The 67,825-nt window shown below is 57.7% G+C and overlaps 4 protein-coding genes across 6 annotated transcripts in view; 3 read left to right on the plus strand and 1 right to left on the minus strand.

Moving 5' to 3' along the window:
• Positions 1-470: 470 nt before the first annotated feature.
• Positions 471-25,219, plus strand: ITGA5 (integrin subunit alpha 5). Its single transcript, XM_084878938.1, has 30 exons — positions 471-944; positions 8,610-8,740; positions 9,963-10,075; positions 10,185-10,305; positions 10,466-10,527; positions 10,622-10,667; positions 11,036-11,161; positions 11,404-11,448; positions 11,564-11,607; positions 14,292-14,348; positions 14,527-14,579; positions 15,334-15,542; positions 15,819-16,010; positions 16,472-16,517; positions 16,666-16,767; positions 16,962-17,017; positions 17,130-17,284; positions 17,556-17,693; positions 17,804-17,871; positions 18,195-18,345; positions 18,438-18,530; positions 18,648-18,727; positions 19,266-19,346; positions 19,448-19,553; positions 20,308-20,460; positions 21,341-21,424; positions 21,512-21,625; positions 22,266-22,367; positions 23,129-23,251; positions 24,119-25,219. The coding sequence occupies exons 1-30, from the start codon at positions 571-573 to the stop codon at positions 24,200-24,202; spliced, it is 3,309 nt and encodes a 1,102-aa protein (XP_084735064.1). The 5' UTR covers positions 471-570; the 3' UTR covers positions 24,203-25,219.
• A 3,656-nt stretch (positions 25,220-28,875) lies between these two features.
• Positions 28,876-50,294, plus strand: ZNF385A (zinc finger protein 385A). 3 transcript variants are annotated; one of them, XM_084878457.1, is made up of 8 exons: positions 28,876-28,996; positions 35,121-35,257; positions 43,675-43,785; positions 45,356-45,518; positions 47,727-47,978; positions 48,360-48,529; positions 48,759-48,854; positions 48,980-50,294. In XM_084878457.1, exons 1-8 carry the CDS (start codon positions 28,987-28,989, stop codon positions 49,208-49,210), a joined length of 1,170 nt encoding a protein of 389 aa, XP_084734583.1. In that variant the 5' UTR covers positions 28,876-28,986; the 3' UTR covers positions 49,211-50,294. The 3 variants fall into 3 exon arrangements, with proteins under 3 accessions (XP_084734583.1, XP_084734584.1, XP_084734585.1); XM_084878458.1 differs by lacking the exon at positions 28,876-28,996 and adding an exon at positions 33,983-34,080; XM_084878459.1 differs by lacking the exons at positions 28,876-28,996; positions 35,121-35,257 and adding an exon at positions 40,384-40,536.
• A 3,733-nt stretch (positions 50,295-54,027) lies between these two features.
• GPR84 (G protein-coupled receptor 84) lies at positions 54,028-56,580 on the plus strand. Its single transcript, XM_084879643.1, has 2 exons — positions 54,028-54,681; positions 55,149-56,580. The coding sequence occupies exon 2, from the start codon at positions 55,157-55,159 to the stop codon at positions 56,366-56,368; it is 1,212 nt and encodes a 403-aa protein (XP_084735769.1). The 5' UTR covers positions 54,028-54,681; positions 55,149-55,156; the 3' UTR covers positions 56,369-56,580.
• A 10,306-nt stretch (positions 56,581-66,886) lies between these two features.
• The window catches only part of COPZ1 (COPI coat complex subunit zeta 1), a 21,299-nt gene continuing 20,360 nt past the window's right edge, over positions 66,887-67,825 (minus strand). Inside the window, exon 9 of the mRNA XM_084877139.1 lies at positions 66,887-67,825. This exon is cut by the window's right edge and continues 515 nt beyond it. The gene's annotated coding sequence lies outside the window, so the exon portion shown is untranslated.

A 67,825-nucleotide genomic window follows, 5' to 3' on the forward strand; every position in this document is an offset into this window, starting at 1 on the left:
AAGGCTGTGACCGGGAGCGGAACCCTCCTGGTGGGGGACCCCAAACTCCTTAGAGTGAGGGGCGGCAGAACTCGAGCAGCCTGCGGAGGCCCTCCGTCAGGTCGGGAGCGCTCTGTCCCTCGACTCCCGAGTCCCAAACCCGGCTGGCAGGCGCCCCGGCACCCGGTGGCCCCGGAAAGGCAGGGGGAATCCCAGCTGGCCGGGTGCCAGAGGTGTCTCCTGTCTCTCTCGACCCCAAAGTCTCCTCCCTGAAGGAGTGAGGGCGACCCCACACACACACTCGGCCTCCCTCCGCCCTCCAGAGGTGATTCTTTTCCTCATTAGGAAATTCTCGGCTCCCTTTTTCCGAGTCCTTTTCCGAGCGTTTACGTTGTACATCTGGAAAGGAGGAGGGAGGGAGGAGGGGGACGCCGAGGGAGGAGGGCGCAGAGCCCAATCCCGCCCAGTCTGACCCAGTCCCAGCCGCCGGCCTCCAGCTGGGGCTGGGAGAGGGGAGCGCAGAGGTGCACCCCCCCCCCTCACGCCCCTTCGGGGTGCGGGGCTCGGGTTCGGCGTCCCAGGGACCCAGGAATGCCCCCCCGCCCACCCCCTCGGCGGGCGGGGGCAGGGCCCAGCCGGGAGTTTGGCAAACTCCTCCCCGCGTTGAGTCATTCGCCTCTGGGAGGTTTAGGAAGCGGCTCCGGGTCGGTGGCCCCAGGACAGGGGAGAGCGGGCGCGATGGGGAGCCGGGCGCCAGGGTCCCCGCTCCTCGCCGGGCGGCCGCGCCGGGGCCCCCGGCACCGACCCGCGCCGCTGCCGCTGCTGCTGCCGCTGCTGCTGCTGCTGCCGCCCGCGCCCCGGGCCGGGGGCTTCAACCTGGACGCCGAGGCCCCGGCCGTGCTCGCCGGGCCCCCCGGCTCCTTCTTCGGCTTCTCCGTGGAGTTCTACCGGCCGGGGACGGACGGGTGAGCGGGGCGGGCTGGCGGCGGGCTGGGGGGGGAAGGGGGGCGCCTGGAAGCGGGGGCGCGGCTGAGTCTGGAGGCTCCGGGGCTGCGCGGGGAGGCGGAGTTTGGAAGCGCTGGGCTGGAGTCGGGGGCCCGCGCCGAAGTTGGGGGCCTGCGCGGGACTAGGGAGGAGGCAGGGGCCGGCGTGGAGGGGGCCTGGAGCGGAGATGAGCGGGGAGGCGTGTGCGGGGCGCGGGGTGGGGAGCGGACACGACGCCGGAGCCCGGGGAAGTCCGGGCGGGGGGCCCGGGGCCAAGGCGGAGGCGGCGCGGGGACGGAGAGCGGGGGTCTCCGGCCGGGACCCCGGCGGGCGCACAGGGGGCGCGGGGGCCGGGAAGGGCTTTTCGGGGCGCTGGGGGACCCCAGGCCTCCGAGGGCCATTGTGCGGGGAGGAAGCCGGTGGAAGCGGAACGAGCTGTGTGCGGGGAGAGGGGAGCCGGAGGCTGGGAGGGCCCAGAGGTTACACGGGGGCCAGCCCCATCCTCCCCTCCCCCCCAACTCAGACCGGGAGAGCCCCGGGAGGGGACGGCGGCTCTTCCCTTTCTCCTCGGGCTCCTACTCCGCCTCCAGCCCCAGCCTCTGCTCTGCCGGGGGTCCCGGACCTCGGGGAGGGTGCGGGGACCCGGGCGCGAGGGGCGCCGGGGCGGGGGCGCGGATGTGTCCGCCGGGAGGGGTGTGTGCGCGCCCGAGGGGGGCGGGCGGCTTCCCTCTTCCCCGGCTCCGGGAGGAAGAGAAAAGCTGGTTTCCTGTAGCCTGTGGGCTGGAACTGGACGGAGGCCGGAATTCTGGGGCTGGGGTCGGAGGCCGGGGAGGCGCGGGCTGGCGGGGCCCAGGAGCGGCAGACTCGGGGGGCATCAGAGGTGGGGGAGGCTCACAGGAGGACCCCCGCTCCCCGCTCAGCGGGGCGACCGTAGGCCGGACCCCGAGAGCCCAGGGAGTGGGGAGGCATGGGGAGACCGAAGTTGGAGCGGAGGCCACGCTGGAACCAGGGTTTCCATTGAAATGTCCGGGGCTGGGGAGAGGGGAGGTGGCTGTTCCCGGCAGCATCCAGGGGCTCCCGGATGCCGGATCCCTGGTCCTCCACAGCGACCCTCCACCCTGCCTCTCTGGGCTCTGAGCCTCCCACGCGCCCCCCTTCTTCCCCCCCCCCCCCCCCCCCATCACACCCGGGGTTTGATAGGACCTCCGCCGGAGGGGAGCTGGTTTTACACCTGATACAGTTAACTGATCTCCACTCCTTTTCTTGAATTTTTGGAGAAAAGGATTACTCCAGCTATTTCAGTTGTGGAGGGGGGTGGGGGCCGTGGGGGGTAAGTTTCTCTATTGTCTAGAGAGGATGTGGGAAATGGAAAAAAGATAGTTAGGCCCTAGCTGCTGGTTCTGGGCTATTCAAGGTCCCCACCCAGCCCCCACCCCACCCCCCTGGCCTCTTGCCCAAACCCCATTGCATCACCCTGGCCTGGAACCTCTGCCAGACCTGGCCTCCCCCAAGGCCCCCTGAAATGCCGCTACCACAGCCCTACTGGAGGCACGCAGAGGAAGGGAAGGAGAGGGGGGACCCTCCCCCGGATCTGGGTAACCTCCCCTTCCCCTGCCCCACACCTCACAAGACCGGCCTCCCCTTTCCAGAGAGTCCTCTCAAACATCTGGACCTGCACATTCTTCTGGTTCACGAAAAGCAATGGGGAGAATACCCTTTGGTGGGTTTTTAAAAGATCTCCTGCCTCCTGGCCAGTCTGCGTGGCCCCTGGCCTGACCCCCCAGTCCCTAAAGCCCCCTCCTCAGACAGGACCCAGCATTCTCTCCCTCCCCTCCTCCTTCCCGCCGTCTTTCCTCCCGAGAGAGCCAGGTGTCTGGCTTGCACGCCCCCTCTCACTTTCTCTTTACAATACCCTCTTCGAGGGGGACTCTGCACATTCCACCTCCCAGTGATCGCCTCCACCCCTCCTCCACCCAGGGCACCAGCAGAGCCCTCGCCTGGGGCCATGGCTGTGTTCTTGGTCCCTCTGCACCCTCTCACCCTGGGCATCAAACAGCATCCGAGGGCCGGGTGAGCACCAGGGAGTCTGCCTGGGAGTCCAGGGCCAAGCCTTCAGTCGGGCAGCACTGGGTGTGCACCCGGCCCCACCGCCTGCTCTGGGTGTGACCGTGACCGGGGCCTGGTGCTTAAGGCCCTCGAGCCTGGGGTTCTTATGACAATCAGACACCCCACTTCTGAGGCCATTCTGAGGACTAAATGAGACGATACAGATAAAGGCGCCTGGCCCCTAGAGGGTGATCAATACCTGGCAGGCATGATTGGAATGAGGTAGCTGTTTTTCTGTCTCTGCTTCTCTCCTCCCTAGATACCACCTAGCTCTATTTCCAAGTTTTCTCCCATTTCTTATTTGCTTTTAATATTTGCTTGTAGCAGTTTTAGTACTAATAGTCCCTCGCATTCCTTAGCACTTTCATATCAGTTTTTCCATTGGATCATTACAAGATCTTTGTATTAGGCAGTGGAGGCATTATTGCTCCATTTTATTTATATATATATACACACACACACACACACACACACACACACACACTTCAGGAGTTATAGAGGTTTAGAACTAGAATTTGTTTTAGGGACCATTCAAGAGCAACCCATCACTTTATGGGTAGAGAATCCAAGGCTTGGCGAGGGAAGTGACTTGGTCTAGGATACAGATTTAAAGGTGCACTGCCTTCGTCCAGCTCTTTATTCCCTTCTGACACTTAGTTGGCAGAGGCAGAGGCCGCTCTCCCGCCCGGCCAGCCGGGCACTTGCTTAGAGTCACTGCAGGACCCAGAGCCATGCGCCCTCTGGCCGGGCCAGGGCCGCGGTGGGACTGCAGGGCCTGGGCCCTGGCCCCTTGCTTCTGCCCGCCCCGACCTTGTCAGGCCAACAGAGTCAAACAGTAACCATCTATTGAACAGGATCTTGGTTAATCAGAAGCCTGGCCGGGGAGATAGTGGAGAGAAGAGGAGATAAATTGGCCACAGGGCAAGCCAGAACCCTGGCCTAGGAACCCGGGTTCCTGGCTTCCGGTTCTTACGTGCAGAAGGATTCAGAGTGACCCTGGACATGTTACTTCGCTTTTGTGGGACTGAGTTTTACCTGGGACTCAGTCAGCAGGTATTTTTCATTGAAGTTTTTTTCTTTCCTTTTTTAAAATCTCAAATGATATCTTACCAGGACATTTTATATAAAAAGGGGGAAGAGGTTGCCCTAGAGCAGTGGTTCCCAACCTTTCCGATGCCGCCACCCTTTAATACAGCTCCTCCTGTTGTGGTGACCCCCAACCATAGTTATTTTCGTTGCTACTTCATAACTGAATTTTGCTACTGTTATGAATTGTGATGTAAATATCGTGACCCACAGGTTTAGATGGTTTTCCTAAGACCATTGGAAAGCACAGATATTTACATTACAATTCATAACAGTAGCAAAATTACAGTTATGACGTAGCAACAAGAATAATTTTATGGTTGGGGGTCACACAACAGGAGGAGCTGTATTAAAGGGTCGCAGCATTAGGAAGGTTGAGAACCACTGCCCTAAAGGAAGATGAGGAGTGTCAGACCAAACCAGCTCCTAAGTCCGAGTGGGCGGCAGCCCTGAGGCATCTACAAGGAAGCCCTCACACCAGGGGCTGCCCTCGGCCGTGCCTTCCCGCGGTGGCAGCCGTGTCTCCAAGAACCAACTCTAGAGTTCCGGGGTTCTAAGGCTTCAAAGTAAATGATGGCAATTATTTCTTCCCTTGAACTCTATATTTTAGAAGGGATTAACTGCCCAACTGCATTTATTTATTTTTATTTTTTCTTAATATATTTTATTGTCTTTTTACAGAGAGGGAGGGAGAGGGAAAGAGAGTTAGAAACATTGATGAGAGAGAAACGTCGATCAGCTGCCTCTTGCACACCTCCTATTGGGGATGTGCCCGCAACCAAGGTACATGCCCTTGACCGGGATGGAACCTGGGACCTTTCAGTCCGCAGGCAGACGCTCTATCCACTGAGCCAAACTGGTTAGGGCATGCCCAACTGCATTTAGTAAGAAATCATGAATTCCTTTTTCTCGTTTTGTATCAGCTGGCAGTGAGAACAAGAAGACATCTAGAGCTGCCGGTCAGAGCTTGTGACCAATGTGAGATAGTCAGGCTCTCTACAAGAGTTGATATAATTCCAGCCAAAAGTAAATGTACTTGAGGCTTTAATTAGCCTGGGCTGCCTTATCAGGTAAATGCATGTTCCCATTAGGCTTTCTGAAAAATTGAAAATAACCCAGAGTGCCTGGCCGGTGTGGGTCAGTGGTTATAGAGCACCGGCCCACGCACCGAAGGGTCTGGGGTTGGGGTTCGATTCCCGGTCAAGAGCACGTGCCTGGGTTGCAGGTTTGATCCTTGGCCCTGGTTGGGGCGCCTGCTGGAGGCAACCAACCGATGTGTCTCTCTCACATCAATGTTTCTCTGTCTCCCTCCTCCCCTCCCTCACTTCCACTCTTTTTTTTTTTTTTTTTTAATATATTTTATTGATTTTTGTACAGAGAGGAAGGGAGAGAGATAGAAAGTTAGAAACATCACTGAGAGAGAGTCATCGATCAGCTGCCTCTTGCACACCCCCTACTGGGGATATGCCCGCAACCAAGGTACATGCCTTTGACCGGAATCGAACCTGGGGCCCTTCAGTCCCCAAGCCTACACTCTATCCATTGAGCCAAACCGGTCCCGGCTCACTTCCACTCTTTCTGAGAAGCAATGGGAAGAATGTCCTTTGGTGAGGTTTTTAAAAGATAAAGAAAATAGCCCAAGGGCCTTCCATTGTTACCTTCTTGGACCCCTAAGAGGGCCCAACTGGCCCAGGATCTAGGAAGTAGGAAGTATAAGTGGGAAAATAAGGATAAGCTATGTGAAGTGCCATCCCTGACATCAGGTGTCCTAGGCAGGGACACTAGTTAGTAGACTGACTCGGAGGAACTGGGTTAGAAGGGCCACTGAACCCTTGGGTATGAGTCGTGGGTGGCGGAGGCAGGTCTGGATCGGAGTCTGTGTCCCTTACCTGCAATGCCGGATCTGCTAACCCTTCCTACACATGCCCCTGGCCCACGAGCTCGTGGGCTTTACAATCTCTGTAAGGTCTCTCTCTCACCTCCCAACCCTGTCAGACAAACTCCAGGCTTCTTCCTGGGGCCAGGCCAGGAGAGCTCGGGCTCAGCTCCTCCTCCAGAGCCGAGCGGGGGTGTGGTAAAAATGGGAGTGGGCCCTCGCTGGTTTGGCTCAATGGATAGAACATCAGCCTGCGGACTGAAGGGTCCCAGGTTCAATTCAGGTCAAAGGGCACATGCTATCCCCAGTGGGGGCGTGCAGGAGGCAGCCAGTCAATGATTCTCTCTCATCATTGATGTTTCCATCTCTCTCTCCCTGTCCTTTCCTCTCTGAAATCGAGAAAAATATATATTTTTTTAAAAATCGAGAGAACAGCCTAGTGTCCTCCTGGAAATAGACTATCAGAACTCCCCGAGACTGACAAACCTCCGCTCCAGAGAGAAAGAGTATGGCCCACGCCACACTGAGCTAGTGCCTGCCCCTCGTCAGTGCTGATTCCTGGGCCAGTGCTCTTTTCTTGAGAAAAAAAAAAGTTTTTTTTAATTGATTTCAGAGAAGAAGGGAGAGGGGGAGAGAGAGAGAGAGAGAGAAACATCAGTGATGAGAGAATCACTGATCTCCTGCCTCCTGAACACCTCACACAGGATCGAGCCTGTAACCGGGCATGTGTCCTGACCAGGAATCAAACTGTGGCCTCCTGGCTCATAGGTCCATGCTCAACCCCTAAACCACACCAGCCACGCCGGTCAGCGCTCTTTTCACTGCCTCCTGTCCCACAGCTTTCCTGGGGCTGCCCCAGCTAGGGGAGGGCTGTACCCCTGTCTGCTGGCCCAGCCGAGGACAATGCAACCTCACCCACCACCTACCTTACCTCCTGGGCCTGGTCACTGGCCAGGCCCCCGCCCATCGCCCACCCCCTCGGCATGTGGTGCCCGAGTGCAGAGGGTGGGGCCCAGCTGGTGGGAGACAAACGGAGAAGTGAGAGGTTGGAAACGGACAGGAAGCCACAGGCTGTAAACATTTCCTGTCCCCAGGGTAACTAAGGCTGGCACCCCGCCCCCCATCCCTCCAGGAACTCTCTCACTCTCAGCACCCCCCCCCCCCCATTCCCCGGGACCCTGGCCTCTCCCTCCATTCTCATCCTCTGGCCTGCTCGCTCCCCACGCCCAGTCCCTGGGAGCTGTCTCCTCTGCGGCTGCCACCTCCTATTTCTCTGGGACCCCACCCCTTTCACGCCTTCCCCACCCGTCCCTCTTGGAAGGCAAACCCGGCATCTGTGACCTCTCACACAATCCCCACATGGATGCTCCTTCCGGGGAAGAAGGGCTGACGGAGGTATCCCACTAGGAGGAAGGAGTGGGTATGGGAATGCTGAGGCCGGAAGGGGACGGGAATCACCCGAGATGGAGAAGCCTAAGATCTGAGATCAAGAGAGAGAAAACTCCAACATGGAAACCAAGAGAGCCAGCAGTCCTGGGGCGGAGGCTCGGAGGTTGAGAAGCAGGAGCAGAGGCAGGTACGGGAGGAGAGCAGAGGCCACGGCGAGCAGGGACCCTGGCCCGGGGCCGGGGCCAGCCCGGTTGTCAGCTGCAGTCCTCATGGAGGGTCCTGGAGGACGCCAAGAAGACTGGCTGCTGAGCAGAAGCCTCCGAGGCAAGGGACCAAGAAATGGCAGAGACAGAGCCAAAGACGGGAAGATTATCCAGGACCTTAACTACGACCACCCCAGTACCTAGGTCCCTCAGCAAAGGCAACCCTCTCCTCGGGGTTTGTGGGGGCCTGGGGGACGGTGTCTGGGACTAAGACTCCAGTACAGCAGGCTCCGTCCGAACTCTGACTCCCAGAGACGGCGTGTGGAGAAGGGCTCAGGGCTGAGATAAGCCCCAGCCCCAGCTGGAGGTCCACGCCAGAGCCCGAGGAGAAGGCAGGCCCACGCCCAGGGGAACGCTCTGTTTCACCACCGTCCAGCTCCTCTCCACTTCTGCTGCCTGATTTCCAAGACTCACATTTTCCCCCTACACGCCCCAGGGCTGGGCGGCTGGGCGGCTGGACGGCGGGGCAGTCGATGCCTGGGTCTCGGCCCAGGAAAGGCTTTGGCTCGGGACAAGAGGGCACGGGCTAGGTGCGAGGGCCTGGCTTCCGGAGGCCGCACCTCCAGGCCTGGCAGGTCCCGAGAGGGATGGAGACGCTGAGGCCAGAACCTCTGGCCCCTCTCTCCCTCCCCAGGACGGACTCTGGCCCCTCCTCTCTCTAATGACAGGGGAAGAAGGTAGGGGAGGAGAGAGGGTGATGGGAGAGGAGGGGAGGGGCTGTGTTAGTGACAGCGGCACATGGGGACCGCCTGGCTCCGGCCTGTGCCTCTGGCATCCGTGGCATCTTCTGAGATATAAATACAACGCAGGGGGCATCCACCCCGCCCCCAGCCAGCCCCTGGCCCGGAGGCCCGGGTCCTTCCTGCCTTGGAAAACTGAAGAAGGGCCAGGAGCCCCCCTGAACCGCTTCTCCGTCCCCCTCACAGGGTCAGCGTGCTGGTGGGAGCGCCCAAGGCGAACACCAGCCAGCCAGGCGTGCTGCAGGGCGGCGCTGTCTACCTCTGCCCCTGGGGCACCAGCCTGGCAGGGTGCACCCCTATTGTGTTTGACAGCAAAGGTAACCAACCCCCTGGGAAGGTCTGGAGGGCCTGGGGGTGGGGCCGGGGAGAAGGGGAGAGCCTGCCCGGCTCCCTGGCCACACGCCCTCCCTGCTCTGCCGGCGGTGCCCTGCTCTGTGCGGCGAACAGCAGGCAGCGCGCGGCCCCGTGGCACTCGCCCCACGTTCCCAGCCCAGCCCAGCCCGAGGAGGGCGGGCATGATTCAGAAACATGTGGCTCTCATTTCCCCTGAATCACCCACAACTCGGGGAGGCCAGTAACGCAGACAAAGACGGGGAGAGTCACACAGGCGGTTTGGTTCGCTCAGCTGAGCACTGACTAAGGGCTGGTGCTCGCCCGGCGCTGTGCTGGGGCTGCGGGGGTCCAGGCCCAGGGTGGATGCAGGGATGGGGGCGGGGGGGGGTGAGGGCGGGGAGACAGACGGAGGCCAGAGATAAACAGGAACAACAGCTAGCCCTTCAGGAGCACTTGCTCGGTGCCCAGCGCCGCTGTAAGCACTTTATAAATATTAACGCACTTAATCCTTCCAACAACTGTGCGGGATATTATTATCCCCATTTCAGAGCTGAGGAAGTAGAGGTTAAGTAACGTGCTCAAGGTCACACAACTAGTGAATGGCGGCGTAAGGATGTGCCTGCTGAGCTATATCTGGCCTCGGGGACAGAAAGCGGAGCCGGTGCATAAGCAGATGGAGACGGTGGGGGGTGGGGGATAAGATCGCGAAACAGATGGGTGTTTTGTTTTGTTTTTTAAGCTGAGAGACAGGTAAGAGTCAGAGGAATGAGAAAGGATGTCCTGTGTGAGGTACATATCCGTACCCCATGGGCACAGACAGGGTGTGGGGAAGCGGGAAGGGGTCCACGGGGCAGCAGCCCAGAGATGGGAGTAAGATCGAGAAGAGAACAAGGTGCTTAGCGATGCCGCCCAGGTTCAGACAGAGAAGTGCAGCCACTTCTTCGCCCACTACCTCCTGCCCCGAGCTCCCTGCCAGCATCCTTGGCCAGCTGGGCCAGAGCCAGGCTGCTCCAGAGCCCCAGGTGGGCCCATAGCGGAGGGTGAGGCAGCCACACCGAGCAGAGTCTGCAGACCCTCTGTCCTCCCCCCCCCCCAGGACGTCCTGGGCTTTAGGCTTGCAGTGCTAGGGCGCCCCCGGCTGGGGGCAGGGGCTGTGCCGGGCTCGTGGCCCAGGACCCGCCTGACGCCCCCTCTCCCTCCCCCAAGGCTCTCGGGCCCTGGAGTCCTCGCTGTCCAGCCCGGAGCGGGAGGAGCCCGTGGAGTACAAGTCCTTCCAGTGGTTCGGAGCCACGGTGCGAGCCCACGGCTCCTCCATCCTGGTGAGGGCCCGCAGGCTGGGGGGGGGGGGGCACCATGGAACACAGGCCTGGGGGCGGGGGAGGTTTCCTCGGTCTAACCCTAAGGCTCCCTCCTCCCGGGCCCTCCCAGGCCTGCGCCCCGCTGTACAGCTGGCGCACCGAGAAGGAGCCGCTGAGCGACCCCGTGGGCACCTGCTACCTCTCCACCGACAACTTCACCCGGATGCTGGAGTACGCCCCCTGCCGCTCAGGTAGGCCGGGGGGCCTGCGCCCCGTCCGTCCGCCCTCTCTGTCCGAGTCCCTAAACCCGCCCCTTCCTCAGGGTCCTCTCCCACCCCCTTCCCCAAGCTCTCTCCTTCCCTGCGTGGCCCGTGGGCATGGGCCTCCCTCCCACCGCCTTCTCCCTCACAGATTTCAGCTGGGCGGCCGGCCAGGGGTACTGCCAAGGCGGCTTCAGTGCCGAGTTCACCAAGGTGAGCGAGCGGGTGACCTGGGAGGGACGTGGCTGTGAGGGGTGGGCCCGGGGGATCGGGACCACAGGTAGACTCTCCTCCTTCCGCCCCGCAGACCGGGCGTGTGGTGCTGGGTGGACCCGGGAGCTATTTCTGGCAAGGTAAGTCCTGCTGTGCTGACTCCCAGGTCCTGTCGTGTCTTCCCCCCCGCCGCCCCAGCCTGAGCTCACCAGCCCCCCTCCTGCGGGCCGTCCCAGTCCTCCTCTCCCTTTGTGTGTCCTCCTCTGCCACCCTGTACAAGCCGGCCGTCCTGGAGCCAGACTTCTGAGGTCCCACCCAGTCTAAGGTGACCAGCTGTCCCACTTTGGGCGGGACCGTCCCGATTTTTAACAATTTGTCCTGCGTCCCACGGCATTTTAATTGTTAAAAATCGGGACGTCTGGTCACCTTAACCCAGGCACACCCACCCCCAGTCCTCTCCTCCCTGCCCGTCCTCCTCCATTCCCTCTCCTCCTCGTCCTCTGCCCAGGCCAGATCCTGTCGGCCACCCAGGAGCAGATTGCAGGGTCCTACTACCCCGAGTACCTCATCAACCTGGTGCGGGGGCAGCTGCAGACGCGCCAGGCCAGCTCCTCCTACGACGACAGCTACCTGGGTGAGCGAGCCGGTGGGAGGAAACGGGGGGGGGGGGGGGGGCAGCCCCAGGCGCCCCGGTCCTGCCCTCACACACTCTCCGCCTCCTCTCTTCCCACGCGGGCATCCCCAGCCCCGCTGTCATGCCTGTTGAGTGCCCGCTGACTGTGAGGGCCTGCAGGGGTCGGGGACGGGTTGGAGATGGGCCTGGGCAGAGGGGTCCCCGAAGCAAGAATACTAATACCCATACCCCCTGGCCCCCAGGTTACTCGGTGGCCGTGGGTGAATTCAGTGGTGATGACACAGAGGGTGAGTGTCTCCCCAGGCTCGGGCGGGGGGGGGGGGGGGTGGAACTGAGACACTGACCATTCTTGGGGACTCCTTGTTTCCCACATTAGTCCACAACTTTCTCTTCTCTCTGCAGACTTCGTTGCTGGCGTGCCAAAAGGAAACCTCACCTACGGTTATGTAAGACCTGCCTGACACTCCCTTCCTCTCCTTCCCCCTCCCCCGGCCTCCCACCTGCTGAACACAAAAAACATGTGCCCGAGCTCAGTGGTCGGCAAACTCATTAGTCAACAGAGCCGAGTATCAACAGTACAACAACTGACATTTCTTTTGAGAGCCGAAAACCAACGTCCGAGCATGGGCCACAAAGTTTCAATCGCATTGCGCGCCCCTGCACGTGGTGAGAGCCACACTCCAGGGGCCAAAGAGCCGCAGTTTGCCGACCACTGACCTAGATGGTTTACTCAGTGTATAGAGTGTGGGCCCCATACTAAAGGGTCCCGGGTTCCACTCTGGCACTGCTCTGGGAGCATGCGGGAGGCAAGCCATCGATGTGTCTCACAGTAAAGTTTCTCTCTGTTACCCTCCTCCCTTCCACCCTCTCTAAAAATTAATGGGGAAATATCCTAAGATGAAGATTTAAAAAAAAAAAACACAAAAAACACGCAGGTCAGTTTGTGAGAATTCCGAAAGTGGATCAGAACACGGGCTCTGGGGTCAGACCTGTATTCAAGTTCTGGCACTTACTCTCTAGATGCATCCTTCTGTTATTTTTTAATATATCTCATTGATTTTTTACAGAGAGGAAGGGAGAGGGATAGAGAGCTAGAAACATCGATGAGAGAGGAACATCCATCAGCTGCCTCCTGAACACCCCTTACTGTTGTGGATGTGCCCACAACCAAGGTACATGCCCTTGACCGGAATCGAACCTGGGACTCTTCAGCCCACAGGCCGACTCACTATCCACTGAGCCAAACCAGTTTTGGCTCCTTCTGTTACTTTTAATTATTCCTATTCTACTTCATTCTGTAAATCCTTGAGCCTGCTTACCCTCTCTGAGCCTCATTCTCCTCTGCAGAATGGGATAATAATAGTTCTGACTTCAGGGCTCTTGCAAGGATGAAATGAGGTCATGCTTGTGGAAGCACTCAGTGGACTGTTGAGCAGTGTACAACTGGTAGCTGTTATTATTAGACCATGACAAGTGCTTTAAAAAAGGTTACAGATAAGGCTGCCGTAGGAGTTTGTTCAATTAACATTTACTAAAGCAAGGTAAGAGATAAGAAGACGAATAAGACATCACACCTCATCTCATAAGGTGCCTCTGATCCGCGATGCAGGATAAGACACATGTAATTACAACCCAAGGGGCAGTAATTGCTGTTCAGAGCCCCTCAGTGTGTCAGGCACAGTCCACCCGTGGTTTCTGTTCCAGCCGCTGGGGGAGGGTGTTAGCGTGCGTTGTTTAAGGTCACACGGTTGAGAGCGGTTGGAGAGCGGCCGGATAGAGGTTTAAAAGCAGGTCTGTCTTACTCCGCACCGCGGTCAGTTTCAGGAAGCGGGTACCGGTCATCAGGTCAGGGAGAGGAACAGCCTCCTTCCCAGGCAGGGGTGCATCGGAGAAGGTTCGTGAAGGGTCAGTGGAGATGAGGCGAGAGAGCATCCTAGGTGGGAGAAATGCAGGGGGGAAAGGGAGAAAATCAGGCCTGTTTAGCAGGCTCCCGGGCTGAGGAGGAGGAGGAGGAGGAAGGGTTGAGCAGAAGCAGACAGGCTGGGGCCAGTTCTCCAGAGCCTCAAGAAGTCCAGGCTTGGATAGTGGCTGCAGGGAACCACTGTGGGTTGTTTTTTATGTGTGTGTGTCTTTAAATCTTCACCCAATGGAAAAGGGGGGAGGGGGGTGCGGGAAGAGACTGGACATAAACTGTGCACCTATGAATGAGGACAGTGGGGGGTGGGGAAAGGGCAGAGGGTGGGGCAGGAACCTGGTGGAGGGGGGGAAATGAGGAACTTTTGTAATAATATAAACAATAAAGGTTTATTAAAAAAAAAAAAAAAAAAGGAAAAAGAAATCTTCACCCAAGGATATGTGTTTATTGATTTTTAAAGAGAGAGGAAGGATTGGGGGGAGAGAGAGAGAAGCATCAGTCAGTTGCCTGGACTGGGGATCAAACCACTACTTTTTGGTGTGTGGGACAATGCTCCGCCAACTGAGCCACCAGCCGGGACACTGCTGTGGGTTTTCAAGCTGGCCGGGGGCGGGGGGTGGGGAGAGGGGGATGGAAGGGGATCCCTCCTGGTTCTGCTGCCGGGGAAAGGGTGCTGAGGAAGGGAGCCTGAGGCAGGGAGGCGGGCAGGAGGCTCTCCAGCCTAACTGTGAGCGGACTCTGAGCAGAGAGTGGGGAAGAGGGCAAGGAATCAGAAGACTTGGTGACGGACAGGGCCAGCCACTAAGAGGGGACGTGGGGAAGATGTGGGTGTGGCTTGGGAGAGCTGGAGGAGGAAGAATGAGTGTGGTCATTCAGTAATGACTGATTATCTACGACTTTAGGCTCTGGGGAGAAAGCAAAGAACAAAACCGAGCTCCTGCCTGCATTGATCTTCCACTCTAGTGGGTAGACATGGGCAATCGACAGATGGATATTCGATCTGACAGTCGTTGATAAGTGATAGGGAGAACAATGTTGCTGAGGGACTGAGCTACTGGCATAGAAATAGGGATGTGAGGGCAAAGCGCAGGAGGGAATTAGGGGACAAGCAGTCTGTGCCTCCAGGGAGTGCCTGCCTTTGGGCGGTCTGTACATTCTGCCCTCCGGCCCGGGGCTGGGAGTCCAGGGCCAATGGGCATCTCTCCTCGTTCCTAGGTCACCATCCTCAATGGCTCAGACATCCGATCCCTCTACAACTTCTCAGGGGAACAGGTGAGGACACCCCCCACCCCAGCCCAGTGTGGCCCTCTGCCCCCCACCGAGCCCCAGCCCCGACCCAATGAGCTCAGCCCCCTTCTCCCTGGAGTCTCTGCCCTCCCTCCAGAGCCCCTGTGGATTCTGGTGACTGAGCCCCTAGTTCTGACCCTGCGCTGCTCCTCTGTCCTCCCAGATGGCCTCCTACTATGGCTACGCAGTGGCTGCCACGGACACCAACGGGGACGGGTGAGTAGGGGAAGAGGCACACCATGACGCGCCCCCCCCCCCCCGGGAAGGAAGAACGGGGACAGAAAACACAGGGGCGTTTTCCTCCAGGCTTCTCCCCTGGGCTCTCACTGTCCTCACCTCCCTTTGCCGAGGGCAATGGTGGGCAAACTCATTCATTAGTCAACAGAGCTAAATATTTTTTTTTAATATATTTTATTGATTTTTTTTTTTTTACAGAGAGGAAGGGAGAGAGAGAGAGAGAGCTAGAAACATCGATGAGAGAGAAACATCGACCGGCTGCCTCTTGCGCACCCCCTACCGGGGATGTGCCCGCAACCAAGGTACATGCCCTTGACCGGAATCGAACCAGGGACCTTTCGGTCCGCAGACCGACGCTCTATCCACTGAGCCAAACCGACTTGGGCCAGAGCCAAATATTAACAGTGCAACGATTGACATTTCTTTGGAGAGCCAAATGTTTTAAACTGGAACTTCTTCTAACGCCACTTCTTCAAAATAGACTCGCCCAGGCCGTGGTATTTTGTGGAAGAGCCACACTCAAGGGGCCACAGAGCCGCGTGTGGCTCAAGAGCCACAGTTTGCCGACCACGGGCCGGAGCACTGAGACCAGGAGACCTCAGCGCTTCTCGCTCGGGAGGGAGGGAGGGAGCCTGGGGTGCAGGGAGCCTGGAGGTTCCTGGCTCTGGGCCGGGGCGGGGAGGCGGCCAGGCAGGGTGTCAGGATGAGGCCTGGATGGTCCCCCTGCCCCCAGGCTGGATGACCTGCTGGTGGGAGCACCGCTGCTCATGGAGCGGACAGCCGACGGGCGGCTCCAGGAGGTGGGCAGGGTCTACGTCTACCTGCAGCAGCCGGCCGGCATGGAGCCCTCGCCCTCCCGCACCCTCACCGGCCGCGATGAGTTTGGCCGGTTTGGAAGCTCCTTGACCCCCCTGGGGGACCTGGACCAAGATGGCTACAACGGTAAGTGCAAAGAGCCGAGGAGGAGGAGTCGAGGGTCAGGAGGGGTTTAGAGAGAGAGTAGCTGGGATCCCCAGACCCCCAGCGTCTTCCCACCATGTGTAGGTCCTGAGGATTTGAAGAAATGAGAATATTGGGGGCGACGGCGGGGGGTGGGGGCGGCGGGGGGGGGGGGGGGCGGGGGGGGCGGGGATAGGGTCCTGGGTCCTGGGTTCGGTGGTAAAGGTCTGAACTCCTGGACGTGGGCCTGCTGACGGGTGTGTGCTGTGTGTCCCGCAGATGTGGCCGTCGGGGCCCCCTTTGGCGGGGAGACCCAGCAGGGCGTGGTGTTTGTGTTTCCGGGCAGCCCAGGGGGGCTGGGCTCTAAGCCTTCGCAGGTGCTGCTGCCCCTCTGGGCCGCTGGCCACACTCCAGACTTCTTTGGCTCTGCCCTTCGAGGGGGCCGAGACCTGGATGGCAACGGATACCCCGGTGAGTGTGCTTCCCTAGGCCCTGTCCACTTACAGTTCCCTGGGCGCTGGCCCCCTTACGCCCTCTCTGCCCTTTCCGCAGGTCCTTGGGTGCACTTCTGAGATACCGCCACCAGGTGGCGATGTTCCCTCACTTCGGCCTCCTCTAGCAATGAAACTAGAAGGGTTGGAAAGGAACGATCCTAATTGGGGGGCTTTCTGTAAAGGGTAGTTTCTTTTTCTTTTTTTAATTTTTAAGCATATTTCATTGATTTTTTATTTTTTTTTACAGAGGAAGGGAGAGGGATAGAGAGTTAGAAACATGGATGAGAGAGAAACATAAATCGGCTGCCTCCTGCACACCCCCTACTGGTACATGCCCTTGGCTGGAATCAAACCTGGGACCCTTCAGTCCACAGGCCAACGCTCTATCCACTGAGCCAAACTGGTCAGGGCTAAAGGGTAGTTTCTTACTTCTTGCAGATCTGATTGTGGGGTCCTTTGGCGTGGACAAGGCGGTGGTGTACAGGTAGGGACTCCGGGGTGGCAGCCGGGAGGAGTGGGGACGGGCGTTCCTCCAGAGGGCGGAGGCTGGGACGTGCACAAAGGACCGGGACCTGGGGCTGGAGCGTTCCCCAGGGTCTCAGTTCTGCTGTCCCCACGTCCACTCCTGGCAGGGGCCGCCCCATCGTGTCCGCCAGTGCCTCCCTCACCATCTTCCCCGCCATGTTCAACCCAGAGGAGCGCAGCTGCAGCCTGGAGGGGAACCCTGTGGCCTGGTGAGCTGGGGGTCAGGAGGTCGCAGGGGCCGGTCCGGGTGCCTCGGCCTGTGCCTCGGAGGAGGGCGGGGAGGCCGGGTCTGCAGCAGGGGGCTGGTGGGGGTGTCCTAGCCTGGGCCTGTCTGGGAGAGGGGCAGAGGACGTGGGCTCCCTGTCCGGTGGGGACATCAGCTCTCCCCTTGGTCTTCCTCCAGCATCAACCTCAGCTTCTGCCTCAATGCCTCCGGAAAGCACGTTCCCGATGCCATCGGTAAAGGAGGCGCCGGGCGGGGCTGGGGGGCAGGGGCATGGGCACTGCCCCCCTCTCCGAATAGATGGAGAGGGAGAGCAGGCTCTCCTCACACACACCCCGGGGGCTGCAGGCTTCACGGTGGAGCTCCAGCTGGACTGGCAGAAGCAGAAGGGCGGGGTGCGGCGCGCGCTGTTCCTGGCCTCCAGGCAGGCGGCCCTCACCCGGACCCTGCTCATCCAGAACGGGGCCCGGGAGGAGTGCAGTGAGATGAAGATCTACCTCCGGGTACGGCCTCCGGGCGGGTGTGGAGGGGCCTGGGGAGGGGGGCCCGGAGAACCGGGGCCCCTCCCGCAGGGAGAGAGACCGGGAGGCTCCAGGCAGAGGCGGAGCTGAGGAGGGGGACCCTGCTGCCAGAGCTGGGAGCCAGGCCGCCAGGGCCGCCCAGGCGATGAGGACGGTCACGTTTGGACCCCGGGTCCGCGAAGGCCCTGCGTGGGCGGGAGGAAGCATGAGGAGCACGGTCCCCTGACTGTGTGAACCCTCTCCCCCGCCCCAGAATGAGTCGGAGTTCCGGGACAAACTGTCCCCGATCCACATCGCCCTCAACTTCTCCCTGGACCCCCAGGCCCCCGTGGACAGCCACGGCCTCCGGCCAGTCCTGCATTACCAGAGCAAGAGCCGCATCGAGGACAAGGTGAGGGCTGGGCGGGGGAGCCAGGAGGAGAGGGGCCCTGGGGGGGGTGGAGCCAGCCTACAGCCCGGGGCAGGCTCTGAGCCCCTCTCCGCTGGCCTCCCGCGCCCCAGGCCCAGATCCTCCTGGACTGTGGAGAAGACAACATCTGTGTGCCAGACCTGCAGCTGGAAGTGTTCGGGTGAGTGAAGGCCAGCTCGGGCGGGGTTCCAGATGCCAGGGACCCTGGAAGGCCCTGCAAACGGGGACATGCTGGCTGGCTGTGTGACCTTGGGAAGTCTCTCAGATTCTCCGAGTTTCCGCTTCTCCTTCATCCATGTCATGGGAAGGATGGCACCTATTTCCCTCGCCTTTGGGAAGAAGTAAAGTGAAACAATTTACAGAAAGCAGCCGGCCTAGCGCCTGCCGTAGAGTCAGAGCTCCGTGAATGGTGTCTGTTGTTGTTCTGTTCTTGTCCTGGTTTGGAGATGACTCCCGTGTCCCTCCCCCCGTGTGCCCCTCCAGGGAGCAGAACCACGTGTACCTGGGCGACAAGAACGCGCTGAACCTCACGTTCCACGCCCAGAACGTGGGCGAGGGCGGGGCCTACGAGGCGGAGCTCCGGGTCACGGCCCCCCCGGAGGCCGAGTACTCGGGGCTGGTCAGGCACCCCGGGGTATGGACGGGGCGCCGGGGGCGGGGGGCAGCCCTGCCAGGGGGCACCGGCCCGCCTCCAGAACTTACCCTCGCTCCCGCCCCCCGCCCCAGAACTTCTCCAGCCTGAGCTGTGACTACTTTGCCGTGAACCAGAGCCGCCTCCTGGTGTGTGACCTGGGCAACCCCATGAAGGCAGGCGCCAGTGTAAGCCGGGCAGGAGGGAGGCCCGGGGGCGGTGCCGAGGGCAGGGAAGGAGGCTGGGGTTGGGGCGAGGCGAAGGCCCCACCTCACAGCCTCCCCGTCCTCCTGCCTGACCTGCAGCTCTGGAGTGGCCTTCGGTTCACAGTTCCTCACCTGCGGGACACCAAGAGGACGGTCCAGTTTGACTTCCAGATCCTCAGGTGGGTGCTGGGCGGGGTGTGTGTGTGTGTGTGTGTGTGTGCAGGGTGTGTGTGTGTGTGTGTGTGTGTGTGGTGTGTGTGTGGTGTGTGTGTGTGTGTGTGTGTGCAGGGTGTGTGTGTGTGTGTGTGTGTGTGTGTGCAGGGTGTGTGGGTGTGTGTGTGTGTGCAGGGTGTGTGTGTGGGTGTGTGTGTGTGTGCAGGGTGTGTGTGTGGTGTGTGTGTGTGTGTGCAGGCTGCAGCCGGGGGTGTGTGTGTGTGTGTGCAGGCTGCAGCCGGGTGTGTGTGTGTGTGTGTGTGTGTGTGCAGGCTGCAGCCGGGTGTGTGTGTGTGTGTGTGTGTGTGTGCAGGCTGCAGCCGGGGGGGGGGGTGTGTGTGTGTGTGTGTGTGCAGGGTGTGTGTGTGTGTGTGTGTGTGTGTGTGCAGGCTGCAGCCGGGGGTGTGTGTGTGTGTGTGTGCACTCGCAGGCTGCAGCCGTGCTGGGGCCGCGGGCTCCTCTCTGGCTGGGCTCCAGCGCCAACTCCGTGTCTCCTTCCCACAGCAAGAACCTCAACAACTCGCAGAGCGAGGTGGTCTCCTTCCGGCTGTCGGTGGAGGCCCAGGCCCAGGTCTCCCTCAACGGGTCAGTGCCGGGGGCGGGGCCTGGCGGGAGCGGGGAGCCTTGTAGGAGAGTCTGCACGGAGCGCCCCTCCGCTGTCCCCTAAAAGCCACCTTCCTCCTTAGCGTCTCCAAACCCGTAGCAGTGCTGTTCCCGGTGAGCGACTGGCACCCCCCGGACCGGCCCCAGAAGGAGGGGGACCTGGGCCCTGCTGTCCAGCACGTGTATGAGGTGAGGAGGGGCGGGGCGGGGCCCCGGGGCCTGATGGGGAGGAGGAGCGGGGGGAGCACAGGTGGCGGGGAGCAGAGTGAGGGGCGGGAAGGTGCGTGGAGGGAGGAGGGGTGCTGGGTGAGGCCTGGGCAGGGTCAGCGGGGAGACAGAGGGGCAGGCCAGGGGAGGGACGGGGGAGGGACTTGGGAGCCACCCCGAAGGGTATTGGTTGGAGAGCATTTTGTCTCTGCCCACTGCTTTCCTCTTTCACTCTTTTTTAAAAAATATATGTTATTGATTTTTTACAGAGAGGAAGGGAGGGAGAGTTAGAAACATCGATGAGAGAGAAACATCGATCAGCTGCCTCCTGCACACCCCCTACTGGTAAGGAGACCAGACGTCCCTCTTTTGGAGGGACAGTCCAGATTTTTAACAATTTGTCCCGCGTACCATGGCGTTTTTAAAAAGTTTCCTTTCCAAAAATCGGGACTTTTAAAAAAAAAAAAAAAACACTACGGGACGCGGGACAGATTGTTAAAAATCAGGACGTCTGGTCACCTTACCTACTAGGGATGTGCCCACAACCAATGTACATGCTCTTGACCAGAATCGAACCTGGGACCTTTCAGTCCGCAGACCGACGCTCTATCCACTGAGCCAAACTGGGTAGGGCTCCTCTTTAGCTGGAGACCGGAGACTCGGCAGGTGTGGGGCCGCGGTGAGTGAGCCAGGGCTGATCCCTTCCTTCTCGCGGTGACTGCTCTCCTCTCCGCAGCTCGTCAACTGGGGCCCCAGCTCCATCAGCCGGGGCGTGCTGGAGCTCAGCTGCCCCCAGCGCCTGGAAGGCCAACAGCTCCTCTACATGACCCGCTTCACGGGGCTCAGCAACTGCACCTCCAGCCACCTCCCCAACCCGGAGCGCCTGGAGGTGAGGCCTGGGGGCGGGAGGGGGTGGGAGCCCGGAGAGGTTTGGGAAGGTCCCGGGGCCTGGAAGAGCGGAACTAGGCTGTGCCTGAAGCCAGGCCTTAGGCCTGGGGATGGCTTCCAGAGGCCGCAGACACGCAAGGCCCTAGGGCAGTAAAAGGACTCTGCTATGCACCAGTCATTCCGCCTGAAATCTCCCCCCTTATTTCAGCCCTGGCACGCTCTGAGAACCTAGCTCCATGCCGCCTCCTCCGGGAAGCCTTCCAGTTCTGTTCCTCTGACAGCCTCCCTGTCCTCCTGGATCAGAAGCTGAACCGGCTCCTGGGGAGCCTTATGTGTGCTCGTTAACAGTAGTTAATTAACGGGGTGCCTTCCGTGAACCCTGGTATAGGCTCAGGAAATACCGCACGGAACAACGTTAACAAGGTCTCCCCTCCCTTGGGGCTTACGTTGTAGTGGAGGGCACTAAACAATAAGAATTAAAGAGAGAGATTAACCGGCATTGAAACGTGATAAAAGCGCAGCGCTACTTTCTGAGTGGGAAGGGAACTGGAGGCTGACCCACCAGGGAAAAAACCGGGAGGCCTGAACGATAAGGATGAACCTACTGGTGAAGACTGGGGAAGAGCATGCCGGGAGGGACTGGCCAGTGCAAAGGCCCCGAGGCAGCGGCCTGAGCGTTTATTTGCACGCCCTTCCCTGTGAACTCCAAGGGCCACGTTCACGTCCCGCGGCACACTGAGCTGAGCTCGGTGACTTGCCCCCGGAGGTGGCCAGTGGAGTGGATAAAAGAACCAGTGAAGGTGCTCTGGGCCTAGGTGCAGGCTAACCTAGATGCTGTGATAAGGCGGAAGAGGCCGCTAACAGTCCCTTTCCTCTTCCAGCTGGATCCCGAGGGCTCCCAGAACCACAGGCTGCGAAGGCGCGAAGCTCCGGGCCAGAGCCCTGCCTCTGGGCCTCAGGTCCTGGTAAGTCGCCCGGGGGATGAGGTCTGGGCACCTGCTTGAGTTCCCAAAGGGCAGAATTCCAGGCTCAGGCTTCCTCCTCCGTCCCAGAAATGTCCGGAGGCGGAGTGTTTCAGGCTGCGCTGTGAGCTTGGGCCGCTCCACCGGCAGGAGAGCCGAAGTCTGCAGCTGCATTTCCGAGTCCGGGCCCAGACCTTCCTGCAGGTAAGGGAGCTGTACCTCCGCCCTGACCCCACCTTCGGGCCTGCCTGGACTGACCCTCCCGTCCCCCGAGTCATAGCCACAGTATTTGGGAAAGGGCACACACACCCCCGCCCCCACCTCCGCATTCCCCTCCCCTCCGGCCCTCGTTTAAACAGAGCTGTGTCCCTGGCGCCACCTAGTGGCCACGCTGAGAAGAGCGACAGCTTCCCTTTCCTGGCCCATTCAAAGAAGGTGGTAGGCAGGGCTGGAGGATGGTCCCTGTGCAGAGAACGTAGAAAAACAGAGACGGGAGATGAGTCTCTAGTGGAGAGACAAGCAGGTGTGAGAGCAGTAAATAAAGAGCAGTCGTTTACGAAGTGCACGCGAGGGGCCAGGTATTGTCCTGAGTGCTTAAACCCACATGAATAATGATTTTCAAAAATGCTTATTTACACTCAGTCATCTAATTATGTATTATTTAGTTATGACTATTCAATTATTACACGTTTATTATCTCACATAAGGGACACAGATTCAGGAGAGAATGAGCCCAAAATAGAGCACGGTCAGGCCTGGGCCAGACCATGGGGAGCTGTATGTGCTCTGTGTCCCAGGCTCAGGGGTGGGGGGACTGCCCTCAACGCCGCTCCTCCGCCCACAGCGGGAGCACCAGCCCTTCAGCCTGCAGTGCGAGGCCGTGTACGAAGCTCTGAGGATGCCCTACCGGATCCTGCCCCGGCAGCTGCCCCGAAAGGAACTTCTGGTGGGTCCGGGGCCGGAGGGCCGGGCTGAGGAAGATGGGGCTCAGGGTGCTGGGCCCGGCACTAGGCCTGGGACCTCGATGGGGGGTGGCCTTATGATCATAACCAGTGTTTATTGAGCATCTACTGTGTCCTGTTCCAGGGATATAACGATAAGCCAGGTGGACAGGGCACCTTTGCTCCTGGAGCTCACGGCCTGGCAGGCTCTGAGTGCCAGGATCTTTTCGGGAACATAGGGACACTGAGCACAGTCTTGCAGGGTCGGGAAAGGCTTCCTGGAAGAAGTGATGTTCCAGCGGAGGCCTGAACTGCCAGGCTAACCACTCAGGAAAGGAATGTTCTCTGGAGAGAGGAAACTAGCAAGTGTGAAGGCCCGGACGTCAGCGACAGTAACGCACTTTTAAAAAAATATATATATATGTTATTGATTTCTTTACAGAGAGGAAGGGAGAGGGATAGAGAGCTAGAAACATCGATCAGCTGCCTCCTGCACACCCCCTACTGGGGATGTGCCCACAACCAAGGTACATGCCCTTGACCGGAATCGAACCCGGGATCCTTCAGTCCACAGGCCGATGCTCTATCCACTGAGCCAAACCGGTTTTGGCAATAGCGCACTTTTTAAGAATTAAACTTTGAAGTTCAGAATTCTGCTAGCCCTAGATGGGAGGTGAGAGGGGGGTCTAGGTCCACTGGCAAGTGGGAACCCAGGTAGGTGGGGAGGGCTAACGGCTTCCCGGTGACCTCCGGCCTCGCCCCCCAGGTGGCCACAGCCGTGCAGTGGACCAAGGCGGAAGGCAGCCCAGGCGTCCCGCTGTGGATTATCATCCTCGCCATCCTGCTCGGCCTCCTGCTCCTCGGCCTGCTCATCTACGTCCTCTACAAGGTCCGCACACCCTGCCCTCCCTTCAGCTTCTGCCCTCGGCCCAGCACAACCCCAACATCTGCCTCCAAACCCGTTCTCCAGCCACGGGCCTCCCATCCTGACCCTGCCTGTAGGATCCTTCCCTTCCTTCTACAGCCCCTGTCTCAGAAAGAGGCTCTTGAATCAACCTGACAAGTTTGCCTCTGCCTGCAAAACCAGTGTTCCTTGCAGGGGGCGACTCTGACATTTGTGCTGTCACTTCCTCCGAAGACCCGTGGCGGCTAGCCCCAACTGGCCAGACCCTCGCGGCGGCCTCAGAGTCCTCCAGAGGCAGCCAGTACGAGGCAGTCAGACTTGGAACTTAAATTTATTTTTTATTTTTTTAAAAAATATATTTTATTGATTTTTTACAGAGAGGAAGAGAGAGGGATAGAGAGTTAGAAACATCGATGAGAGAGAGTCATCGATCAGCTGCCTCCTGCACACCCCCCACTGGGGATGTGCCCGCAACCAAGGTACATGCCCTTGACCGGAATCGAACCCGGGACCCTTCAGTCCCCAAGCCGACGCTCTATCCACTGAGCCAAACCGGTTTCGGCTTGGAACTTAAATTTAAACCTAAACCTCTCTGCTATTCCTGGCTCCCCTGGGGGTACGTTTATGGCACTGATGAAAGGTCCCTTTATACCAAAGCACCCCCCGCTCTAGCCCTCCTGCCCATCGGGCCTCCTGGAGAGGCAGACGCGACAGCCTGCATTTAGGCCACTTGTGCCAGAGAGGGAGTTTAGAAGCGCCAGGGAGTCCTCCTCATTCCCCCTTGGCTTAAGATCTGGGGAGAAACGGGAGCCGCCGTGACTAAACTCTCTTCCCTCCTTTCCCCATCATTAGCTCGGATTCTTCAAACGCTCCCTCCCTTACGGCACCGCCATGGAAAAAGCTCAGCTCAAGCCTCCAGCCACCTCAGATGCCTGACGCCTAACCCCAGACTCCAATCCCGGAGGCTCAGCGCCCCCACCCGCAGGCTGCTGACGGGGAGGGGGCCGGGTGCTTCCTGAAGGTGCTGAGGGCCGGGGGGACCTCCTCTCCCAGCCCAGAGACATACTTGAAGGGCCAGAGCCGGGAGGTGGGGAGCTGAGGGTCCCCACCCCCCATGCACTGTGAAGGACCCTCGTTTACACTTGCCCTCCCCGCGGATGGGGGAACTGCGATCCAGGGACCGAGGCCCAGCCTCCCTGCAGCCTTTGCATTTTGGAGAGAGTTTCCTGAAAAACAACTTGGAACCAGAACTGGGGAGTGCCATCCCAGTTCTCTGGGCCAGACTTGCCACCAGGACTTCCTGTCCAGCTCCGGCCTGCAAAGCTCTGTCCTCAGCCTTGCCAGAGTTCCACAGGAGGCCCCGGCCGAGAACCTGGAACCTGGCGAGGGAGACCTGGCAGCTCTGGACAGCCCCCACCTCGGTGGGCAAATTCGGAACACTAACTGTGGATGGTGCCCAGGACCAGCTCAGGACAGATCCCAGGACAAGGATCAAGGCTGGCCCAGAACCAGCTCCAAGGAGGATCGGAACTCTAATGGGGCCAGATCTAACCCGGGGCCTGGGGTTGATCTGGGACCCAGACTCGGCCATTGATAACCTAACCAGGCAGATTCGGGACAACATTTGAACCTGCACCGGACACGGGCCCGGAGGCCCAGTCCACCTCTGACTCGGGAGAAGTCAGGGAATCGCCCAGGACTCTGAAGGGGCCATGATGGCAACAGATCTGGAACCTCAGCCTGGCCAAAGGCAGGCCCTCCCAGTCCCCCGGGGAAAGGGCGCCCACCCTCTCGGGCCTGCAGGATTCGGGTTCTGCCCGCCAGCTGCACTGACGCTGCCCTTCCTCTCTCTGCCCGCCCCTCCCCGCCCCTCCCCTCGGCTCGGGACACCCGGGACTTATTTAAACTCTGTTGCAGTGCAATAAACCCGGCCCGGGGCCCCCACTGACCAGAGCCGGGATCTCTCTTACACTTTTTCCAAACCCATCCTGGAACCAGACGGCTTGGTGCTTCTCGCAGCTTCTTTCCCCTGGGGGCCAGGATCATTACCCCTAGGAACTGGGGGACTTGTTTTGGGGTTCCCTTCTCTTCGGTGAGAGAAATGATGGAAGGAAGACTGGACCCCTGCCCCTCTCTCAGCCCCACAGCCTTGGTCCCTGTCACCTCCGAGAGAGAAGGGAAGAAACCCCTTCTCCTGCGGGCTGGGGGAGAATGCAAAGGGGGAGGTCCAGAAGGCGGGAGAAGATGGTCCGGAAGACTCACTCGGGCTTCCCTGAATCAGAATCATGAAATGGGCTGAGAGAAAAAGCCACAAAACTAAAATCAGAAGAAATCAGCTAGGGTTTTGTTTTGGTTTTTTTTATTGTTTATTGTATGGTGGTGGGTAGGGGGAGGAGGGGTGTTAAATATTCTACGTTACCCCTTTAATGTCTGTAAATAATCCTATGAAGTAGGTACAATTAACCCCGTTTACACAAGAGGAAACTGAGGTCCAGAGAGGTTATGTAACTTGCCCGACTCACCGGCGAGGGCCAGAGCAGAGTCAGACGGAGCCTTGTCTGACGGTGCAAGCCCTCCTCCTTCGCCAACACGCCATGAGGTTCAGGTCTTTGAAGAGAAGTGAAAGGCAGGGAGCCCCTCAAGGTCCTCTGTCTCCTTGAGGCCTGTGCTAACATGCAGCACAGAAAGGAGAGGGGTGTGCTAGAAACGTGCTAGACCCCACTTCAGCCACCAGAGGGCAGCAAAGATACAAATTCATGGAAATTTGGGGCAGGGAGGCTATGAGGTCCATCTCGTCCTGCACCACCAGGACTCTTCTTTTCAACATCAATTTGTTGTTCCACTAATTTACGCTTCCGTTGGCTTCTTGTGTGTGCCCTGACCGGAAATCTAACCCATAACCTTGGTGTACTGGGACAAGGCTCCAATCAGCAGAGCTACCGGGCCAGGGCCAGGAATTAGTCTTTCTACCTTGGGCTCCTGCCTAGCAATGCCAGCGTCACCTCACAGTCTCTCTCCTGAAAGACCAAGGTTGCTCCTCACTCTGATCTGTGACTTCTCGATCATTCTGTACCTCGGGAACCTCTTCCCAGAGCCTATACATGAAGAGGGACTCATGGGGAAGAAGAGGCCTGATGAAGTAGAGCCACCCAGCGTTTCCAAGAATAGCAGCTGTGGCACAGCGAGGCACTGGGAATTCTCAAGGAAAGAAATCCCGTGCTCCCGCTCCTGGGGGAGGGGTGGGTGGGAGTGGCCTCAGCCAAAGCTCATGGGCGGGATCTGAGCCTTCTCACACTCTTGTGAGAGGGAAATGAGGAGGGGAAATGGGTTTTGAGTCCTGGGGTGGGGTCATGGGTGTGTCCGTGCGGTGCCTGGAGCATGGAGTCTCAGAGAAGGACAAGGCCTCTCGCAGTATAGGAAAGCAATCCCTTAGGCTCAGAAATCCTGCGGATGTAGTCCAGCACCAGCCTCTGTCCCTGGACTGTCATCCTCAGGCTGGTCCGCTCCCCTTCGCCATCTCCCGGCCCCTCCGGCTCCGTCTGCCTCCCACCGCTGAGACTCGAGTGGTCTGGAGGGACTAGGGTGGGGACTGGGAGGCCCCAGTCCTTGTCTGTTGGTAGAGGTGGAAAGGAGGCCCTGGGAAGGGATCGGAGCAGCTGGGGGTGCAGGGAGGGGGAGCGGGAGGAGCCCGGGAGAGGCAGCTGGCAGGCGGGAAGCTGATCTGGGGGTCTCAAGTTTCTTGACATCAATTAGAGCAGCCGGCCTGGGCTCATTAGTAGCCCGGGGTGCAGGGCTCATCAATAATGAATTCGCCCCACACACTACACCCCACCCCACCCCCAGCTGCCTGCAAGGTCACCCCGCCCTTTACCAGCTGCCTGCCCTTGGTAAGCGAAGCCACCCCCCATCCCCACCCCTGCAGAGACCTCCCTCACTCAGAGTCCCTAGGACAGGGGGAAGGTGGACCGGGCCAAGGGGTCTCTATCACCACCCAGCCACGCCTGGTTCTGGGGTCCACCCATGAGGAGAAAGAGTGGGAAGGGCAGGAGGGGTGGCTGTAGGGGTGAGAAGCAGGCTCCGTGGTGCTAGGGTTGGACGGCATAGTGGGAGGTCAGATCCAGAGCGAGAGGAGCTCCTCTGATGGGCTTAGAGACACACACCCCCCTTTGCCCCCAAGGCCAGCCTGGAGCAGCAGGGCCACAGTACCCCAGATCTCTGGCCTCCAGACCAGAACAAGCGCAGGGCACTGGCGGCCCCGGTATTCTCATGCCCTTGAGTCGGAGCGTCTTGGCAGGTGCAGAAACCTCTTCCCTTCAGACCAACCAGATGGGCGCAGCGAGGGCACGAGACTGCTAAGGCTCAGGAACAGGAACTTGAACTTCCTGTCCTTAAGTAGCCATCTCGTCCCAGCTTCCCTGCAGAACCCAGGAATGCTGGTCCGCGTTCTCCTGCCCTTGCTAGAGTCTTCTAAGGTTGCAGTCCCACCACCTTCCCACCGGCCTGTTCCTTCCTGCTGCCGCCCTCCCTCAATCTTACTGTTCTGATCCCCAGGCACACCTCCTTCCCCTCCGTCCGGGGTTGGCCTGATGCTGGCCGCTCGGCATTGTGGGAAGGCCTCCCGCCACCCTCCTCCTCGGGGCAGGTACAGACAGGTCCAGGCTGCAGCAGCTGCATCTCCCCCAGACACCTCGCAGACTCGCAGGCTCCAGGCTTCTGGTGGCCTCCCAGGTGTCTGCCTCCGGCCAAGCCCCTTTGTTGGTCGTTAGGGTGCATCCAGTGTCCCATACTCCGCCCCGCCTCCCTGGACACCGTCCCCAGCCCTTACATTCTGTCCTATCCTCCATCCTCCCCTCCACCTCACCAACCCCCTCCTCCATCCAGTCCACCTTGGTGGGGAGGGCCCCGAGTCCAGGCCCTGGATAGAGAGAGACTCCTGTCCCCACCCCAACCCGTGTCATCCCCACCAGGCTGGGCCTCGGATCTGGATCTTCTGGCTCCCTAATGATCTCAGTGACCAGCTTCCATGTCCACTGTTTTGGATCCATTGATTTCAGCCTGTTCACTGGAACCTTCCCTAAGGGCCCGGGCATTTGGATTCCAGTCACAGATCAACGTGGCAACCATCTTCAACCCCGCAGTTCACCTGAGACCCAGCCCCCAGGCACCCCCTGCTCTGAGGTGAGAGAATAAGGAGGACCCAGACATTCTCTGTGCTCCCCATCTCCCCCGCCGCCGCCGCCGCCCGGCGCATCCTTTTGGAGGACCAAGGTGACCCACCAGCTCGGGGCCCAGGCCTCCCAGAGGACCTGGCCTCCTCCACCGCAGGGCAGCCCCGTGACACCTTCCCGCCCTCACACCCAGCCCTTCCCAAGGACTCGGGCATCGCGTTCCCAGCTTCCTCCATCGCCTCCCACCGCCTTCCAGATGCCCGTTCCCCAGCCCGGGCTGCGGGGACAGCGCCAATCCCGGGGGCCCGGGGGCAGCGACAGGGAAGGCGGCGGGCGGGAGAGGGGAGCCGCCGGGACGCCCCCTCCCTCCCGGAGCCCCGGGCCCCCCTCCTCCCTCCCGCCTTCACCTGCTGCGGGCCCCGCCCCGCCCCGCCCCGCCCGGCCCCGGCTCCGCCCCGGCTCCGCCCCCCGCACCCCCAGCCCGGCCACCGCGGCCCCCGGGACAGAGCGACGCGGAACCCCGGGCCGCTGGCGGGCGCCCGGGTCCCCAGCATGATCCTCGGTGAGTGGCTCTGCGGCTCCCGGCTCCCGGCTCCCGGGCCCCTCAGCAGGTCACCCTCCCGCCCCCACCTCCCGGCACCGCGGGGACTGCGGCCGCCGCCAGCCGCCGGCTCCCCCTCCCCCTCCCCGGGCTCCCTCCCCGGGGTCCCCCCTCCCCCTCTCCCTGAAGCTGCCGCTGCTCCCGGTCCTCCGGGGGATGCCAAAGGGGCGGACAGTTAGGTGAGACCCCCGCCCCATAATGAGGCATTGCGTATTCATGAGGCTCATGAATATTCTATGACCGCCACGGGCGGCTGGGGGCGGGGGTGGCCCCCGGGGGGGGGGGGAGTAGAAGGGAAGGTCTGACCGGCTCCCCCACCCTCCGCTCTGGCCCCCCGGCCTCCTCCCGGGCCCGGGGTTAGGGGGAAAGGAGGAAGTGGGGGGCAGGCGAGGGGAGGAGACGGTGGCTGTAGCTTCCTTCGAGGTGCGAGTGGTGGGAGGTGGGGTCGGGGGGCTGGGGAGAGGACGGGGTGGGAAGCTGTCCATCCCGGGGCCCCTGCGGTTCAGATCCTGCCTCCTCCGCAGCCATCCTGCCCCGACACGCCAGGACCTGCCCCCTCTCTCCCTCCCTCCTGCGCCGGCTGCCTGGGCCCTTCCTTCCCGGCTCCCTCTCCCCGCTCCCCCGCCCCCGCCCCCACCTGCCTGGGGGGCTGGGGAGCCCCGGGGAGGAAGGGGCAACGGAAGGGTGCGGTGGGGGAGGGGAGCTCCCGCGGGGCCCTGACAGCCTCAGCCACAGCCACCCCATCCCCATGACCTACATCGGAGGGAACCCCGAGGGGAGAGGGGAGAGGGGAGAGGGCCAGATGAGCTAGCTAGCTGAGTGCCGGACTCCTCATCCGCTGGGCTCCAGGCCCCTGCCTCCAGAGAGTGAGCAGGCCTGCTCTGCCCTCTGACCTCTGACCTCTGACCTCCGCCCTGGCTAAGGCCGTTCCTGGGCCCTGCTGGGGTGGGAGCCCTGCCCTCCAGGCCCAGACACCTGTGGTCTCCCCGCTCCCCGCCCGCCCTCGGCGGGGACACCTGGCTCCATGCTGGTGCCCCAGGCGGGCCTCAGCCCTCTGCTGTGTGTGTCCTTGGCTCCTGGCTTTCCTCCTTTCCTTTGACCCCTGTGGACTCCCCACTAACTGTCTTCCTTTCCTGCTCTGCATCTCCCTCCACCTCTTTCCTCCCGCTCCCGAATCTCCTCGCTCTCTCACCACTTATGCGTGACCATCTCCACCTGGCCCTCCATCGGGGCTATTAAATGAAGGAGGGAGGGAGGGAATGGCCGACTGGGTGCCTGCCTCCTGCCCACGGGCATCCCCCGCAGGGACGGGAGCCCCACCGTCTGTGCAGACTACCCCAGAGTGACCCCCTCCTCCACGGCCTGGACTCAGGTCCCCAGAGCACAGGCTCCACATTCCTCCGTCCTGTGCAATCCCTGTGCCCGGGCCCCACCCTGGGCGTGAGCCGGGGCAGCGTCGTGTTTGGCCAGAGCAGGCCAGAGGGAGCCCACACTCTCCCCGATCAATCGTTCCTAAGGAGGGCTTCCGGCAGCTGCTCAGACCGGACAGGAGCCCACCCCGGAGGAACGCCTGCATCCACCAGTGGTGCCCAGCACCTCTCCCTGGAGGACCCTGTAGTGAACTCCCTCCTGGGCCCACCCACAAAGGGGCGGGAAGCTGGGCCCTGGGCCCGTGCGTCTTCGCCCTCTTTGGGCTCAGGGCCCGAGCTGAGGTTTGCAGGTTCTGCGTGTGGAGATCTGTGGAGCCAGTGTGCAGCCGGGAAGGCCCTGCCTGCCGGCCCAGGGCTAAGGTGGTGGTTTGGGCTCAGTTCCCCGGTCCAGGTCCCTCTTGCTGTCCTCTCCAGCCGCGCCCCCCGGGGGGCAGAGGGGGGGCCATTGAAAGAGGCCCTTTCCTGTCCGATCGGGAGCATGTCCCAGGGTTGTTTTTTCTCTCTTCCCTTCCTGGCCACCTTCTCCCTGTGGCCCTGCCCCCACCCACATCTACCCCGGGGTTATTAGGGCTGATGTTTGAGTTATTGTTCATAACCATCCCCTTGTCGCTTTCATCTTCGACTTCAAAGCCTCTCCAGCCCTCAGCCTGCCTCCTGCCAAGATGGGGGAAAGTGAGGCAAAGGGGGACTTTGCCACGGGGCTTGCTCAAGAAGGCAAGACCCAGGGTTGCCAGGCTCTCCTCTGGATCCCCAATATTAGGCATTTCTGGGGAGGGAGAAGAGGCCAAAAGGCCTGAAGAGAAAACGAGATGAATTAGAGAGAAAAAAATCCTAATTCAGACTCGAATCCAGCTTCTCCTTGGCCCCAGAGTCTAATTCCTCTGCTTTTCACCACCCTGGGCCGGAACACAACCTTGCAATCGTAACCTGGATGCCTCTGACTAATCAGTCTCCTCCTGGCCCATTCTCCAGACCAACCCCAACCCAGGGCCTAGCGCCTCCCTGCTCCCGTTCCCACGCAGCCACTCCCTGCGCCCGCTCAGGGCGGACTCTCCCGTTCCTTCCCACAAGGGCCTGAAGCCCCGGACCCAGCCTCAGGTGGCCACGGCGGGGACGAGGACCAGGCCAGAAGCTCTGGGGAGCAGAGGAAGGAAAGATGGGCTCTCAGTGGGACGGAAGGAGGCAGCTGTGGCTTGGTGCTGGAGGGGACACCTGAGCAGGATCCAAGTGCCCAGGGCAAGGTGGAGCACAGAAATGGACAGATGGACATCCGTCCAAGGGTCTGAGAGTTCACCTCCAAAGTTCACCGGGAACTGTCTTTAATAAAGCATTTGGCAGCTCCCCACGGAGATGGGTGAGGCTCTCTCCGCAGGAGGTAATTATGTGCTCTAATGAGCTAGGCTCTGGAGTGGCCTGCCCCAGCCAGGCCCAGTTCTCCCCTGCCCTGCCTGAGGTGTGTGACACATATGCTCGCGCGCATAGACACACGCACACACACACACTCCAATTTGCTCTCCACCCCCTTCCCCAAACCTGCCTGAAGCTCTCACCTAGCCAAATAGCAGAAGACCTAAATTTCCCACCCATTTCCCACTTCCCCAGTCCTCACTATCATTCCTGCCTCTCCCCCCCCCCCCCCCCCCCGCTCCCACCCCTGGTCTGCCCAGAAACGTGTAGTGCTTGAAAGCCAGCCGCACAGATTCAGATCTCTCACTAGTTGTGTGACCTTAATCAAGTAACTCCCCTTCTCTGAGCTGTCTGTCATCATCTACAAAAGAAGGTTCATCTATTGAGCAAACATTTATGCACTGAACTCCCTCGCGGCATGCCAGTACTTTACATGAACTTGTTCAATCCTCTCAACAACTCCGTGAGGCAGGTACTGCTTGTTCTCATCTGATAAGCGAGAAATGAGTCCGAGGGAGTCAGAGGAGCTGGCTAGTCCCCCAGCTAGTGAGCGGTGGCCCCATCACCGAGAGGCTGTATGTGTGAAGTGTCAGGCATAAAGTGGCACCGCCGTCCCTCCAAAAGCAGCAGCTATCCATCCGTACGCTCCCCAGGGGGGTGGGGGAGGAACTGAGTCCTGGACCTCCTGAAACCCAGGGCCCTGCTTCTGCTGTTCGTCCTATCAGCTGCCATCTGCCCACCTCTCGTCCTTTCCTCACTCCATCCTCATTTCACCCCTTCTCCCACCCTCCCCCGTCCCTCTCCTCTCCCTGCCCCCCGGGCTCCTGTCAGTGGGAACGATGAGTTGCTGGCTGTCGGAAACTGGGTAGCTGCAACCTGTTTTCCTCCAATCCCAGCAAGTGCCTGGAGCCTGCTCTGCCCTCCCTCTCCTCACACAAGATGGAAGGCAGCGCTCAGATCTCTGCTTCAGAGTTAGACCGAAGCCCTTTGGGGTTATGTAGCAGAGAATTTACAGAGCACGGCAGATCTCGACTTAAATCCCAGCTCTGATACTTACACGCTGTGTGACATCAGTCGAGTTTTCGACTTCTCTGATCCTCCGTTTCCTCTTATGAAAAGCGGGAAAACTGGGATCAACCGCCTCCACCGAACTGTCACTCCCTCGGAGACTCAATGTGATAATACCCAACCGGAGAACGGGTCAAGGAGCTGAGCCGCTGCCTCTGGTGCGCCTGGGCGGGCAAGTGCCAGCCCCAACCCAGCTGCTAAGGTGGCTGCTGGTGCTGGGCCTCTGGGGGTGCTCAGGTTTCTCTCACCATTCCTGGTGCCACCCGGGGCTCGTTAAGGCTGCCCCCGGCCCCGTGTGCCAGGCAGGAGGGTGGGGTATAGGAAGAGAAGCTATGAGGGGCAGACCGGGAAGGGGAGATGGTTGGATTACCCCCCATCAGTCCATCTGTCCCTGTCTTGCTGTGCTTTCTGTCCTTGGATCTCTCTCTCCCGGTCTCTAGCTCTGTGTCCAGCTTTCTAGCAGTGTCCCTGGTTTTTCTCCCTCATTTCACTCTCTTCCATCTCTCCGTGGTTCTTGGTCCTTTTCTCTCTGTGTCTGTGTTCCATTTCTCAGTCACTTGCTCCTGCTTCTGTGTCTTTTCCATTCCCTCTTACTCACTCATGCCTGTCTGCCTCTCTCCCTCCCTCCTCTCCTCCTACCCCATCCCAAATGCATGGGGATGGACACAAGGTGCACAGAAAAAGAGGAAATGGACTCGGGGTGTACAGACCCCTGAGTGTCCGAGGGCCAAAGCCCAGCATCCTGCCGTTCCCTTCAACCTTCAGACCCTGGAGCCCAAGCTTCCCGCAGCCTGGACCCCTCTCTGCCTCAGGCACCATGGCTCCCCGGCCCTCGCTGTGGGTGGAAGAGACAGACCCCTCCAGCCCTTTCTGGACCGGCTCCCTGCCCCCAGCTGTGCCTGAGCCCTCCCCACCCCCTCCCTCTCTTCCTCCTGATTCCCCTAATCCCTGCTCCCCCGCCCTCCCCTCTGCCCCACTTTTGCAGGACTCTGATTGGCTGGTTCTACTGACTGGACTGGGGGGGTGCTGGCAAGGGAGAGGGCAGGGGGCAGAACCAAGTGAAGGGGACGCGGTCAGGCCCGGCCCCTGGGGGGCCAGGGGCAGGCCCTGCCTGGGGGCAGTAGGCACCAGAAGCTGAAGGTAGGAGAGGGGCTGTCTCTGTGGAGGGAGCCAGAGAGGATCTGAGGGACCCTGTGCCCTGCAGGTCAAGGGAGGACAGGGCCAAGCTTGCAGCCTAAGGGTGTGCCTGTGCTGCTGGGAACCCCTGCGGCCGACAGGGGCTGGCTCCCCCCGGAAGAGCAGCCGGAGTGTCCCAGCTGGTGGATCGGGAGGCTGAGGACGGGAACTGGGCCAGCGGGAGCCCAGAGGGGTCCTGAGGGCCTGTGGGCCCCCCGCTTTGGAGCCTGGCGGGAGGAGAAGGTCTGAGTGGGGGCTGGGCCCCGTGGAGTGGCTGGCCCGGACTTTCATTTCCCATTTGGGTTAGACCAAGGCATTCCCCTCCCGGAGGCCTGGTTGTAGTTCCTCCTGCAGGGCGGGAGCCGAACCCTCCAGGTTAGACAGACAGGGGGCCGCGGGAGGACAGGAAGGCTGGGAGAGCCCCCCCCCCCCAGGGACCCCAGGGAGTCCACCGCCCAGAGCCAATGCCATGCACCTGTTCCCCCCGGGAGTGTGGACAGTTCATTAAGAATTATGATTGGGGCAAAATCACAACTGTTTGGGCCGTCTGAAAGATCCGGTAGCCCTCTAGGCCTCAGTGTTCCCCCCTGGGCAGTGGGATGAATCACCCACGGGACCGTTCTCCCCGAGGTAAAACTTGCTTTTGGGATTCCCTGGGGAAAAGCGAAACCAGAAGAAGGGAGTGGCCAGGGGCTCGGGGTTCCCAATCCTGCTGGCCCAGCAGGCAGTCTGCCCAGGCCTGTGCTCACCTGGTCTGTCTAACACCGAACGGTCCTGGAGGAGGGAGGCTAGAGAAAGGGGAAGTGAAAACCACCCAGAGGGAAGGACTGGTCCGCACCCTCCCCCAGACCCACGGGGACCTGCTCCATCGCCCTGGAGCCAGCGAGCAGGGGAAGTGTGTGTGTGTGCATGGGCGTCGCACTTCTGAGTGTGGGGGCCCGGCCGGGAGTGGGACTGACAGGCTTCAGTCTTCCTGCCTCACGGATGTTTTCTCCGCCCTGCAGGCAGCCTGAGCCGGGCGGGGCCCCTCCCTCTGCTTCGGCAGACCCCCATCATGCAGCCCCCGCTGGACCTCAAGCAAATCCTGCCGTTCCCCCTGGAGCCGGCCCCCACCTTGGGCCTTTTTGGCAACTACAGCACCGTGAGTAGCAGCAGCCCGCCTCCCACCGCTCCCGTGACCTCAGCCCTCCCTCCACCCGGCCTTGTATCTCTCTTCTTCCCCTTGTATCCAATTCCTTCACTTCTTAGAATCCCATCTTCCTGGTCCTAGCCGGTTTAGCTCAGTGGATAGAGTGTTGGCCTGTGGACCGAAGGGTCCCGGTTTGAGTCCGGGTTCGATTCCGGTCAAGGACAGATACCTTGGTTGCAGGCTCCTCCCAGGGCCAGGCAGCCAATGGATGTGTTTCTCTCATATCAGTGTTTCTCTCTCTGTCTTTCCCTCTCTCTTCCACTCTCTAAAAATCAATGGGAAAAGATATCCTTAGGTGAGGATTAGGGTCCCGTCTCCCTTACTTCTAGTCTATTACAAATATTGTTGGCTATCTGGTATATTAGTTTTACTAGTAGCTAATATTTGCCAAGGTCTTGCTATGGGCTAGACATTGTGCTGGGTGTTTGATATGCCTCATCTCATCTAGTCTACCATCTAGAGAAGTATCAATACTTAGACTGGTGGAAGTGATTACAAGGAGGTGGGAGGGGTGAGAGGCTCTCCTTAAAGACAGAAATCTCCAGAAAGAGGAAATAAGCAGGGACATAAGCAGGCGTGTTTGTGAGTTCCATCTCTCTGGAGCCCACAGCTGGGGGTGTGGTCAGAGGGGTAGGTCTTGGAGGGCTGGCCACGTTGTCTAGATTGAATACCATATGAAACAGCCATTATCCAGCCTTGAGCAGGAGAGTGACTTGGTAAGAGCAATGATTAAGGCCAAACTGGTTTGACTCAGTGGATAGAGCGTCAGCCTGTGGACTGAAGGGTCGCGGGTTCGATTCCGGTCAAGGGCATGTACCTTGGTTGCGGGCACATCCCCAGTGGGGGGTGTGCAGGAGGCAGCTGGTCGATGTTTCTCTCTCATCGATGTTTCTATCTCTCTCCCTTCCTCTCTGTAAAAAATCAATAAAATATATATATTTTTAAAAAGAGCAATGATTAAGGCCCCAGCCGCCCTGATACACCAAGATTGTGGGGGTTTTTTTGTTTTTTTTAAAATATATTTTATTGATTTTTTTACAGAGAGGAAGGGAGAGAGATAGAGAGCTAGAAACGTCAATGAGAGAGAAACATCGACCAGCTGCCTCTTGCACACCCCCTACCGGGGATATGCCCACAACCAATGTACATGCCCTTGACCGGAATCGAACCTGGGACCTTCCAGTCCGCAGACCGACGCTCTACCACTGAGCCAAACCGGTTTCGGCAAGATTGTGGGTTTGAAGCCCCGTCAGGGCACATATAAGCATCAATCAATGAATGCATAAATAAGTGAAACAATGAATCTCTCTCTCTCTCTCTCTCTCTCTCTCTCTTTCTCTCTCTCTCTCTTTCTCAAATTAGTCAGTCAATAAAGAACAGTGTTTAGGAAGGTGAGTGGGACAGCTGGATGGAAGGGGGCAAGGCTAGAGGAGGCGGCCAGTGAGGAGGCGGCCCCAGCAGTGTGGGCCCACAGGGAAGCCTGGAGCGCCAGACTAGTAGGTGTTAGTGACAGCGGGGAGTGAGGAAAGAGGGAGATGAGCAAGGTATTTCCAAGGAAATATTGACAGACCATGGTGACCAACTGGTGTTTGGGGGCTGGGGAGAAGAGAGAGGATGAGTCAATGATGACTCCAGGGTTTCGGGGCGCTGTGATTGGGAGGGGGAACTCAGCTTGACAGGGGCAGGGGGTTGAAGGAGGAAGCTGATCCTGCATGGGGCTGCTGAACCCCCTTTAGGACATGGAACCAAAAATTCGAACATTTAGCATTTGGGGCCTGGAGACTGGGCTAGAGCTAAAAGTTTAGGGGAAGTCAGCTTTATTCAATTCAGATAACTCACCATCAAACCATAATCAGCTATAAACATCTATTGAGCGCCAACTATGCACCAGGCACTGTGGTAGGTGTTTCTGTACCTGCTCTCATTTAATCTTCTCCACAACCCAACAAAGTAGACATTATTATTCCTGTTAGACATATGAAAAACAGAAACTATGGCTCAGGAGGGTTTCATGACTTATCTAAATTGACACAGTATGCGCTTAAGGTATGATTTGAACCCATAGCCTGACTCTAAATAGAGTTCTCTTCATACCAGCTGCTTCCTCCAAACTTCTCCCGAAGAATCTAAACCAACATTTGTATTGCACTTTGAAGTTTCCAAAATGTTTCTCATATCTCAATCTGGATAGCAATCCTAAGGAGTAGCTGTGATTTTATTTTCATTTTACAGATGAGAAAACGGAGGAGTAATTACTATAAGCAAGGTATGTTCTAGATATGATGGAGACATGAGGATGAAATGATACGATCCAATCTTGAAAGAGCTTATATTCAGGGGCGATACACAGACATGAAGGCAGCAATCTGCAGTGCAAACCAGAGGAAGAGTTAAGAAATGTTGTGAAACAGACACTAACAATCCAAGTCTACAAAAAAAATAAGTTTATTTTGAGCATCCACTATGTGCCAGGCACCGTGCCTGGTGTCGAGGACACAAGACTCAGTCCACGCCCTTGTGGGATTCGCAGTTTAGTAGGAAAGCTAACAAGCTAACAGTTACCCTACAGTGCGAGGAGAGCTGTGCCAGCGGCATTTAGCTTGCATTTAGCCCCAGAGGGTGTCTAGAAAAGCTTGCTGGCTGTGGCAGTCCCTATGGGACCAACGTGAGCTAAGCAGGACAAAAAGGGAGAAGAGGAAAAACTTGCAGCAGGTGACCTATTATTTGCACTTTGAAGAATTAGTAGTAGGATCTTGACAGGAGTCTTGGAGAACATTTCAGACAGAAGCAGGGAGCATGAACAAGGTCTAGAAATGAGCACTTGAGGAAGTGCAACCGATTGTATGTAATTAGAGCAGAAAGTGCTGGGAATACTTTCTCCCTTGCAAATACCTGATTCTCACTTACCCTCAGATCCCCAATCATTTCCCCCATTTTATTTTTTTTATATATACTTTTATTTATTTCAGAGAGGAAGGGAGACGAAGAGAGAGACAGAAACATCCATGATGAGAGTGAATCGTTGATCAGCTGCCTCCTGCACACCCCCCACTGGGAATCGAGCCTGCAACCGTGGCACGTGCCCTGACTGGGAATCGAACCGTGACCTCCTGGTTCGTAGGTTGACACTCAACCACTGAACCACACCGGCCAGGCGCTCCCATTTCATAGAAAAGGAAATAATGATCAAGAGATGTTAAATGACTTGTCCAAGATCACAAAGCTACGTAGCAAATCCCGTGAATAATCCAGTTCCTGACTTCCCAGGGTTCCTGGTTCCATTGCCTCTAGTGGGGAGCGAGGAATAGCAATAGAAAGCCAGGAGCAGAGCGTGGAGGTGCAGCAGGGTATTTTGTATCTGACTGGCGGGATTTGAATTGATGTTATAAAAGCACTGGGCTGTGTGGCCTTAGGCAAATTACTTAACCACTCGGAACCTCAGTTTTACCAGCTGCAAAGTAAGATAGTAACAGTATACCAGCTCACAACAAGGCTGTGAGGATTCTATTATATAATCATAATGCCCAGCACAAAGTAAACATTCAATTAGCATTAGCTGCTATGATGATTACGTTATTGCTATTCTTTTTATTTAAGGGAGGATCAGAGAGAGAGAGATAATACGGTCAAGGCCTCAGCCTTGGGGAATAAGCAGAATCAGGCAGTGGGACCTGGAGGGGCTCCACCAAAAGAAACGGAGGAGCCACTGAAGGGGACGGGGTGGAGAGAACCAGGCCCCTGTGGAGCTGGAGAAGCCGGGAGGGTGAGCGTGGTGGGCCGCCTCAGTGGTGCAGGCTTCTGCAGGGGAACGAGGCTGCAGAGAGCTGCCCGCAGGCCTTTGGCAGCTCCGGGCAGCGGCTAAGGACATGGCTTTGCAGTCAGGCCGCCCGGGTTTAAATCCAAATCTCAGTTCAGCCACTTCCTAGTTTACGACCTTGAGCAAATGATAACCTCAGGTCCCTCGTCTATAAAATAAAGATAATAATAGCACTTGGAATAGTGGTTGTGGAGATTAAATTAGATAATCCATGCAAAGAGTTCGCAGTACAGAGGCTGGCACTTTCCAAGGGCTCAACCAACATTAGATGGTGGTGGTGGCGGAATTATTATTATTTGTGGCAGAGTCTCTCCCTTCCTGGACTAATACCTCCAGATCCATCTCCTCATTGGACAGTTTCCATCCCTTAGACTCCTCCCCATAGTACTGTATTATGTGTCCCTCTGCCCTTGGTCATCCCTCGTGTCTCCCAAGACAGCCTCTCTCTCTCTCTCTCCATCCAGTCCTCTGCTTCACTAATCTCTGTGTCCTGAGTGGAATGGGAGGAGATGAGATCCAGAAGTGAGAGAGGGAATCCTAGAACCTGTCCAGAGGGGATGAGGAGGTGTCCAGGGGAGTGTGCTTTCTCCTGCCACCCCTGCCGCCACCCCCATCCCCCAGCGCTGCCCCGCTGGGCCGCCAGAGGGCAGCAGGTGCACGAAGCATAAACGCTCAGGGAAGCTGGTTCTCCAGCAGGTGGCGGGCCAGGGAAGGAGGTAGGAAGAGGTGAGGACCGAGGTCCCAGCCTGAGGCCGGTCCTGCCCCGGGTGTCCGCAGCTCCAGCCGTTCAGAGTCGCTGAGAGAGCAGTGCCAGACGCCTGGGTTCCTGGGCTCGTGCCCCATCCCCTAGTACAGAAAGTGGCATGCAAAAGGGCATGGGACCCGAGTGCAGAGGGAGCAAGGAAGGATCGTCTGGGAACTCGGAAGAAAGCCTGTCAGCGGGGAGGGGGGGGGGGGGGGGCGGGGAAATAGGATGTCAAAAGAGGAGAAATGTCCCAGCTAGAGAAATAGAGTCCTCCATAGGATCGGCAGGAACACGAGACCCAGCAAGGGTCCCCGGTGGAGGGAAGCCAAGGTCATCTGGGCAATGCCCCATCGCCAGGCCGAGTGGCCCTCACACCAGGACTAGGTCTGCTCTGGAATCAGTGTCAGCACGTGGCCGCTCCCTGCCCTCCGCCCAGCCCCTCCGCTGCCTCTCACTCTCCCAGCGCCCGCCCCGCCCCGGCCCCGCCCCCGGGGCGGTCCGGTCCCGCCGGCGCCGCCTCCCTCCTCCCGGCCCGCCCGGCCGCACAGCCCCGAACCACCCGGGCAACGCGAGCCGCTTCCCTGGGCTGCCCAGCCCGGCCCGGCTCGAGGCCCCCGCCCGGGTCCGCCACCCCGGGCCATGGAGCCGCAGCCCCCGGGGTCCCGCAGGGTAAGCCTCCCGTGCCCTCCTCTCTCCCCGGCTCCCGCCGCTGCCGCAGCGCCCCCCGCCCCCACCCCATCCCCGCCCGCCCGCCCGCCCCGGCGGGGCTGGCCACTCTCCTCCGCCCGGCCCCCGGGTGATCCGGCCCATCCCCCACACACGGCGCGGCCCCAGCCCATCTCTGGGTCCCAGCTGGTGCCCCCAGACTGCTGCCACCGCACTGGGTACCCCAGACTCAGCTGTTCAGGTCCTTGGAGTCCCCCAGATCTTCAGACATCCCAGCAGGTCCTGCACTTACCCTACAATGACCGTGCCGCCCGGATCCAGATCCCTCTTACCCAGCCTGACCCCAGCCAGCCTCTCCTCCCCAGCATCCCTCCCCCACTGCTTCCACCTGCTCTTCAGACACCCCCTAGCTCCTTCTCCTTCCTGGGTCTGTCCGTCCTGGCCCTCTGGTCTTCCCAGCGCTGAGATTCCACCCCCTTCCCTTGTCACCTTTGTTTTTGGGGGGATGGGGGAGTGGGGTGGTCAGACAAGGGGCAGCAGTTACCAGCAGATAAAGGGCGATGGAAGGAAATATAATCACAACCCCCACCACCACCACCACCCTCGTGTCCTGATCTGGTTTCCTGCTCCCCACCCCCTTGCCCTTCCCAATTCATTGTGCCCCGGCTTCAGGGAGCCATTCCCCTTCACGTCTGCTGGTGGAGGGCAGGCGGGAGGGGACCGTTTGGGGGACCTTCCCAGGCGGTGCCTGGGCCAGAATCCCGGGGAAGGGGCTCTGGAGTGGAACGGGCTCCGGGAGGCGCTGGCCTCCTGCCCTCCCCTGAGAGCCCTCATCTAGGTCACCAGGCCTCTTGACCTTGGCCCGAAGCAGCACTTCGGTGGCTCACATTCCGCCTGCACAGGGATTGGGCCCAGCAGCCCCATCTCCAGCCCGGTGTCTCCTCGGTTCCGGAGGAGAGGGTGGCAAGGACACACCGGACTGGTCGATGCCCTCTTCCCTGCCCTCGCCCACCCCTCGCTGGCGTTTGTGGGCTTATTCCTGAGGGGTGGGTTGTGCAAGAGAAAAGGCTCTGACCCTGGAAGAGGGACTCAGGTAGGGCAGGGACCGGTCTCCGGGGATGGATGCTGGGATAAGAGCCCACAAGTCCTCCTCGGGGCGCTGGGTCCTCGGCCCCTCAGGGGAGCGGGCTGGGGCGGTGGGGTGGGGCATAGACAGATTCAGGGGCCTCCCCGCTCCCCTCTCCATCCGACTCCTCTCTCCCTGTTATTTTAATCGACTTAAGTTTCCCAGCCCAGATTGGGTTTCTGTTTGGGCTGACTTCCATTCCCCACTCAGCGTGTGCGGAAGCCCAGGGACTGAGAACCCCGGGGCAGGGTTGGGGACGGGGTGTCCCTGGGTGGGAAGGACCGAAGGCTGGAGACTGGGAGCTGAGAGCAGTCATCTGTCTCCTTTTTTTTTTCTGATTAAAGTCCGTCTCCAGTTGGGTCTGTCTTTCTTTCTGCCAAACACATCATACATTCACACAAACACCCAGCTGAAGATTACACAACCTGGCCTCTCGTGGCGTCAGCAGAACCCCCGACACAGAAATGTTGATACATAAATGATATACACACAGCACATGATCCTCCCTCACACTCCACCCAGGCACAGATTGAGCACAGCCTGCCTAGACACACACACTCAGACACACCCGTTCTCCCCACTTGGCTGTTCCTGAGCTTTCGGGAGGTGAACCCGAGCCACTGCGAAAGGCTGCTTCCAGCCAGCGGCAGGCAGGCCCGAGAGGGACGCTCATCCGTGAGACCAGCGGCCTGAACCTGGTCACGGCCCTGCCTCTACCCCGACCGCCCGGGCAGCACATTTCACAGGGGTGCGAGAGCCCCTTTCCTGACGTTACCCACACAGCCGGGGAGACGATGGGGGAGCAGAGGGAAGACAGGACACCCCATACTGGATACCCCATACTGGATACCCCATACTGTGGGCTTTCCAGACTTGAACCGCCTTCCTCCCTCTGCTCCACACTCCTGCCTCTCTCCGGTGTCTCACTTGGCACCAGAAGGTCCTAGGCCCAAGGAGGGGCTCCGCTGAGGAGCTGGGACCTTCCAAGTCCCCAGCAACCGTTTTTCACTTGATCCTTCCACCTGGAAGATAAGGTTTCAGCTCTAATTTGGTTCCCTTTTTATGAGCAGTCCAGAGGATCGCCCTCCCCAGCCTCAGCTGCCTTCCAGCTCCCCTTTCTCTGGCTGCCAGGGGCCCGAAGGGAGGAGGACTGTGCAGAGAGGCAGGTTGTTTTTTCTTTTTGCCTCTAAGCCCCTGGCTTTCTCCCCTGATAGCAGAAAGCCTCGGAGAGAAACTCCCCTCCTCATGTGAACTGTTGGCAGGAGACTGCAAAGACATCTGCTGACCCGGAGTGGGGCAGAGCCTGTTTCTAAGCCCGCCCAGCCCCGCAGCCCTGCCCAGAAGCCCCGTGGTCGGGGAGAGCTCGGAAGATAGATGGGCTGCCTCGGGCCACCCCAGCTTCTTGGGCTCCCCCACTTATTCCCCCTACTCTCTCCTGAGTGTTTACTCCTTCTAGAAGCCGTTGCCTTAAAGAGGTCCAGGGGGTGAGCATGTTAAGGTAACTTGAGACTCCGGGATCATCCGTCTCCTGGAACCGGAAGCTTAGCTTGGTAGACAGACTCACCCCAGAGAGGAGGTAAAAAGGGCCTTCACCGAAGGCTCTAGGGTCTGGGGTCTTTGGAACTTCCTGTCGTGTGCCTCTGGTGGATCAACCGAGCGGCAGGAGATAGGTCAGGGTGACCGAGATGGATCTTCAGCGTCTGAGGAACCAAGACAGGAGTCCAGGTTCAAGTCCCACCTCTCCTGTTCACTCCTGGTGTGACCTCTAGGCAAACTGCTTCCACTTTCTGTCCAGTGGGAGTCCTGGGCCAGTCTGTCCCTCAGGTCCCTCCCAGTGCGGTGAAGATGGGGCCTTGGGCTGGGAGGAAATCAGAGGACTGAGACTCAGAGCCCCAGGACACTGACGGATAAGGAAGCGGCCCTGGGGGTTTTAGTTCAGCCCAGCTCCTGCCCCTGGGGGGATGATAGACATGCTTGTGCTGGGGCTCCTGGCTTACCCCAGCCTGCCTCCACAGATGGACCCCGTACAGAAGGCTGTGCTTTCCCACACTTTTGGGGGACCCTTGCTCAAGACTAAGAGGCCCATCATTTCCTGTAATGTCTGTCAGATCCGCTTCAATTCTCAGGTAAGAAGCCCAGCCACCCGCCCACGAAGTGGGTGGGGCAGGAGCAGCCAGGGGGTGTGGGGAGAGGCCCTAGGCTGGGAGCTCTGGGGAAGGGGCAGGGATTGGGGGGCTCTCAGGGAGAGAGCAGGGAATGGGGTGCCGTAGGAGGGCATGCAATGACAGAAGGCCCTTGAGATGTCCCAGAGGTGACTCTATATTTCAACCTAAAAGTAGAGCAGTCTGCTAAGGCTGAGCCCTCCTCCCTCGAAGAGAACTGTATCTCTGGCTCAGAACTTCTTGGGACACAGGTGGCCGCCAGTGTCGGGGTGGGTGTGTGGCCTCGGGCCCCCTGATCCTTGGGTGCAGAACTGAGCTAGGTTACTGGCCCCCCTGCCGAGCTGTGTCCTCCTTGGCCTCTGCTGAACTCTTTCCCTGGCCCATCCGCTTCCCTTTAACCTCCCGGCTTCCTCCTTTCTCCCCCTCCTCCCTCCAAGTCGCACACAAAGCCTGGCCCCCACTCCCTCCCTCCCATGGGACTTTCCAAGAACTCAGAACCGGGGTGTCTCCCGGATCTCCTCCCGCCAAGGCTCCCCACTTCTGTGTGGGTTCAGAGGGGGCTTTGTGAGGTGCAGGTTCCAAGAGCTTTTGGAGAAAAACAGCAGAGCCTCGTTCTGCTGAGTACGGGAAAATGAAGCATTACTCTGTTTGTCTACCCAGCCCACACATGCACACACCATGCTGCCAGGCTCTGCACACCCCTGCCCCGCCCCGAGGCTGGCCGTCTTTTTTCTGCCTATCCACGCCTTCTGTTTCTGCTCTGTGCCCGTCTGGGTGCCCTTGTAGCTCCGGGATTGTGTGCTCTTAGCAGGAGGTACACATAAAAGCGGGGGGAGCCAGGACCAGCCCAGCTTCAGGCCTCCGCTTCACCTCAACCCCAGGCCTCCCCTCTCCCAGCCCGGGCTCTGCTCATTGGTGGGAGGGGGAAGACCAGAGGGGAGGGGGCCAATAGCAGGCAGCCCTCCCTTCGTTCTATCCTACCCCAACCAGGAGGCTCTGTTTTGACAGCTGTCTCTGCTGCTTTCTCTGTCTCCAGAGCTGGGCTCGGGGCCAGGGTCCTCCAGGGTGTCTGCAGAGGCTCCAGGGAAAATGAGACCCAGGGGACAATAGCCCAGGCCCCAGAGCCTCTGGGACTCCCAGGCTGAGGGTAGAAGCAGCAAAAGCTGGATCCTGGGACCAGGGGACACAGGCCCAGGGTCTAAGAGGATGCTAACTGGCCTGACTGCCAGGCCCCTCCCGTTCAGGATTCTGTAGGTGTGACATCCGCCCCTCTCACCTCAGGACTAGGTGGGAAGCTTGAATCAGCAACCAGGCCCTGGGTGTGGTGGTGGGTGGAGCCTGAGCTCAAACTTGAGAAGCTGGTCGGAGCCCCGGGAGGAGGCAGGCCTCCTTGGCCCGGGCTTCGTAGCTCGCCGGTGTGGCCGGAGAGTCCCTGCGTCCTGGTGAGACCACCCCGGGCCCGAAGGAGCTGTGTGGGGAGAGCTGTCAGGTGAAAGGTGGTCTCAGTTTCCATTTTCTCCCTCCATCCCCGCAGAGCCAGGCCGAGGCGCACTACAAGGGTAACCGCCACGCCCGGAGAGTCAAAGGCATCGAGGCTGCCAAGACCCGAGGCAGGGAGCCGGGCATCCGGGAACCTGGAGACACGGCTCCCGCAGGCAGCACCCCCCCAAATGGAGAGGGGGCAGCCCCCCGCCCAGGTACGTCTGACCCTCCTACATTCTTCAGCTGACCTTGTCTCCCCTGAACTCGCCTCTGCTTTCATCTCTCTCCTTCTCAGCCCCACCTCACCCCCACCCCTACCCCCACAAGGTGAGTCCTGGAGCCAAGTACATTGATGCAAAATTTCCATTCTGTCACCCTACCCCCCACCCAGGTCCTCTTAACAGAGCTCCCACTGTCTGTCCTCCCCACGGCCCAGTGACTCAGAGAGGGGCTAGGGTGAGGCCACCTAGCAGACTTCCTCAAGAAAAAGGGAACCATCAGGACAGGGAGAGGCCCTCAGCTTGGGACAGGGGTGGGGGAGAGAGTCAGGATGTCTGAGGACCTGCACGCGAGGGCTGCCCTCAGGGGAAAGACTGCCAGTCCAGGACCCCCAGGCAGTTTTATGGATAAATCTCGTGTGGATCTTTTGACCTCTCTGGGCCAGAGTTTTCTTTTCTTTTTCTTTTTCTTTTTCTTTTTCTTTTTTTTTTTTTTTTTTTATATATATATTTTTATTGATTTTTTACAGAGAGGAAGAGAGAGGGATAGAGAGCTAGAAACATCGATAAGAGAGAATCATTGATCAGCTGCCTCTTGCACACCCCCCATTAGGGATATGCCCACAACCAAGGTACATGCCCTTGACGGGAATCGAACCTGGGACCTTTCAGTCCGCAGGCCGACGCTCTATCCACTGAGCCAAACCGGTTTCGGCTGGGCCAGAGTTTTCTTTCCTAGGAAATGGGGGAGTGGAACATTCAGACCTTTGAGGTCTCTTCCGGGTTTACAGAATTCGACTCTGAGATTCTTTCTCCCTCATGGCCAGTGGCCATCTTCAACCATATTCCCAGCCAAGAACTGGGAAGAAGGAATATGATGACTGGAAGATATGAGCCACTCCCATCCCGGGATTACCACATCAGATGTCAGTCACGGCCAAGTCCAGAGAGACCCAGCAGCCTATTTCCTCTGTACCCTTGCCTGTCCTTCCCACCCCACTAAGCAGAGGAGAAACAGCATCTGTACCACCCGCGTGGGAACCAGGCCTCCGCTCAGCATGCTCGCGCGCTTGCACACGCACACGTGCGCGCGCACACACACGCACGCACACACACACACACACACACACCTCGGATGCACAGAGAGGGTTGGACAGGTGAGCTGAGTTTTAACTGTGTTCTGGCCGCTTCTTAGCCTAATCATCTTGGGTTAATTTGATAACATCTCAGTAAAGTGGGGCTGATGGTGGTGGTAGGTAACATCTCTTCAATAGCTGTTCTAGGTGCTTTATGCACATTATCCACTTCATTCCTATGGCAATCTCTCTGAAGAGATCAGGATCCCTGCCCTGCTTTTGTAAGCCACTAAGTCCCACCCAGACCGAGCTGTGCTGTCCGGATTGAGATGGAGATAAAGGACGTCAGAAATGAATACGTGAAATAAAGGGAAATGCCACACTGTGCACTGGCAAACGGACACCCGCAGGGGTCAGGAGGTCCCCTCCCATCCGCTTCCCAGCCCCCTCGCCGGCCTCCTCGGGAGCCAGCCTCCCCGTGACCCGGAAACTGGATCGGCTACTGGAGCAAGAGTGGGAGCGCTAGAGTTTCCCTGTACCGAGGCCAGAACCCGGTGCCGAGGCCGAGGCCTGTGCATCTTTAATCGAGTCATGAATTATAGAGCAGCCCGCATCCTTGTCTCTATCCTCTCCGGTTCTGCTGCTTGTTTCCCTCTTGCTGTGTCCGTGTCTGTCTCTCCCAGCCTCCCCTTGCTCATCCCACCTCTGTGCCTTCCTAGAGTCCTTGGGAATATGCCTCCGTGGGTGCCGGGCCCGACTCTGGGCAGGGGGCTGGCCAGGCAGGAAGCCCAGGCTGGCTGGCAGGCCATGGAGGAGTGAATCCTTGTTCCATGCCTCTCCCCCCTGGCGAGGTTGGCCACCAGCTTCACCCTGAAGGGGACACCAGTGGAGCTAGACCCCCCACGATTCCCGGCTTACGGAGAGTGAGCCTGGCCGCACAGTCTCACACCCAGCCTGCAGCAGCTGGACCACATCTGGCCCTGACCCAGGGCATGAGAGCATGCATGTCGTCACAGGGTGGGGACTCCTGGGCTCTTGCCCTCCAGGAAATGGGGTGGGTCTCCTCCTCATAAAGAGCCTCCTCCAAAAGCCACCTGGAGTGACCCCGATGTCTCTCCCCCAACAACAGTTTCCATGGAGAACGGACAGGGTCCAGCCCCAGGATCCCCAGAGAAACAGCCTGGCTCCCTGTCCCCTCCCAGCGTTCCGGAGCCGGGTCAGGGGGCAACCAAAGGTGAAGCGGGGCCTCCAGCTTCAGCTTCATCAGCCTCCCTGCCCGGGGGCAGCAAGGAAGAGGAGGAGAAGGCCAAGCGGCTGCTCTACTGTGCTCTGTGCAAGGTGGCGGTGAACTCCCTGTCCCAGCTGGAGGCACATAACAAAGGTATGGACTCCCCGGCCCCCACCCAGTCCCCTGTCCGCAGCCCATCCTGCTCCCTCCATCCTCACTCTCCCAGCTTTGAATACCCTGTACCCCCTAAGAACTACCAGCCTCCCTCCCTCCCTCCCTCCCAAATCCTCTCCCCCGTTCCTTCGTCCCTTCCTTCCTCAGCCCTCCTCCCCACCTTACTCCCTTCCCCTGTGACTCTCCCCTGGCCCACCCTTTGCTCGCTTGGGTAGGAGGATCCCAAGGGACGTGGGCCCCCCCTCCCCCCACGTACACTTGATGCTCCCCATATTGTATCGGGAATGTGGGTGTTTGAGGCCTAGGAGTCCCAGAGACCTTTCCCTTCCCTCCTTACTTTCCGCTCCCCGTGGGTTTCAGGTACTAAGCACAAGACAATTCTGGAGGCCCGAAGTGGGCTGGGCCCCATCAAAGCTTACCCTCGCCTGGGGCCAACCACCCCTGGGGAACCAGAGGCCCCTGCCCAGGACCGAACCTTTCACTGTGAGATCTGCAACGTCAAGGTCAACTCGGAGGTCCAACTGAAACAGGTGGGTCCGAGGCCCTTCCCAGGAATTCTGGGGAGTCCCGCCCTCCAAGAAGGAAGGAAGAACCGGGAATCTGAGTGAGAATGGGGAATTGGAGTGAGGGCTCTTGTACAGGGTCTGCCCTTGGTGCTGCAGAAGGGGCGGGGCCAGGCACAGCGGTCTTAGGGCCCTGCCTCCCGGTAGTTGCTCCTTTCCTGGGGGCTCACTGCCCGCTACCCGCTCTCCCCTGCAGCACATTTCCAGCCGCCGGCACCGAGATGGCGTGGCCGGGAAGCCCAACCCGCTCCTGAGCCGCCACAAGAAGCCGAGGGGCGCCGCGGAGCTGGCGGTAAGGCCCTGGGAACTGGGGACCCGGGGCCGGGAGAAGAAGGGGCACCCGGGGAGAGGTGGGGTTCACGGGGCCAAAGAATGACCTCTCCCTCTCTCTCCCCGCCGCCTCCCCCACCCCTGCAGAGCACGCTGACTTTCTCCAAGGAGCTGCCCAAGTCCCTGGCCGGCGGCCTGCTCCCCAGCCCCCTGGCGGTGGCTGCGGTAATGGCAGCGGCGGCAGGCTCTCCGCTGTCCCTGCGCCCCGCGCCGGCAGCGCCTCTTCTCCAGGGACCGCCCATCACCCACCCCTTGCTCCACCCGGCCCCCGGGCCCATCCGAACGGCGCATGGACCCATCCTCTTCTCCCCCTACTGACCGGGGCCCCTGAACCCCCTCCCGCTCAACGCCCCCACCTCCAGCCGGGACCCAGGCCTCCTCCTGGCACTCCCTGAATGATCTCTCTCCTCCCCCCCACCCCGAGGTACGGGGTTCCAGGAAAGGGGAGGGGTGGTGGGGGAGGGGGGCTTCAGAAGGGGGGGAACACCCCAGATCTCAGGGAACCCCGCCCCCTGCCCTTTCCTCTCCCCTAGAAAAAGGGGGGGCCGTCTCGCCCGGAGCCCCCTTGGAGACACCCCCCCTCCCAAAAGCCATGTCCATCCAGCCCTTCCCCCCAAACCTAGCACAAAACGGGGTTCACAAGCCATGGTCGGGGTCCGGGGGGGGGGGCAGAAATGGATTTTTCTTGGCAATAAGCGGACTCCGGGACTCCGGCCCCCCTACCCCAACACTGAAGCGCTTCCGTGAACACCCTGGTCCTCCGCAGGGGGAAGGGGAAGAGGCGGGATCCCTCATAAGCACTTTGGTTTTACCGCCTGCAACCTCACTGTGCCCGCCCGCTCCACGCTCCTGCCCCAGGCCTGGCCGGGCCCCTCGCAGGTGCAGCCCCGGGAGGCATCTCTGGCACTTGGGTGGGACCAAGTAGATGCCCCTATAGGCCCTTCCCTCCCCTCCCTCCCCAGTCCGGGTTCCATTCTTCTCACCAGCACCCATCGCCCAAGGGGTACTGAGGGGGGCAAGGGGTGTCCAGTCCAAGCCCACCCCCGCCTCGCCTTCCGCAAAACTGTGAGCAAAAAGCAATAGAAGCCTCGCCCCCGCCCCCCGCCCCCCTTTCCGCAGGATTTGCAGTCTGTAGCCTCCCCCATCCCAGTCCCCAGACTTACGAGCTGTCCCCTCCCACCAGGCACCACACAGTACGACTTGGGCGGGGGCAGGCGTGAGCTCCCCCAACCCCCTGTGATTTCCGTATTGTCATCCCTTCCACACACTGACCGGGAGGGGGACGGCCCCCCACTGGCCTTCAACTCTTTCTGCTTGATGATGTAGCAACTCTCCCCCCGACCCATGTCTTTCCCTTCTCCCTCTCCCTGACAATAAAGTCTGGATTCGTTGCCCTCTGTTCTCCAGACTCAGGCTCTCAATCTCTGCCCGCTGTTTTGGGGAGCAACAACACAGGGATGTGTATCTGTGTGGTGACGGAGACTGGCACACAGGGAATGGGATCAGAAGGACGGGGTTAGGGAAATGGGGGTGGAAGGAGGCGAGATCTGAGGCTTGTGCAAAGCGAGCAGGGGTTCCCCATCCCACTCACCACCACCACCCCTTTTCCCCCAGTCCAGCTCAAGTGTAAACTTGGCCTTGGGGAATCATTCTGAGCCCAGGTCTCATAGCAGCCAGGGCTGTTGCAAATTCTCTGCAACTCCACCAGGCGGCGCCAAGCACATGAAAAAGGAGTTCCCTAGTCTAAGACTCTCCTGCAGTGCGTCTCACGAATCTAGGGAGACAGACTAGACCCAGTCTCAGACAAAGGAAAGAATCAAGATTTTGTGCCCCTGGTGGGAAACCCACGCCAGAGACACTCGAGGCATGAGAAATGGGGGCAGGGAATGGGAATCTGAGCTCTATGCTCTGCTTGGCCCCATATAAATAGTTTCCTTGGGTTAGTCCTTCCCCTCTCTGGACCCCAATTTCCCCATCTGCAAAATAAGCAGATTTGGGACTCTTAAAAATTTGTTGAGGCTTCATGTATCCAAGACCAAGAAACTGGGATCATGCTATTTACAGAGATGCTAGAATGAATACCTTTGGTCTCCTAGTTGGTCTGTGGGACAGGAGAGCACACTCCGCCCTCGTATAACGGGGGTTGGGGGACATAGGTGTCCTATTTTCCAGAACCCCCCAGAATTCAGTTCAACCACACGCTCCCAAGAATAGCTAGTGACTCTGTGACCCCTCCCACTATCCCTGCTGGGTGAGGAAAAAGAAAAAGATCAAACAAAAAAAGACCGGACGAGCCATGGCTCAGTTGGTTGGCGTGTCCTCCCGGACATAGAGAGATCATGGGTTTGGCCCTAGCCGGTTTGGCTCAGTGGATAGAGCATCAGCCTGTGGACTCAAGGGTCCCAGGTTTGATTCCGGTCAAGAACATGTACCTTGGTTGCGGGCACATGCCCAGTGGGGAGTGTGCAGGAGGCAGCTGCTCGATGTTTCTCTCTCATCGATGTTTCTAACTTTCCCTCTCCCTTCCTCTCTGAAAAAAATCAATTTTATATATATATATAATTTCTTGAAAAAAAAGAAAAGATAGGACATGGGTTTGATTCCTGGTCAGGGCACATACCCAGGCTCAGGTTCGATCCCTGGTCTAGGTGCTACGAAAGGAAGGCAGCTGGTCTCTGTCTGTGTCTCTCCCTCTCCCTTCCTCTCTCTCTAAATCAGTAAGAACATCTCAGGTGAGGACTAAAGAAAGGCCATGGGAGGGGTGGGTACAGAGTGGAGGGGGTCAATAGGAAAAAAATGGGAGACATCTATAATACTTTCAACAATAAAGTTAAGCCTTTTTTTCTTTTTTTTTTTTTAAGGCCAGACTAGCCTAGCTGGTTTGGCTCAGTGGATAGAGCATTGGCCTGTGGACTGAAGGGTCCTGGGTCGATTCCAGTCAAGGGCATATGCCTGGGTTGTGGGCTTGATCCTCAGTGTGGGGTGTGCAGGAAGCAGCCGATCAATGATTCTTTCTCATCAATTACTGATGTTTCCTTCTCTCTCTCTCTCTCCCTTCCTTTCTGAAATCAATTTAAAAAATTTTTTTTAATTAAAAAAAAAATGCCACACCAGAACACAGAATGGCATGGGGTCCTCCTGAGTTTCATCTTTGCACATTTCCCTCTTTACCTCCTTTTTAGTCTTAAAGAAATCTATTCCCCTTTCCTTCCTTAAAGAGGAAGGAATAGGAGCTTCCTAGATTTGTCAACTGTGAAGTCAGCTTGGAGATTACTGTGGGTTCAGAAATGGCACCCAACAAGTACTTTTGGGTTTGCTTGTTTGTGTTAGGTCTTTCTAGCTAAAAATAATCTATATCATAAAAGCCTAAGCAATCATTATGGAGGAACGACCAGAACAACCTGTGGATGATGCGCACTGACCACCAGGGAGCAGACATTCGATGCAGGAGCTGCCCCCTGGTGGTCAGGGCGCTCCCACAGGGGGAGCACAGCTCAGTCAGAAGCCCAGCTCACCACTGGAGAGCACAGCAGCGTGGCAGGAGTCTCCCACCCAGGAGGCAGCACTAAGGAGCAACAATCTGAACGCAGTAAAGAGCTAAGGAGCAGCAAGCCAAGCGTAAGTGCGGGATCCGGGATTGCAAGAGGGATGTCTGCCAAGGGGACTTGGATTGTGAGAGGGCACAGGCTGTATTGAGAGACTCAATGCACGAGTTTCATGCACTGGGCCTCTTGTAATGATAATTATTACAGGCAGAGACTGTATATCCAGAAGTCTTGCCCTATATATCCAGAGAAGCAGGGTCCGGGTCACATGTAGGGAGAGATAGGGGTGCTGGAAGAAATTGGGGTAAGAGGAGCGGGGATACTAGCATAGTCCACAACCACCTCAAACCTAGTCTAAAACTGACTTCATGATTTAACCCAACCCTAAACCTATCACACTCCCACAGTCCCTCTTATTAAGAGCACCACCACCCACCTGGAAAACTGGGATTCATCCTAGTCTTCCTTCTTTCCAACCCTTCATCACTAAGCCACTAAAGGAGTCACTAAATAAGTCCTGTTGACTTCTTAACAACCTACAGGTCCTGATCTCTTCTCTATCCAACCACTGCCCTAACCAGGACTGGTCACATAATTTGTGGGGTCCAGTGCAAAATAAAAAAATTTTAAAAAAGCAGGACCCCATGTTCAAAAAAGATCTCAAGACAGTGACTGCAGAACATTAAGCCAAGCACTTTACCTTGGCCCAGTGCAATGAACAGGTAGCACGCTCATGAAGTTGACTCGGGCCCTAGCTCAGGCCCTGCCTGTCTCTTGTCGGAACTGCAGTCCCTCTACTGCTCTCTCTCATTTCTGGCCTGCATGCTTTCATTTTTTTTTTTTTTTAATATATATTTTATTGATTTTTACAGAGAGGAAGAGAGAGAGAGAGTTAGAAACATCGATGAGAGAGAGTCATCGATCAGTTGCCTCTTGCACACCCCCTACTGGGGATATGCCCACAACTAAGGTACATGCCCTTGACCGGAATCAAACCCGGGTCCCTTCAGTCCCCAAGCCGACGCTCTATCCATTGAGCCAAACCGGTCTCGGCTGCTTTCACTTCTTACTCGCAGCTATCTTAGTGCCGGTCTGCATCACCTTTGAGTGGTACCCCAGCTGCTGCCCTGACTGGTGCGGCTCAGCTGGTTGAGCATCATTGGTTGCCGGTTGGGTTCCCAGCCAGGGCACATGCTTGGTTTGCAGGTTCAATAAGGGGCAAGTGGAGGACAGTTGATTGATGTTTCTCTCCTTCTCCCTTTCTCTCTAAATTCAAGAAAAATATTAAAAACGACAACTACCACCAAAAAACAACAGAAAAAACATACAAAACACCCAGCTCCTCAGTACGATACACAAGGCCTTTCTTTCTTTTCTTTTCTTTTTTTAAAAATATATTTTATTGATTTTTTACAGAGAGGAAGAGAGAGGGATAGAGAGCTAGAAACATCAATGAGAGAGAATCATCGACCAGCTGCCTCTTGCACACCCCCCACTGGGGATGTGCCCACAACCAAGGAACATGCCCTTGACTGGAATCAAACCTGGGACCTTTCAGTCCTCAGGCCAACGCTCTATTCACTGAGACAAACCGGTTTTGGCAACAAGGCCTTTCTTGATCTCAACCTTGCTCTCCTCTCTAGGATCTTCTCTGTTGTTTCTTACCTCACACTTTTCGTTCACCTCTACTTAAACCTCTGTGACTCTCTGCACCTGTTCCCTTTGTCTCAAATGGCCTACCTGTGCTAGGATATCACATGGGACTCTGACTTGAACCATCACCAAGTCGTGGAGAGAGGGAAGGCAGTACTCCCCAAAAACAAAGTCAAGGCCTCTGGGGTACCCGGAATGGCCCCTTGAGAAGTGGCCGGATGTCCTGGTGCTCTGTCTCCATACCTCAGCAGTTCTTGGCAATGACCTTATGGGTGCTCTGCTATGCAAAGAGAGGAAGGAAACGGAGCGTGGGCATCAGAAAGGAGAAAGGAAAGAATTTATATGGCTTTGGGGTTAGTAGCAGGGGAATTTCAACAGAGAAGCCCAGATTTCACTAGCTAGAACAGAACAAGCAGAACCAGAGATGAGGAAGGAAGTAGCCCAGGTTGGGTAAGTGAGGAGTTTCTTATGCTTTCAGCCTAGTATAAGAGACCGGAAAGCAGGGCTCCTCCTGTTTGAAGCCTGACTGCCCTTGGAGTGAGTTTGATTTCTTCTCCCATTGGCGAGAGAATTGAAGGCTGGGAGACTCGGGTGAGTAATTTTGTGGTGGGTGTCCTTTTCTTCTTCTGTCTCTGCATCTCAGAGGTGGTAAAAACAGGAAAAAGAAAAGAGAGAAAAAAACTGAGGCCAGCATGTGTGTGTAGCAAGGAGCAGCAGAGAGAACTAAGGCAGTGTCCTGGATACAGACAGGGGACTCCTGGGTGGCCTTAGAGGAAAGGGGAGAAATGAAAGATGTTGGAGGGACTGGGGTTACGAAGAGTATGTGGATAGATATGGAATAAGGCCCAGAGTTTGAAGTGTACAGAGATTGAGATATTTAGATAAGAACTTGGGAGAATCATTGAGAACGGGAAAGGACTAACAGGGTCGGGAGTCTTGAGACGAAGAGGCCTGGGAATGGCTCAGGTGGCTGGTGCCCAGGGGACCAGAGCAGTTCAGGAGATCTAAGTTCAAAGCCAAGCTCTGACTCCCTCTTCCTCGTCCTCTCACTCCCTCAGCCTCCATCATGTGGAACACCTCTGATGCCAACTTCTCCTGCTACCATGAGTCTGTGGTGGGCTATCGCTACGTGGCAGTTGTCTGGGGGGTGGTGGTGGTGGTGACGGGCACCGTGGGCAACGTGCTCACCCTGCTGGCCTTGGCCATCCAGCCCAAGCTCCGTACCCACTTCAACCTGCTCATCGCCAACCTCACGGTGGCCGATCTGCTCTACTGCACCCTTCTGCAGCCCTTCTCCGTGGACACCTACCTCCACCTGCACTGGAGGACTGGCGCCACTTTCTGCAGGGTGTTTGGGTTCCTCCTCTTCACATCCAACTCCGTCTCCATCCTCACCCTCTGCCTCATCGCCCTGGGACGCTACCTCCTCATTGCCCGCCCTAAGCTCTTTCCCCAAGTGTTCAGCGCCAAGGGGATAGCGCTGGCTCTGGTGGGCACCTGGGTGGCGGGGGCGGCCAGCTTTGCCCCGCTCTGGAACGTCTATATCTTGGTGCCCGTCGTCTGCACCTGCAGCTTTGACCGCATCCGAGGCCGACCCTACACCACCATCCTCTTGGGCTTCTACTTTGTGCTTGGGCTCAGCAGCGTCGGCATCTTCTACTGCCTCATCCACCGCCAGGTGAAGCGAGCGGCACAGACGCTGGCGCAGTACAAGCTGCACCAGGCCAGCGTCCGCTCCCACCACGTGGCTGGCGCGGAGGAAGCCGTGCCGGGTCGCTTCCAGGAGCTGGACAGCGGGGTGGCCTCAGGAAGGCCCAGCGACGGGATCTCATCTGAGCCAGCCAGTGCCGCCACCACCCAGACCTTGGAAGGAGACTCGTCAGAAGTGGGGGACCAGAGCAGCGGCAAGGCAGCTCAGCAGACGGCAGAGAAAAGCCCTCCGGAGGAGGCACCTGCCAAGACCAGGCCGGCGAAAGGAGCCCAAAAAGCTCAGGACTCTCCATCAGAGTTTGGGAAGGTGACTCGGATGTGCTTTGCTGTGTTCATCTGCTTTACCCTGTGCTACATCCCTTTCTTGCTGCTCAACATCCTGGATGCCAAGGTCCGGGCTCCCCGGGTTCTCCACATGCTTGCCGCCAACTTCACCTGGCTCAACGCGTGCATCAACCCCGTGCTCTACGCAGCCATGAACCGCCAGTTCCGCCAAGCGTACGCCTCCGTGCTGCGACGAGGCCCCCAGAGTTTCCGTCGGCTCCAGAGTTTCCGTAAGCTCCGTTAGAACTGGGCTCGGCACCGGAACCTGAGGCTGTTTCATCCAGGACTAGAGCGGCCAGCTGGCATGGAGCAGATGAAAGGAAAACCTGTGCGCATTTTCACGGGGAACCTCCCCTTGACCCCCAAGCCGGACCGCTCCGTCCCTTGCTCAGTGTTTCAGCCCCAGGCTGCCCAAGGTGCATTATTCATTATTAATAAACGAATGCCATCCTTTTAATGCTCAGATGTGGTCTTTGGGGGAGAAGGAAATAGGCCAGTGTTGGTTTGCAGCTGGAATTTAATAGTGAAGTGTTTGGGGGGGACCCAGGTCAGAGCAGGAGCAGGAAGTAGTAGGCCTAAGACATGGCTATGTCTTCAGCTGAGGAGTTTTCAGGTTAAAAAAAACACAAACATGTGAGTTTGGTTTCAGAGGATTAGCCTGCCTTTCCCCCCCCCCCCCCCCAGAGAGGAAGGGAGAAGGATAGAGAGTCAGAAACATCGATGAGAAAGAAACATCGACCAGCCGCCTCCTGCATACCCTCTACTGGGGATGTGCCTGCAACCAATGTACATGCCCTTGACCGGAATCGAACCTGGGACCTTTCAGTCCGCAGACCGACGCTCTATCCACTGAGCCAAACCGGTTTCGGCAGCCTGCCTTTTTTTAACTTCTCAGAAATGGCTCCTACCCCTAACTACTGCTGCCAGGATCCCCCTCATCCCTGCAAACGGATGTTTTGCAGTTCAAAACAAAATTTTTTTAATTCAGCTTTGATAACCACTTCAAGTGAGGCTAGCCCCCTGACTCTTCGTGTATCCAACGAGAATGACCACGGGGAGGACTCTCGCGGTGGAAATGAAACTGAGCTCAGCAGAAGCAATGACAGTTCTAGTTGCCCTAGCAGGGTCACACTGGTTGGCGCTAACTCACCTGACCCCTCACTTCCCCCGGACTTGCTCTTGTCTGCCTGGGTTATGAAAGCAGAACAGAGACCCTCGTTAAGAGGGCTCAGGGGCCAGGCTTAGGGGAAATCATGCCATGCCCTTCCTCCAGACGGCCCAGCATCCTGTCCCCGACTGCAGGCACACTCTCCACCTACAGCACCTGTGACCACCAGGTGACGCTGGTTCTCTGCCTTTTCTCTCTGGCTTCCCTGTGGAGGACAGGCGGCGTCAGAGGGACTGGGCGTTCTCAGAGATCCCCGCTCCCCTCTCCGCCAGCAGGGGTGGAGACCCCGGTATCTGCACCCCTCGCTCTTCCTCAAATGTAGGGAGAAAAGTAAGGAATTAATTATACATGTATTACTCATGAGATGTTTACTGTGCACAGTACTTGGTTAGGGTGGTGGGTCAGGGTGGGCATTCAGGGTGGAAGGTGAGTCATGTCGACAGCAACACTGCTCTGGCTGTATGCTGTCCCCTCCCCACCCCCAAGGCCATGGACTGAGAGAACAAAGTCAACTCCAGAGAGAGATAGTGGGGTGGACAGATCTATATGCTCACATTTAACATAACTTAATTCGTTCCAGGAGCAAGTTTGTTATGCGAAAAGTTCGTTATGTGAAACGCGTTTTCCCATAACAATACATGTTAAAAAAATAATTCGTTCTGTAGCATAAAATATGCTAAGACGACATAAAAAAAAATGCTAAGATGACATATTTTTATTTAGATACATCTAAAAACATAATTTTTTTTTTAAAAAAAAACACACATTTTTTTAATTTTAAGACAGACTAAGTAGAGTCTACCGAATCTTGCACATCTTCATCCATTTTCTGCTTTTTGGCCGATGGTTTCATGAAAAACCTGTCCAAAGTTCGCTGTGCGAGGCGTTCGTTATACGAGGCACCACTGTACTCCAAGGGCCCAGGAATCCTGCCTCCTAATCTGGAACATGTGCTTCTGAAGTGTCCTCTTGCACAAAAACCACAGCAGCCTAAGCCGAATCAAGTTCAGGCGTTCAAGCTACTGAGGGAGGGGCCCAGGCAGGCCGAGTGAACAAGGACCAAAAACAGCATGTGCCCAGAAGTGGAGAGACCAGGGTCAGTCCAGGGTCCCTGATAATTAGCTCTGTGACTCTGGGCAGGCCCCTTGACCATTCTGGGCCTCAGGCTTCATTATCTGTACAAACATAAGGGGAGAGTGCCCTCTTTTATGTGCCCCAGTAATGTCCTAAATCCTGTAAATATATTTTGTGTAATCCCCACAAAATTTACCATAAGGCATCTATCATAATATCTTGTTTTCAAATGAAAAATAAAAAGCAACACAATCTGGGTTAAGCAATTTGTCCAAAGTCAAAAGGCTATTAAGTGGTATGACCATGATTTGAGGGCAGAGAGTCTGACCTCAGTCAGTACCAGCCCAGGTGTCTAACAGCAGCCTTTCTAAAACGAGACTCACCCCAGCCAGTTGGGCTCAGTGGATAGAACGTCAGACCTCAGACTGAAGGGTCCCAGGTTCTGTCCATGCAGGTCAAGGGCATGCACTTCAGTTGCAGGCTCATGATCAGCCCTGGTTGGGTGTGTGGAGGAGGCAACCAATCAATGTGTCTCTCTCACATCAATGTTTCTCTCTTTCTGTCTCTCCCCCTCCCTCCACTCTCTTAAAATCAATGGAAAAAATATCCTCACGTGAGGATTAAAAAACAATAAGCCCTGGCTGGTTTGGCTCAGTGGATAGAATGTCAGCCTGTAGACTGAAGGGTCCCTGGTTTGATTCCTATATCAGGGCACATGTCTGGGATTCTGACTCAATTCCCCAGTGTAGGGTGAGCAGGAGGCAGCCAATCAATGATTCTCTTTCATCACTGATGTTTCTATCTCTCTTTTCCTCTCCCTTCCTCTTTGAAATCAATTAAAATATATTTTAAAAACAACAAAACAATAAAAGTAAAATCAAGTGACCAATTAACCTCTAAAAGTATTATACCTTCTAAGATTCTGAAAGTTGACAATTCTCTGAAGGTTTGTGAAGTGTCCCGTTTTCACATTCCATGAAAGCAATTTAAAAGTGTTAGTGAGTAGAAATGGACAGCAATAGGGGTTGAAGTTAGACCTCAGGAGGGAATTCCCAATTATCAGTCCCTGGGGAGGGGGGGGGGATGACTCAAAGGGACACAAAAAGGCACCCTGGAGTCTGAGACTGAGAGGACAGATCTTAGCAAGAAAGCACCCCCTTCCTCCCTCACTTTCCACAGGTCATACATCGAAATTGGGTTTGGGGGGGGCCTCCCCCACCCCAACCTAATTTCATTAGAGCCGAGGGAAAAGAGACAGAGATTCCCTCTCAGGCTTCCTCTCTTTTGGGTGTACATTGTGCGCATGAGTCCAGCCTTAAGTCCGTCACGATGCGGAGCCCACGCGTGTCTGGGGAAGTCTGTGCGGGGGGGGGGGAGGGCCTGAGTGTGAGTCAGTGTCTGTCTCCTTTATCTGTCTGCCTCCCGCCCGAGCCCTCTCCCTGGCTTCCTGACGCTGTCTCTCAAGGCTTCTCTTTGTCTCTCTCCATCTGTCCGTCTGTCCTGCAGGCTGTCTTCACCTCTTAGTACCTATGTTGTCGCCTTTTTACGCATAAGCTCCTTCTCTCCCTCCTCCCGCTCCGCCCGCCTTCCTGCACCCGCTCCGCTCGCGCCCCGCCCGCCGTCCCTCCCGCCGCCGCCCGCGCCCCCGCCCGCGCCGCTCTCGCTCGCCCGCACACTCTCTCTCCGCCGCTGTCTCTTTCAGGCAGATTTATGGTCAGCTCCGGGCCTCTCATTGGCTGAGCGCTGACAGGACTTGATTTAGCGCCGCGTCTCATTGGCTGAGCTTGACAGGCCGATTTACGAGTCACTCCGCCATTGGCCAAGCTGCCTCGGCCCTGATTTACGGCTCAGTGACTGCGGGGAAGGGGGCGCCGCCGGGGAGCGAGGACGCCCCTCCCCTCGCCGCGGCTTCCGCCCCCTCTCCCCCTTTTCTCCTCGCTCTCCCTCCCCTCAGCACCGCGCTCCCGCTATCTGTGCCTCAGCGCCCCCTCCCTCCTCCTCCACCCAGCGGGAGGGGGAGATGGGGGGACTGAAGCCGAGGGGGTGTGTGGAGGGGTACCTATGGGCGGCGGAATCTGAGGGGTGAGAGTGGGGGGGGGAGGGGGGAAGAAGAGACGATGGAAGAGGGAGAGAGGATACTGAGCCGAAGAACTAAGGGGAAACTGAGGAGGCCAAAGGGATGATTAAAAAAAAAAAAAAAAAAAGGCTGAGGAGAAAAGACTGGGGGAGTGAAAAGGGAGGTGAGGTGAGGAGGAGAAAGGACATTGAAAAGAAAGGGCTGAAGCGGGGAGATGCGGGAGCTGAGAGGCTCCTTGCTAAGCAGCATTATCCAGATGGAATAAGACGGGAAATCCGCTCTTCAGACAATGGCTCTGAAAGGGCGAGGGTGAGAGGAGCAAAGACTTAGGGCAGTGGTCGGCAAACTCGTTAGTCAACAGAGCCAGATGTCATCAGTACAACGATTGAAATTTCTTTTGAGAGCCAAGTTTTTTAAACTTAAACTTCTACTAACGCCACTTCTTCAAAATAGTCTCACTCAGGCTGTGGAAGAGCCGCATGTGGCTCTCGAGCCGCTGTTTGCCGACCATGGACGTAGGGGAAAGCTCAATACAGCCGACCATGGACGTAGGGGAAAGCTCAATAGAGAGGTGCGAGAGAGCAGGAAAGGAGAACTAGAAGGCGATCACAAAGAAGAGAGGGAGGAGGATGAGAACTGACGGAGAAGACAGCACTAAGGTGGTTTTGTTTGCGGGGCCAGGGGTAGTGAGAAAAGTCTAAGCCCCAGAGGGACTATTGAGAGAAGCAGCCATCCCTCCCCTCAGTGAAGACCCGGAGGCGCTGGCCAGAGGGGGACAGTCCAGTGCCTCCTGCACCTGCAGACGTTGTACTTCCCCAAGGTTGCAGCCGGCTCCCCATTCCCCATACACTCACTCCTCCCCCTTGCCCATCTCCCCAGTCAAATTTATGAGAGCAGGGCTGGCCTTCAGGAATTAGGAATACGTATTTATGCTTCTTGGAGAGTGAGGTTTGGAAGGTGATAAATAAGGGGCTGAGGGGTGCAGTTGGGAGCCCCTATTTTTAGCCTGGCCACTTTCCCAAGGCCCTCACCCACCCTCTCCCTCTCATCCTGAGCCAGAGAAGGGAGCCCTGAGGGAGGTGGAGAATGAGTTTCACATATCAGGCAGGGGCTTGACTCCTGGAGAGCCCCTCGGAGGACCACAGATCTTTGCAGCAGAAAGGATTGAAGGCAGATGGGAGAGGAACTTTCCAAGCATCCGGCATTCACATAGCCCCCGGAGTGCAGTTACAGCATTTCTGCAGGAGATAGAGAGAAATCAGGAGAAACCAGCTTCCCCTCTGCTGCCCTAAGCTCAGTTGCTGAGAAATAGAAAAATTGCCAGGAAATTCAGAGGCAGGTTTCTTTGGCAAGTCACCTCCCTCACGGGGAGAAAGATTTTAAATCTTCCACCCCCACCCCCACACATCACAGCCTGGGTCCCTGGGAAAGGAGGCTAGGAATGTGGAGCTGGGGCATCTCCTAGGAGCCTCAACCCCCAACCAGCCCACCCCCACCGCTGGCGGGGATTTAAAAAACCCTGGCCCTGGGCCTCCAGGAAATGAGGGAGGAAAGAGGATCTGTCCAGGGATCCATATGCCTTCCCCAGCACTCAGCTCCAACAGCCTCGCGCTGTGACCCCAGCCCAGTCAGAGGGCTTGCTCTGGGCTTGGGTAAGTAGTGAACAAAAATGGGGTCCCCAATATAAGGGGAGGGGGCGTCTAAAGAGAACAGAGAGAGCTAGGGAAGAGCTCTCCCCGCAAAGCACACACAAGCAAGCCGGGCACGCACATACACACACACCAGACTGTGCTGCTTAGAGAGGGAGAAGGGAAGGATAGAAGGGTCTAGACTGGCCCTTTAAGAGCCACTTAGGGTCAGAAAGCCTGGACTACAGAAAGGGGAAGGAGCTGATGTCAGAAGACGGATGGGCAGCAAGATGGGGATTGATGCTAATGGGGGAGTTAAAGCTAAGTACCCAGACACTCAGAGGGCAGAACTGCAGATCTGTCTTCCTTATGCTCACCACCCCCTCCCCAAACCACGGCTGTAAATCTGCCTTCTCAATTGGGGGGAGGGGGAGTGAGGAAAAAATGAGAATCTTTTCTTTTTTCCTATTTTATCCTTTCCCTGTGCCACTCTCTCCCCCAATTCTTTTGTACTCTCTCAGTCTCCCCCCCCCCTCCCCCCATTTATAGCCCTTTTCCTCTGAAATTTCCAGAGTTTGGCTTTCCATCAGCACCAGAAAGACTGGTTCCAGCTTGTGAAGCATTTAAAAGGAAATCACACGTCTCTGCTCCCAGACCCGGATGGGGATGGGTTGGTGGGACTGTGGTGAGACTGGTAGGCTGGAAGCTCTCGGTTACCTCAGTTTACCCCACCCTCTTCTCGGGTGGAGGTAACTCTAGCAGCTTCCTCCCAGGGCAGGAGGGTGACGGTGAGAAGCAGGGTATTGGGTGCCCGGAGCTGAAAGGGGTGTGAGAGCTTCAGAGTTGGGTTTGTGAAGGCTTCTGATCCCCTGAGATGTTGGAGGGGCTGGTGGGCCTCCAAGGACAGCTAGGAAGGCTGCAGGAGCTGTCCACGAAAAGATACATGGTCTGGTTTCTCGGAAACTCCTGGATCGCACCGTTCCCTCTCTGAGCACATGCGCTGCCTGCTGAGTAGAGAAAATTTCAGGCCAATCGCCTGCTGCAAAGGCAGGGTCCCGCCACTCCTCATACCTCTTCGGAGGCAGTGGGGGGGTCTCGGGAAGGAAGGCTGCCTCAGAGGGATGGGGCTAGTAACCCATGTCTTCCTTTCCTCCAGGGGAGACCCTCTCTCCCATCTTTTTGGACCAAGGATCATCTTTCTCTCTCCCTCCTGGTACTCAGGGCCTGTTCTTGAGAGAAGTTCCTCTATTTTAGAGGAAGTCCCTCTCCATCTCATCTGTTGCAGTGCTAAACCTGAACTATTTTCTGGTCCTGGAAATAACCGTTGCCTGACGGCTACCTGGTTTCCAAATCCTCCTCCGTTAGCCATAAGAGAATAGCCCTAAGACACCCATCTCCTCCCAGGTTCTCCTTCAGAGGCCTAAAGTCATCTGGAGGCATCCTCTCTCTGTGCCCTAAGTTTCCAGGGACAAGGAAGAGAAAGAGGTTGGAATGGGAAAAGGCAGGGGTTGTTAGCAAGAGCCATTGGAACCCAGGCTCCCAGCCTCCCAGCATCTGGTGAAGCACTCCCTCCCAGCCCAGGGAGGTCAGCCATTGCCCTTGCCCTGGTCCCTGGCTGCTTCTCTATCCCGGTGATAAATCCTGTCTTTGTCTCCCCTCCAACCTGGGCCCCAGCCAGCTAAGGGTAAGAGGCTGGGGGGAGGGTCACTGAGGAGGACAGTGGGAGAAGATGGACAGGAGCAGCTGGTGAGCAGGCCTGGGGTGGGCAGTGAGGGGATGGGGCCTCTCGAGTCTATAGATTCTGACTGCGCATTCCAGCAGGTCTGCATTCCAAGTGAGAAGGCCAGGATTCCTGAGGAGTGGAAATACCTTGGGAATGGCCCCTGCAGCATCAGGAATGCTGGGAAATGGGTTGGTGTGGGGTGCCTCCAGGAGGGAGGCTCCCGAAACAAATGGGAATGAGGATATTGTGGGAATCAGCCCTGTGCCCACCACCAACCCCTGCACACATGTGCAGTGCGTGCATGCACATGGATGGGCAGACAGACACAAGTGTGTGCGCACACACAGATTTATGGCCCAGGAGCGAGCCCAGGAGAGCCAGCCTGGCCCATGCCCAGCCCTCCCCAGCTGCCTTCTGGAGCTGTGACTTTCCTGTCTTCATCTCTCCATTCTTCTTCTCTGCTCCCAGTTTTGCTGCTGTTTATGTTTCTCTCACTCTCCCAGCTTGTTATGCTGGCTTCCTGCTAACTCTTAGCCTCTGCCCCTTTGTCTCCCCGTCACGTTTTCACTCTCACTGTGTTTCTCTTTTGACCTTCCTGTCCTTCTCATACTTCACTGGACTCTCCACCTGTCCTGTCTCTGCCCTCTTCGGCCCAGCCATTCCCCTACCTCACTGCCGCCCTAGAGACCAGGGGGACAGTCGGATTTCAAGGAGGGATGGGAAAGAGAAAAGAGGCTCTGGGGGAGCCCTGCCTTGGTGGGCAGCCTGGGATCATATTGTGTTATGATATGGGATGAGAGTGGCAGGGGGAGGGAGCAGGTGACCAAGATAGTTCAACGAAGGGAGAAGGGGTGAAATGGGAGGGGAGAGAGATTTACAAAGGCATAAGGCATAAAAGAGAGAGAAAGGACTAAGAGTTTCCTTAAAGTGTGTGTTTTAGGTCTAGAGAAGAGGAGCTGAGGGGCACCTACTGAGTCATATTGAGACACAGATCCAGAGACAAGATCTGGAAACCAGCCAGAGAAACAAAGGTATTATGTCTGCTGGGCAGCCACAGCTCTGAGCTCCCTTGCCTACCTGGGAAGATCTCTGAGCCCTCTTTCTCCTCTGCAGTGCGGGAGTGCTGGTTCCCGCCCCGCTCACCTCCTCCTCCCTGACCACCTCCCCTCCCCGCCACAATGACATCAGCTCTGGCTGCCCGTCCTCAGCCCTGCTGACGGACTCTCCCATGGGGGAACAGGCCAGTCACCTCCGCCCCACCCTCTCCTCCTCCAGGCCAGGGGCTGGGGCTCCCAGCGGTCCCGGAGTGGGAGGAGGCAGCACCAGAAAAGCCTCTGCAGGACGAGGTGGAAAAGAGGGGAGGAGCACGGGCACCAGGGGAGGAAAAGGAGCTGAGGGGCACTGAGGAAGAGGGGCTGTGGTACTAAATCACCCTGTGGGGGGCTCTTTCTGCCTGAGCTCAGTGGGGTGGGGAAAGGATAGACATTTGGGGAGGGGGAGAGGAGAATGAGGAATCGCCACATCTGGCAGGCAGGTGTCTGGCACTGTTCAGGCTGCAGTCACTTTCCCAGCCAAAGAGGAGGAAGGGGGCGCGGGGAGGAGGGGCTTCCCAGGATCCCCAGGGGAAGAGGGAAAGGCTCATAAACACAGACAAGAGGCCCTGAATCAGACAGAAAGGGACCAAAGGAGGGAGAAAATCAGACCCTGCTCCCCAGGCTCTGCTTAGTCAGTGCTGGGGATGATTTGCTCCCAGTCTTGAAAGAAAATTGTTGGCCAGAGGACTGGGTAAGTCAGGGAACCAGAGTTCCATTCCCAGTGGGAAACAGAAGGCAGGAAAAGTTCAAACCAGGCCAGACTGGGAAAACAAGCTCTGAAAAATTTCCCATTTGAGAACTGGAGAAAACTCCATTGTCCACACTGTCAATGATCAGCACCTACCAATTCTCACCCTGACGTGCCTCCTGACAGGGTCAGCGCTGAGTGATGAGCAGGAAGATCAGGATGGTGATGCCCGACAGCGCTCCCCCCCACTGCAGACAGGCAGACACATGCCTAGCCCTCATCGAGCCCCTGTATCCCAATTCTCAATGCAGGACTGCAGGGATGGCATATCCACGCACTTTCTATCTGCTGAGGGGGACCCCGAGCACAGGTGCCCCATAGCTGCTCGGCTTAATCACCAGGTCCTCACGGAAGAGTAGGCGAGACTGGACAACGCTAGGTTTCAATGTCTTGAAGCTGGAGAGGCTCATGACATTCTTTCCCTCGCCCTTTCCTATCTGAGGTCCTAAATGCGCTTTCTCTTGCTGAATTCTGGAATTGCAGGCCCATTTTATGAGCAGCAGAGGTGACTGAGAAGGAGACCCTTCACACGGCAATGCAGAGAAGAGTTCCCCACACTTTCCCCTCCTTAAAATCCTGCAGAGGAAGGGGGAAAGAAAACCAAAGCATTCTCTTGTCGCCGCGGCAACCATAAAATCCCCAGCTAAATCCATCTTGTGAGCTCACTGCCCCATTAAGATGCAGGGCCAGGCTCTGCGCCAGCCCAGCCACATTCATTTGTGAGACTAAAGGTGCAGGAGGGGGAGGGGAGCGGGCTCTGGAGGGAAGGGGAAATGGCGAGAAGAGGTTATTTACACCACCGTCCTGACCTTCTGGAGCAGCGCTGGCTCCGATAAATAACCCGCTCAGCGCCATTTCAGAGCAGGAGTGGGAGGTGCAGGAAGGGAGCAGGGTCTGCAGGAGAGCCCCCACGCAGGTGCTCGTCTCCGGGTTACTAATGGCTGAGGCGGGAGCAGGCAGCTGGCTTTGGGGGGGATGGAGGAGAACTCAGTTCCCTGGGTCTCCCACTGAGAAAATGCTCTCCCACCCCACCCCTGGCGCCAATTTCCAGGCAAGGGGACTGAGAGATGCCAAGGAGGCAAACAGGCCAGTAAATTAGGGATGGCAGTGATGGTGGGGGAGAGTGCTGGGGAGTCTCTGAGGTAAGAGGGAAGAAATATTATAAGATGGGGAGAGGGGGGGAATGCTAGAGGAATAGGAGCAGCTGCCAAAAAGAGAGCAAGAGGAGCAGAAACATCACACAAAGGCAGTTTGGAAAAAGAAATCTGTTTTATTCCACTTTGCACAGAGCAGTATAGGAAGGTGGCTATCCCCTGACTCCAGACATCTCTTACACAAAAATGCCCCCTCAAACATGCCCAGTTGTGCACCCCACTTCAGTCTTGGAGAATGAGCAGATAGTGGGTGAGGCAGAACCCTAAGTCTCAGGAAGGTTTTTTGAGACGTTTTCCTGGGAAGTTTTGGGTCAAGAGAAAAGATTAGACTCAAGAGTGGGTGTTCATCCTCCATCTCCCTGGGGAAATCCACATCCTGAAGGTTTTCTGAATAAAGGTCTCTCTCGCAGGGACCTAGAGAGGGAAAGAGCCCAGACCTACGGCCCGGAGAGAAGGCCGAGGCGGAGAGGATAGGGTTAAGCGGCGGAGACTGCAGGCCCAAGGCAGGGGAGTGAGAAGCATGTGGGGGAGCAAACAGGACTGAGAGAGCCCAGAGGCCCAAGCCATAAATTCCACCCCCTCCCCAGTTCTGAGCAGAAACTCTTCCTCCCAAGACTAGAACAGAGTTTTGGTTCGGGGACTGGCTTTCCTCCAGGTACAGAGGACAAGCCAGGCAAACGTCCCGGGGAGGGAAGGTAGAGTTAAGGTATGGAACCAAGAAATGGACACTCCCACAGTGAACACGCAGACCACAGCAGTTTTGAAGCTATAAGCCAGAATCAGGGTAAAGACTGCAGCTGTGACTGAAATACAGAATTTTATAAGCCCTATCCAGTAAAATTTAAATAACTTCTTACCCTGCCTTTGAGCTGTTCCAATCTTTTTTTCCAAGACTGGAGGATGGGGCAGGAAGAAGGGATGGTAGAAAATGCTGAGGCTAGTAAAGGGGGCTGTGGCTGAGACCAGATACACCTATCCCAACCCCCCCATTCATTCTATAGAAAAGATCTCCCTCTCCCTCCCCTTGCTGGACAC

This window comes from Pipistrellus hanaki, assembly GCF_964339955.1.
Source record: "Pipistrellus hanaki genome assembly, chromosome: 3".
In the NCBI taxonomy this organism is placed as follows: Eukaryota; Metazoa; Chordata; class Mammalia; order Chiroptera; family Vespertilionidae; genus Pipistrellus; species Pipistrellus hanaki.

Coding starts and splice junctions, on each gene's coding strand:
- ITGA5 (XM_084878938.1), top strand. CDS start 571: ATGCCCCCCCGCCCACCCCCTCGGCGGGCGGGGGCAGGGCCCAGCCGG. Junction 17,694..17,803: donor AGAGCCGCATCGAGGACAAG/GTGAGGGCTGGG, acceptor CCCGCGCCCCAG/GCCCAGATCCTCCTGGACTG. Junction 22,368..23,128: donor TGCCCCGAAAGGAACTTCTG/GTGGGTCCGGGG, acceptor CTCGCCCCCCAG/GTGGCCACAGCCGTGCAGTG.
- ZNF385A (XM_084878457.1), top strand. Junction 35,258..43,674: donor TTTTTGGCAACTACAGCACC/GTGAGTAGCAGC, acceptor CTGCCTCCACAG/ATGGACCCCGTACAGAAGGC. Junction 48,530..48,758: donor CGGAGGTCCAACTGAAACAG/GTGGGTCCGAGG, acceptor TCTCCCCTGCAG/CACATTTCCAGCCGCCGGCA.
- GPR84 (XM_084879643.1), top strand. CDS start 55,157: ATGTGGAACACCTCTGATGCCAACTTCTCCTGCTACCATGAGTCTGTG.